This window comes from Coptis chinensis, chromosome 7 (assembly GCF_015680905.1).
Source record: "Coptis chinensis isolate HL-2020 chromosome 7, ASM1568090v1, whole genome shotgun sequence".
In the NCBI taxonomy this organism is placed as follows: domain Eukaryota; kingdom Viridiplantae; phylum Streptophyta; class Magnoliopsida; order Ranunculales; family Ranunculaceae; genus Coptis; species Coptis chinensis.
Genome location: NC_141462.1, coordinates 23,283,814 through 23,355,902, shown reverse-complemented (window position 1 = coordinate 23,355,902; position 72,089 = coordinate 23,283,814). Strand labels below are relative to the sequence as shown.

General features: G+C 36.0%; 6 protein-coding genes, 1 long non-coding RNA gene and 2 pseudogenes across 8 annotated transcripts; 3 read left to right on the top strand and 6 right to left on the bottom strand.

Moving 5' to 3' along the window:
• Positions 1 to 4,684: 4,684 nt before the first annotated feature.
• LOC147486690 (uncharacterized) lies at positions 4,685 to 5,779 on the bottom strand (annotated as a pseudogene).
• A 597-nt stretch (positions 5,780 to 6,376) lies between these two features.
• Positions 6,377 to 7,454, bottom strand: LOC147486689 (uncharacterized). Its single transcript, XM_086573818.1, has 2 exons — positions 6,977 to 7,454; positions 6,377 to 6,822 (listed from the first exon to the last, which is right to left on the bottom strand). The coding sequence occupies exons 1-2, from the start codon at positions 7,452 to 7,454 to the stop codon at positions 6,377 to 6,379; spliced, it is 924 nt and encodes a 307-aa protein (XP_086429944.1).
• A 556-nt stretch (positions 7,455 to 8,010) lies between these two features.
• LOC147486688 (uncharacterized) lies at positions 8,011 to 9,249 on the bottom strand. The gene has a single exon (XM_086573817.1). The coding sequence runs from the start codon at positions 9,247 to 9,249 to the stop codon at positions 8,011 to 8,013; it is 1,239 nt and encodes a 412-aa protein (XP_086429943.1).
• Positions 9,250 to 27,185: 17,936 nt separating this feature from the next.
• Positions 27,186 to 28,463, top strand: LOC147486687 (uncharacterized). Its single transcript, XM_086573816.1, has 3 exons — positions 27,186 to 27,497; positions 27,789 to 28,160; positions 28,305 to 28,463. Exons 1-3 carry the CDS (start codon positions 27,186 to 27,188, stop codon positions 28,461 to 28,463), a joined length of 843 nt encoding a protein of 280 aa, XP_086429942.1.
• Positions 28,464 to 28,997: 534 nt separating this feature from the next.
• On the top strand, positions 28,998 to 29,639 carry LOC147486686 (uncharacterized). Its single transcript, XM_086573815.1, has one exon. The coding sequence runs from the start codon at positions 28,998 to 29,000 to the stop codon at positions 29,637 to 29,639; it is 642 nt and encodes a 213-aa protein (XP_086429941.1).
• An 11,335-nt stretch (positions 29,640 to 40,974) lies between these two features.
• On the bottom strand, positions 40,975 to 49,837 carry LOC147486685 (small ribosomal subunit protein eS7-like; annotated as a pseudogene). The gene is made up of 4 exons (XR_015202773.1): positions 49,753 to 49,837; positions 48,560 to 48,662; positions 46,265 to 46,447; positions 40,975 to 41,350 (listed from the first exon to the last, which is right to left on the bottom strand). The product of XR_015202773.1 is annotated as a small ribosomal subunit protein eS7-like (transcript).
• A 315-nt stretch (positions 49,838 to 50,152) lies between these two features.
• Positions 50,153 to 52,394, bottom strand: LOC147486684 (uncharacterized). Its single transcript, XR_015201269.1, has 3 exons — positions 52,243 to 52,394; positions 51,766 to 51,839; positions 50,153 to 50,400 (listed from the first exon to the last, which is right to left on the bottom strand). It is a non-coding gene; the product is annotated as an uncharacterized LOC147486684 (long non-coding RNA).
• A 4,106-nt stretch (positions 52,395 to 56,500) lies between these two features.
• On the top strand, positions 56,501 to 62,997 carry LOC147486683 (methylsterol monooxygenase 2-2). Its single transcript, XM_086572631.1, has 7 exons — positions 56,501 to 56,750; positions 56,976 to 57,113; positions 60,763 to 60,908; positions 61,068 to 61,187; positions 61,312 to 61,524; positions 61,630 to 61,710; positions 62,624 to 62,997. The coding sequence occupies exons 1-7, from the start codon at positions 56,721 to 56,723 to the stop codon at positions 62,703 to 62,705; spliced, it is 810 nt and encodes a 269-aa protein (XP_086428757.1). The 5' UTR covers positions 56,501 to 56,720; the 3' UTR covers positions 62,706 to 62,997.
• A 4,305-nt stretch (positions 62,998 to 67,302) lies between these two features.
• On the bottom strand, positions 67,303 to 69,662 carry LOC147486682 (putative protein phosphatase 2C 24). Its single transcript, XM_086572629.1, has 4 exons — positions 68,677 to 69,662; positions 68,304 to 68,606; positions 68,090 to 68,195; positions 67,303 to 67,869 (listed from the first exon to the last, which is right to left on the bottom strand). The coding sequence occupies exons 1-4, from the start codon at positions 69,133 to 69,135 to the stop codon at positions 67,541 to 67,543; spliced, it is 1,197 nt and encodes a 398-aa protein (XP_086428755.1). The 5' UTR covers positions 69,136 to 69,662; the 3' UTR covers positions 67,303 to 67,540.
• Between the last annotated feature and the right edge of the window lie 2,427 nt (positions 69,663 to 72,089).

Sequence of the window (72,089 nt, the reverse complement as noted above, 5' to 3'; positions counted from 1 at the left end):
ACAAAGACCTAAAGCATTTTAAAAAACATCACGATAAGAAATTACTTAAGCATCTCAAACTGTTTCATTTTTTATACACGCAATTGTATTTAACAATCATGTATGTTTCATCGGAAGATTAATCAGTTGAATCTATTCATGAACGAACAACAAAAGTATAACGCCCACCACATTTCAACGTACAATAGTTCCCTGAAGTTGTTACATATACAATATAATTTTCATTTGTAATAAATCTGCATGTTCATCCAACGGTTAAAAAATGTTTACCGTTAGGGGTTGTAAAAAACAGGTACAGACAGATTAATTTCAACTTTGTAGGCTGGAGAACAGTGTTAAAACTTTATCAAAGCTTTAGAAGGCGTGCGAAGGAAACGCCAAGTACAATTATTTATGTTTTTAAATGTAAATGTATTTAATAGCATGGTAAATTACAAAGACCTAAAGTATTTTAAAAAAACATCACGATAAAAATTAATTAAGCATATCGATCTGTTTGATTTCTTATAGACGCAATTGTATTTAACAATTATGTATGTTTCATCGGAAGATTAATCAGTTGAATCTATTCATGAACGAACAACAAAACTATAACGCCCACCACATTTCAACGTACAATAGTTCCCAATAAACAAAGTAGGCCTACTTTGCAATAGGAAGTAATAATAATTTTATATGTACATGTACTCATTTCGAAATAAAGCATTAGCTTGAGAAAGACACATGTAGGATTTGCCTTATTTTCTTTGGGAGTTGGTACATTTTCGTAAAGCAGGTTGTTACGTTTTTCTTTTTTTTCTAAACAATAATTAGATGTCGTAAGTCCAATTCAAAAATTATACGTAGCAGTCCGTACTGCAAGAAAAACATTATTGATTTGAACATGGTCCACCTTTAAACTGTTTGAAAATTGATTAAAGCGATATATGCGAAACATTATTTTGGTTTCTCAATGTAAACCACCCACCTATGCAACCAACTTGTGCAAATAATTTCATTAAATAGTTTTTCTACTAACTTTCAATAAACACTAACAACCGGACTATGCAAATAGTTTTTCTGGTAGCTTTCTTTGCTGGATCTATGATTTTTTCTAGAAGTATGCAATAGAAGACATCATAACAAAACAAAACTGATCATTGTTGAGGTAATCAAATTATTTTGGTGCGTCAATGTGAACCACCCACCTATGCAAATAATTTAAATAAATAGTTTTGCTACTAACTTGTAATAAACATTAACAACCGGACTATGCAAATAGTTATCCTACTAATTTTTTTTGTGGGAACTATGCATTGTGTATAGAATGCACAAAAGTTGCTCAAACCAAAATTCTATGCATTGAAGAGATATTATTTGTTGCACAGTGACCAGATGTTGGAGATAGAAAATAGGCCTACTTTGCAAGTAAAAACTAATAATAATTTAGATGAGTAGATACTCATTTGGAAAAACAACGTCAGCTTGAGAAACAATCTGAGTACACATGTAGGAATTAACTTATTTTGTTTGGGAGTTTGTATATTTTCTTCAAGCAAGTTGTTATGTTTTTTTTGTTTTGGTCCTCAACAATAATTGGATATCATAAGGCCACTTGGAAAATTAGGTCTAGCATTCTGTACTGCAAGAAAACCATAATTGTTTAGTTTACCGGTGTAAAAAAAAAGTACGGACAGATTTATTTGAACGTTATAAATTGGAGAACAGTGTAAAAACTTTAACAAAGCTTTAGAAGGCGTGCAAAGAAAACGTCAAGTACATTTTTTTAATGTTTTCAAATGTAAATGTATTTAACAGCATGGTAAATTACAAAGACCTAAAGCATTTTAAAAAACATCGCGATAAGAAATTAATTAAGCATCTCGAACTATTCATTTGTTATACACGCAATTGTATTTAACAATCATGTATGTTTCATCGGAAGATTAATCAGTTGAATCTATTCATGAACGAACAACAAAAGTATAACTCCCACCACATTTCAACGTACAATAGTTCCCTGAAGCTGTTACATATATAATATAATTTTCATTTGTAATAAATGTGCATGTTCATCCAACGGTCAAAAAATGTTTACCGTTGGGGGTTGTCTCAGTTGTTGTACTATAAGAGTTCAATCAAAAATTTATTCTTGAGTAATTGTCTTTGTTCATGTACCTACCAATCTTGTTTATCACTTAAGTAGAAATAGGTGGAGCTCCTGTCAGAACATTTGTACCACCGAAGGTAATAGAAAAACTTAATTCCAAAATCGATCGTTAGAAAAAAAAAACTTAACCGAATGAAACCCAAATTGACCCATTTAAAGGAAAGGATTAATCCTTAATGATGATATTATGACTGATTTGTAACATTTTTTCAATGTTATTTTCTTTTACATGTTTGTCAGCTTTGTGAGCAAGGACACACATGTCCAACTTGTCCCTACCTTAATCGAAGATGTATGGAGGAAAATTGCAGAGGCATTATGTATTTGGTCAAAGTTTGGGATCGTTTAGGCAAAGTAGTTGAAATGTGGCTGAAATGCGATTGGGTTGGATGTTTTAGTAAGGAAATACAATATACTGAATGCAACCAACCTATGCTTCCTAATGAAAAGAAAATCACACTTGTCCTTGATTGTTATCTGTGTGGTAATGAATGTTGTTGTGTTGTTAACTATCCTAACTGAAGTTTTATGCCTCTTAGGGTTGATGTAAGCGCTAAATGAACTGTTGTAAATGTGAGGGAGGTGTGAAATAAGAGATGTTGGTACTTACATGAAGACCACATAGAATAATTGAAAGTTTGAATTTATGTCATAAAAATATTACATCACTTCCAAATTGCATAACTAACAGTAACTTAACATTAAGAAGTTGTAAACTCTTAACTGGATGCAGAATCAGATGACGAAGGAGCTCGTGGGCATTGACGATGGGTTGTTTGAGGAATCAAAGTAGTCACAATAGCTTGAAGTTCATTGATACGTTGTAGAACCTGCTGCTGAAGGTCTCCCTGGTTTTCAAAAATTTGTCTCTGGTTGCCCAAAATCTGTGCCTGGTTTTCTAAAAATTGTGCTTGATTATGCAAGAACTGTAACTGTTCTTCACCATACACCTCCACATGATCTTGCAAATTCATTAATTGTGCATGAATGAATCCCTGACGTTCGTACGTTTCCCTCATGAGCTGGAAAAGAAAACAAATACCAACTGTAGGATTAACTATCTCCCTCAATGCATCTTCAGTAAAGTAATCTACTTGGGCTGCAGGTGACTCCTCCTGTTCATGTCGAGTAGTGCACATCTCAACAGGTGTCCAAAAACCAGCAGCGCAAGTTCTGTAGCTGGCGACGTTGCCTGTCGTTGAAATTTTCAACCTAGCAAAACCAGTATAAAAACCCCAACGCAACATGATTTTTGTGATTAAAGTTGGTAGGGGAGCAGAATTCTTTCGAGCCTGTGTAATTGTGTTCCAAAGAAACTGCACCATACAAAATTCGTCTTTTTTGTTCTGCAAAACCCATAGTAGGTGGAGGATCGTCTTCGTAATGTCGCATGCTTTTGATGTACCGACTACATTGTGAGCCAACCATTGTGTCACTGCTAGTTGGTTGCACCTTAGTGAGTTCTGGTAAACACAACGTGCCCCTCGGTTGTATTCGCCATTAATCACTGTGTCAATCATCAATGTTTTAATAGTATCGTAGGTTGACTTTTGGAGTGTGAGTACATTGTCATTCATTGTAATGTGTGTACTCTTGGAAACCAGTTGCGGAGTGAACTCAAACTCGCGTTCATTCAAACGAACGAAAAAACAGCCATTTTCGAATCTACCATTATTGTAAAACATTAAAACTAATTCGGGAATATGCAGCATCGGGGAGATGTAAAAGAGATAACCAACCTCTACGCTGTAGTTCAATATCAAAAAAAGGTTGGAACATGCCTTTATTGTAAATCTGTATAAAATTCTGCTCGGGAATAATTCGTCTGTTTTGGGCCATTGGTAAGTTAGGTTTCTGATGAGAAAGATAAATGAGCATGGATGTAGGAAAATAAATATTGTTTTAGGGCATAAAACTGCTGGGGATGGATGGGTGTGTGTATAGGTGAGCCGATTTTTTTTTAGATGTGGAGAGATAAGAAGGTTGGGTTTTTTTTTTATATTGTTACACTTGTACGTGTGTCGCAAGTTTTTTTGTATAAACATATCTGTGTCCCTTATTTTCTTTTTCTTTAACAATTTTTTCTTACAATTTAAGCATGAGGGATGTCGCATGAGGAATTTTAAAAAATTGTTACATTGTTTAGCACAGTTGGAGAATTATTTAACAAAAGATGTACGTAGATATGACTGTAAAAGAATTATTTAATAAAGAAAAATCAATTTGTCAAACAAACTTTTTTTTTTTTGGCATTTAATATTAAGTATAATATAAAAAAAAAATACTACAACGTCATTAACTTCATAAAATCAGTGCGAACGCATTTGTTTTAATTCTATTAGTGGTTTGATATAATGGAGTCAGTTTTAAATAATGTAAGATCAATTATTGCGAAGGGATAAATACCCACGCGCATGTGTGTCAATGCTATCAGTGGTTTGATATAATGGAGCCACTTTTAAATAATGTCAGATCAATTATGGTTAAGGGATAAAAACCCGCGTGCCACTTTATGACGCATGGTTGATTGCATAATGTAATTTAATATAAAGTTTGGCAAAATTGGAAAAAGTCAAAGGAAAAGGGTCCTTATAGGGAGTAAAGCATTGGACTTACTTCTTTCAAATTGACAGCACGCAGTTCATTATTTGAATGATACTTGTGTAATTAATATATTAACATAAATTGTTTTCCCTTGTACAATATGAAAGCAAAACTTCTGGGTACACTATATTGGTAGTACTGTTAGATGAATCAGGTGGTAAGAGAACACTAATCCTCTTCGAAGATGTGCATCTTGATAGTGCAACATATAGCTGGCCATGACTGAATGCGGGGGTTTGTAGGTCAATGCCAACGTACTTCACCGATTGTCCTTGGGACTTATTTATTGTCATAGCAAATGCAAGTCTTACTGGGAATTGATGTCTTGACATTTGAAATGGCATCTCAAGAGCAGATGGGGACAGAGATATTCTAGGAATAAACACAGTTTCTCCGGCTTTTGCCCCAGTTAAAATAATTGCTTGAATCACTTTTTTTTCATAACGAGGCACGATTAGTCTTGTCCCGTTGCAGAGTCCATCCCTTGGTGCAATATTCCTAAGCAACATTATAGGGCAGCCGACCTTCAATTGTAGATTAAAAGGTGGCAAGCTGGGGGATCTAGAGAGTTAAGAAATTCACTTGGATAACGGGAGCCATTGTTTTCAGAATTGTTAGCATCATCGATGATTTTATCTGCTGCTAAGGAAGAAAGCTTTTCTCCAAGAAACAAATTTAGAGTTGCTTCATTGATTAAACTAACGTCGTCGTTTCGTGCATAGAGTATAGTTCGTTCATTTAGAAAAGCTGGTGATGTTGTGCCCGCCATATCCAAATTTGGATCAACTGAAGAAATGAGTTCTTCTTGATTTCCACACTAACGTATGCCTGTAGGCAGATCGACCATTTCCGTAGGAGTCGTTCCAAGCTAAAAGTCAAGAAAAAAACAAAATTAGCTATCACTCAACTTTGACTAAACATATATCTATAGTAAAGAACCATAACTAAAAGTTTAAATTAACAACTAACCTCGACCAAGTAATTGGCAAAGTTTGCATTATCAGGGTCTGACACATCAAGGCGCATGTTTTGGACCAAGTGCACAACATTAACATGCCGCCATAGCTGAGATCTCCTCAACGATGCACCTACAAATTGCTCCCGAACCCTTTTTGGTATAATAGGGAGGGTTTGTCTAAAATCACCTCCAAGAACAACAGTTATTCCACCGAAAGGATTTGAATTATCCCTGATATCTTGAAGCGTCCTTTCAACAGCTTCAACACAGTGTCTATGTTGCATCGGCACTTCATCCCAAATTATTAAGCTTGTCTCTTTGAAAAGTTCAGCATGTATTGAGTTTTTGGTAAAACTGCAGAATATTTCATCCATCATATTTAAAGGAATTTTAAAAGTCAAATGGGCCGTTCTTCCGCCAGATAACAACAACGCTGCAATTCCAGATGAAGCAACCGTTATTACTATATGACCAAGACTGCGGCAAGTTGTAGCAATTGTGTTGTACACAAATGTTTTACTAGTCCCTGTTGCTCCATCCAAGAAAAAAACTTCTCCCCGGTTGTTTACCACTGAATCTGTTACCTTGGTATGGGCATCACGTTGTTCGTCATTCAGACGCAATACATTCGAAGTGGCCTCTGCGTGGAGCCCATCATGCTGGAGCTATCTTTGCTCCCAAATGAGTCTGTTTTCTGTAACTTCATCCCAGTTTCTTCTGGGTTTAGGCATGTCTGGGAAATCATATAATGTTCTTCCTGCTTCAAAAAGCAATTGGTTCAACAAATATAACCCATAATCAGCTACTTGTTCTTCGGTTGGGTAAGGAATTGTAAATGTGTTACGTATTTTCATTGCAAGGTCATCACAAATACTTGTTGCAAATTCATTCCATAATAGCACATGACTTGTTGGGGAACATTCCAAAAGCATAATGTTGAACAATCTTCGCAGTTGGTAGCCAGTGTTGATTATGGACACCTCTTGTAGACATTGCCTCCATTCATCGTCGTCTTCTAAAAGACCACGTGCAACACATGCCGCTTTAAATGTACTATATTCAGATCCGTTGACAATACAAAGATCTGTAAAGGATGTAGGACCTTTGACTACTGTCAAGAGTAAGCAGAGGTAGAAACGTTCTCCAGCATTTGGATTTACAAACTACATTCTCCCAATAGCGCAACATTGGTCTCTCTTCTTCCAGAATTTTTTGTTTTTTTTTCCAAACATAGTGCTGTGGGAATTCCTAATAAGTAAATGCACGGGCCTCTACATCTCGAGAACACTGTTCAAAAAAAGCTGTCAGGGTTGATTTCTGTTTGTCTGCTCTAGCAAGAACTGCAGCACTAGAGTCTTTTGCATTGAAAACAACATGATGCATTCCTTCAAGATGAACTGCTAATCTTTCAACTTTTGGGTACTCCTTGTGCAAAGGAAATTCAAGCAGACGCCATGCTGCCTCCGGTGGTCCCATATACCTTGCATCAATATACTGTTGAATCTCGTCATCAGTGCCAAGTATCACCATAGTTGCCCTATCGTGGCCTTTGTAGATGTATTTGTGAATGTATTTAACGGCACGAACTGATGAACATACTTCAACGTTTATATGGAAATTGAACATTTCTGATAAGAATGGGTTGTAAGGCACTACATCCCTGTTATCAACTTGATAATCCCGAACTTCGTACTCCTTACCAGTATTGTGCCTACGGTAAATAGGATACCCAACTTGATCCATTTTTGTTTCATCGGTGAATGCACGTGGATAATGTTTGGTACACTTTCCATTCTCCATGCATGGGGCTCATGGATTTCTTGGCCACAGGGTCCATGAACCATACACCTCTTGACAGTTTCAAAAAGTGTTGGTTGGGAGACAGGGTCAAGAAATTCTGCGCACACCATCTTATCAATCTGTTTTGCGTTGTGTACCTTATCAGCCTGTTTGAGAAAGATAAGGGCATGCATGTGTGGGAGACCTCGTTTCTGGAATTCTATTGTATATACATGTGCAACGGCTTTGCCGAACACACCATTTCTGAGTATTTCTTCCATGATGGCTTTCCTTTTCAACTTTCGAATACGTATGCGACCACTTACGGATGGTCCGGCGGTTTGGTCTTTGCTTGAGTGCTCTTCTAATCTCGGCGGTTTTGGGTTTTTTGTAGCAAGAAGAAACACATCCGGATGTTTATTGTAACGCGTTATGGCCATTGAGTCCTGGTAAATTTCATACATTTGTCTTGGGCTCCCTGTATGACTCGATGGGAGAATGTAACGCTGGCCGATCTCTTCTAGAGGCAACCCTTCCATGGAATGTCCATCAAACACTTACACAAATCCGCACGAATGTGGTCTTGGTTCATCCGAACATAACGCAAACGGTTCTGTTCAGTTGCAGCCCAGGCATCCACTAACCACTGTTGAAATAGAGAACCTCCCCTCAAAATAGATGAGTATTCTGTGGGGCGATCGAATAAACGATAAGCGTAATATTGCACTTGAGTCAAACGAGTTTCACCTGGACAATTGTTAGCAATATCCCATTGGCGCAGATCTGGTTCCCAACCAAGGTCTCCTCTAGGAAAAAGCAGCACATAATGTAGAGGTGAATATGCTGGGTGACACTCACTTATCCTTTGCAGTCCACCTTCTTTATAATGCAGAATGATGTCTCGTAACATGTCACATTTACTTTCATCCCCAGGCAACACAATGGCAATTTCAGAAGTCGATGGAAGATTGTACCGACGTCGATCAGTACCAGGAGTGTATTGTATGTATGCAGGAATATTATTGTTTACAATTGCATTTGACCTTAGAATGTCACTTGCATTTTTGAAAATCTTGGACCATGCATTCGCTTGAATAAGCACCCCCTGAATAATACTTAACACCTTTGTTAACAAATGTGGATTGCATTGCCTTCTATATTCCAAAGCGGCACTTGCATCATAAATGTACAGTTGTGTGTATTTCGGGTCATTATCACTGTTTGGTAATAGGGAGCCAATTTTATGACACAATTCTCCATGAATAGTGAATGCTTTTGGCCCACGGCCTCTGAGGACACGATCATTTGCTTTGATACCCAGACTTGTAAAGGCATTGCATGCGTTGTACCCTCGAATATTTTTACGAAAATCTTTTGCTAGCCAATCACCACCTTCGAATAGTGATTCGAGTGGTTGGGGTAAAGGTTGAAGGCAAGGGACTTTTATTTTTCCTTGTAGGCAATACGACCCAAATAAAGGCTTCTTCTTGGTAGACCTGGTCAATTGCTCAGCGCTCCAATGGAGGGCAGAGCAAGATTGACATTGGACGTTCATTTCACCAAGATCATAGTGCACATCTGGAACAACAGGCAAGGGCTCAAATGGAGGCCTAAACTCAAATACATTATAATCTTCTTCGTCAGATGTTTCTGCGTCGCCTTCAGAGGTTTGGTTAAAATCCACCTCCTTTTGAGGATGGGTTAAGTCTATATCAGACGTACTCATAAGAGTAGTATCACCTATATCAGACGTACTCATAAGAGTAGTATCACCTGGTCTAAAATTCAAAATATAACTAATCAGATTTTATTGACCAGAAGACACCAAAAAAAATAGTTTCCAATAGTAATATATAATAGACTTACTGGCTATTAGGCAACGACGGAGATCCAAGTTGGAAAGGAGAAGCGAGATTACGTGTAGAATGTAGAGAATAATAACACATATTGTCGGTGCTAGAATGTGTTGCAGACAATTGTCTGACAAATTTCCTATCATTTGGACGTTGTAAAATCTGTGCCTCGTCATCAACGACATTTTTTCCTTTGTCGCTCTGGCGAGATGGTGGCAATATAGAATGTTGGGAATCTCTGGACACATTGTCAGTAGTGGATGAAGAAATAACGCTGCCACTTGTGAAACGCTCTGCAAGCGTGAAGTTCTTTCCCGCTCTCTACGCGCACGTTGAGCTAGTGCATACCGATTGGGTGGTTCAATTATGTTTGAACGATTGACCATCATGACTTGATGAAATCCTTGATGTTTTTCTTCACAATTCATATCTTTTTGACAATGTAAGTCTATCTCAGACGTACTCACAGGAGTAGTATTAAATAATTTGAAATTCAAAATAGAGGCACCAATAAGGTTTTAATCACAATAAAATTACAATATAAAAAGTTTATAGGAGTAATATTAGACTTACTGGCTACTTTGCAAGGGAGATGATCCAAGTTGGGTGCGGAAGGTAAAACTACGTACCGATTCTGGAGAATCGTGGGACCAGTCTTCGCAAGTAGAATGTAATGCTGACAATTGATTGCCAAATTGCATCTCATTTGGACACTGTGATATAAGCATGGGATCATGTGTGGAACCTCTGAAGCGTAGTTTGTAACAGCGAAGGAATAGAAGTTCCAAGCGAGAAGTTAGCTGCAATCGCAAAGCTCGTTCCTTTTCGACGCCAGCGCCGCGTTGAGCTAGTTCATAACGATTTGGTCATTAAACAACGGAAGAACGATTAACGGTGACGACCTCAACTAGTTGTGGATGTTCTGTTGTTGGGCATAATTTTGGAGTTACAATCTTATCTGCTCTTTGACGTCGTATTTGCAAGTGGGGTGTTTTACTATGACAAATTTGGTCGGAAATAGAACCATGACGAATCTGTAGTAGAAGTAACTTTAAAACCAGTATGATTTTATTTCACATGAGTTAAAGTTATAGAAAGGAAAACTAAGTTTTGATAGTGGGTCGACCTCAACTTGTACTGATGTTTGCGTTTGAATGTTCACTTGCACTATTTCTGGATTCACTGGAGCTGGTATTTCACAATCCATGTTTAACTTATGGAGTAAATTTGAATCAGTTTGTGTTCTTATTTAAATCAGCATACTGAAAACAAATATAAGATTATATTAGATATACATTGGAAGTTAGACTATATGTTGCGACGAAAACAATCAGAATTAAATAGTGCATGGACATTGAGTCGGAGAATCTTACCACCACCCGATCGACCGTCCTTGTTACCTTATACCTGAAACTAAATAAAGTCGTTATCTTGAAACTTTAAAACCAATGAAGGGAAAACATCATTTACTAAATCCGTCAAAGCCATTCTGTCTGAACTGAAAACTTTTTTAAAAAAGATAAAAACTAACCTTGTATCTTCAATGGAAGACATCATTACCGAACAACACTGACGATCGTTGAGGCAATCAATTTTTCTTGGTATCTCTATTAATTATTGCGCAAGGAGAAATGACCTGTTATGCTGGAAGTTAAGGCAAAGCGTAAGAAAATATAGTTTGGTAAAGTAATGGATGTCAAACCCACTACGATAGAAGCAGTTATAGAAGAGCATCACGGGCGCAAAAAAGTTGACATGTGGTGAGGTAGGGACTGTGATGGGGTACATATACAATTTGAATAAAAACACAAAAAAAAACCGACCCATACAAATAGTTTTTTCTAATAACTTTTATTCATGGAACTTTGTGTATAAAATGGATGAAATGTCACTAAAAACATAATCATGTGCACTGAAGAGCTATTGTTTGTTTTTATTTTAGGTGACTTTATTGGGAGGAACATGGTGTCCGTTGAGTTCATACGGCCGTGAGTCGTTTTATGCTTCGCACTGTAAAATAATTTCTTTATACATGACCAACTGTTAGATGATATGACATTTGTTGTATAGTTCTTTCTATATATATATAAGTAACTGTATCATGATCTGACATTTGTTGCACAGTGCAAATCATGTTGTGTTTTATTGTTTAGATATTTTCAAATATAACCATGTGAAGGATCTACTCTTTATTTTGCTTGACTTTATTGTTGTTTCCTGTAGACAATAATTAAGTAGGATAATTTTGATTCAGAATGCAATAAGGTCCGATCCATACTGTTGATGTTGTGTTATTTCCTTTTATACCTGGACTGGTGGATAAGGTTGAATTTTTTATACCATACTAGCCACTATGCACGTGGTACCCACGTGGGCTCTATTGAATTTTTTAAAAAAAAATATATAAACATTAAATTACTATTTTACCCCTCAAAAAAGATTTTTTGGAAATTACTAAATTACCCCTGGGACGTACACCAAAACACTGTTACTCAACCCCCACATTTTTCTATATATTAAAGATATCAATGTTTAAGTCTGGTACTGTATAATAGTTTGTTGAACAGTCAGATTTTGAGCGTGTTGCACGAATCTGTTGTTATTGAGGTTGTTGCTAGAATGAGTGCAACGAGTGCGGCAACTGCTGATAGTGCTAGTGACACCTGAGTAATCTATTGCTAATCAGGGTCGGCTCTACCCTATAGCCAAATAAACAACTGTTTAGGACCCTGCAGCTCAAAGGCCCCCAAAATAATTTAGCCCACTATTGTTTTTCAGCCCATTATTTTAATGGTTTATAACGTTTTAAATTGGAAATTAAAAAATTAAATTAGTCCTAAAACCTTTGTTTCTCTCGCTCTATCTTACGTTTTCCTCGCGCTTCTCAAACAAAAAAAACTCTTCGTATCCATTAGTATTCAGATTTTGCTTAGGGCCCCAAATGTCTTGAGCCGCCCCTTAGTAATATATGATTTTCTAATATATAGCTCCACCTTGGGAAGAATCCATTTTTGCTCTTTCCCGAGCTTATTGTTGTTCCCAGTAGACAATTAAGGAGGAGAAGTCTGATGCAAAAGTTTTTAAAGTTAGTAACTTGCTTTGCGCAATATATATGTTCTACAGGTGGCTACTCTCTTTCGTTGTCAGGATGATTTGCTTGGGTACTTCAAGACGTTCCTACATATCCCTCCCTGCCATGGGAATGTTCTTCGAGCTGATTGACCTAATATTTTTAGCTGTACTACCTATGCTTTGACCTTTCAGTAGTTCTACATACAGATAACTGTTTTAATTTACTTTGTAATATATGGTACAAATTATTGGCAAAATGTTGCTTAGGCCACCTGACCGTGTAACAATAGCTTGTTTCCAGCACATAAGTTATTGGTGTGGATTTTAAACACTGGTGGCTTATTTTGTATGATACATACATTTCTCTTGGAGGAAGAAAACTTCAATCAAACGTGTGTATTCAAAAATGGAAAAAATAAAATTTTGGGCATCCAACAACTATGGCCAATTTCACAGTGGCAACGTACTCTCTCTTTTTTAACACTTTAGGTATCGTGGTTTTTAATTTTAACAATGTGGAAATTCCGTCTAAGTACCGTCTCAAATAGTTAAAAATCAATTCTGGAATGAGTTTTGGGAATTTTGTTATATTCTTCTCCATTTTTTTCAATATTTTTAGCGAGTGGAAAGAAAGTTGTTTTGGTGAAGTCGGGTGGTTATAAGTTAACCACTCATATCAGAGTTTGAGGGAGTGTTTTTTTGCTCCCAGCGTTGGTTCCTCCAAACGCTCCAAGGGAATTATCAGCCACACACGTCTCATTTTTTCCACAAAAAAAAAGTAGGTACACCTCACACAAAATCCTCAAAATTCCCGATTTTACTAGTTTGTCCCTCAATCATAACTACAAAGGAAATAAAAAAGAAACATAAACAAAACAAAAAATAGGAATCAAAATATGAAAAACACGATGGATGCATTAAGAACAAACTAACAAGAAGATGATATTATTGTTATTAACATGTTTTTGCGGAAAGAAAATAAAGAAGAAATACACATGTGAAAATAAAGAAGAAATACACATGTTTGTTGGTTTATTCCACTTTATATTTTTTTTATTTCTTCTTTTTATTTCTCCTATGAGGAACAAACTAGTAAAATTGAGAATTTTGAGGATTTTGTGACATTGTAACTTCCTTTTTTTGTGGAAAAGATGAGACGCGTATGGCTCAAAATTCCCTTGGAGCGGTTTGAGGGGAACAAAAAATCACTCAGTTTGAGGTACATTGTGTCCCACTCTCGTGCATAGTTCGGGATTTCGGAATTCTCGAAATTCCGATAAATCCAAAAACCGAAATCCAGTAAATTTCAACCCTATTACATTCGGAATTTCAAATTCTTTCTGAATTTCGATTATTTCGACACTATATTCAGAATTCCAGTTTTTTGGAAAACCGAAATTCCGAGCGGAATTCCGGAGTTTCGTTCGAAATCACGAACTATGCTCTCGTGTCATTAAAGTAAGAATTGGTTGTGTGGAGATATATTCTTAGATATATATTATAGGTGTACTCTCTTGGCTCTATTTTCTTAGCATTCACATAGTCTCCAATATTTATAAAATTCTTTGACTAATTATGAAAAAGTAAGAGACTAATATAGAAAAATCAGACAATTGGATCACTCACAGAGACTCCAATTTTTTCTAAACTCTATTACTAATAATTTAGATTTAAAATTGTATTATATAAAATTGTAGTGTATGCCTAAACAAATAAAGTTGGATAGATTTAATGCATCATCCACTTTGGGATTTAGACATTTAGTCATTGTTAAGGATTTCAAAAACCACAGAAATTACGACATATTCCAATTAAATTTCTGAATTTATAAATTTTTTTTCAACACTATATATATATATATATATAAATATATATATATATATATATATATATATATATATATAATTTTCCACTTTAATTTGTTTTGGTTTGGTTGTGTGTGTGTGTGTGTGTGTGTGTGTATATATATATATATATATACACACACACACACCAAACCAAAACAAATTAAAGTGGAAAATTAAATTATACAAAAAATAACATCACAAAACATATAATGTAAAATTTTGCATTCATTATAATGCAAGCTCATATGTATAAAAAAATAATAATAATAACGGCAAACCAATAATGACAAATATTTTAAAATATATATAATACTACATGAAACTAAGCTCAAATAACAATTAATAGGAAACCGAAAACTGGTTGCAAATGCATCGAACTAACCTCAAATAATATTTAACAGAAAATTGGAAACTTGATACAAATGCAAACATTAAACTAATATTAAAAAATAATTAATGGAAAATCGGACTATGGATACAACTGCATTAAACTAACCTCAAAGAATAATTAACGAGAAATCAAAACTTGGATGCAAATACATCTAATTAACATAAAAAAAAAATTGTCGGGAAATCGAAAACTGGTTGGAAATGCATTGAACTAACCCTCAATGATTAAATTAATGGGAAATCAAAAACTAGATGCAATTGCATTGAACTAACATCAAAGAAAAATTAACTATAAATTGGGAACAGGATGCAAATGCGTAGAACTAATTTTAAATAATAATTAATGGGAAATTGGAAACCGGATGCAACTGCATTGAACTAATCTCAAAAAATAAACTGGATGCAAATGCATTGAACTAACTTTAAAAAATAATTAATGGAAAATCGAAAATTGTATGCAAATTCATTGAACTAACCTCAGACAATAATTAACGGGAATCGAAAACTATATGCAAATGTAACCTTATTGAACTAATCTCAAAAAATAAACTGGATACAAATGCATTAAACTAACCTCAAAAAATAATTAATGGAAAATCGAAAATTGTATACAAATTCATTGAACTAACCTCAGACAATAATTAACGGGAATCGAAAACTAGATGCAAATGCAACCTTATCGAATAATAAACGAAAAATCAAAAAATGGATGCAAATGTATTAAAATAATCTCAAAGAATAATTAACGGGAAATCAAAAATTGGATGCAAATGCATTGAACTGACCTTGAATAACAATTAATAGGAAATTGGAAATTGGAAATTGGATGCAAATACATTGAACTAACCGCATTGAACTAACCTCAAAAAATAAATAACGGAAAAGCGGAAACTGGATGCAACTGTATTGAACTAACATCAAAAAATAAATAACTGAATTAAAAATCGGAAACTGGATGCAAATGCATTAAACTAACTTCAAAACATAGTTGTGTTATATGTTGTGGGAATATCTCAATAAGTATAGTTTTGCATTTAAAATAGTATTTATCTTATCTCTTTTCGTATGATTGGGAACGCATTGCTATTCAAATAGCTTCAATATGAACTTCATCTTATTAGGCAATCTCACAAAACTTCAATCAAACTTCTATTATTAAACAACAAAATGAAGTTGAAGGGTTTTATCAATGGTGAGTTCTTTTTTTAATGGATAGTGGGGTTTTCACATTATAAGAAATTTGGATGAGTGATCAATATAATATTCATATATAATAGTTCTGCATATATAGTTGCAAATATTTTTCAGAATAATTAATATAACATAACATGTTCATAGATAATCTTTGAAGATCTCACATACTGAGTCATGTATAATTTAAAGAATAATTAACGAGAAATCAAGAACTGGATAATTTTTTATGAGCCCACATAGTAAATCAAACATAATTTATTTTTATGTCCTGTTTGAAGTTGATATTACACACCACATTGGATAATTAAAAGGAAATCGGAAACTAGATTCAAATACATTAAACTGAGCTCAAAAAGTAATTAACAGGAAATCAGAAACTTTATGCAAATATAATAAAGTGATAAACCAGACTAAAAAAGTAATTAACTAAAAATCGAAAACTGCATTGAACTTACGTCAGAGAATAACTAAAGAGAAATTAGAAATTGGATGTAAATATTTAAAAAATATTTAACGGGAAATTGGAAACGGTATGCAAATACATCAAACAAACTTCAAATAATAATTAATGGGAAATAAAAAACTGGATGCAAATGCATTGAACTAACCTCAAAAAATAATTAACAGAAAATCAAAAACTGAATGCAACTGGGTTGAACTAACCTCATAGAATAATTAGCAGGAAATCATAAACTATATGCAAATGCATTGAAATAACCTCAAAGAATAGTTAACGAAAAATCAGAAACCAGATGTAATTACATCGAACTAACCTCAAAGTATAAATAATAAAAAAACTAGATGCATATATATTGAACTAACCTCAAAGAGTTATTAACGGGAAGTCAGAAACTGTATACAAATGCAATGAACTAATATCAAAGACTAATTAACGAAACATCAAAAAATGGATGCAACTGCACTTAACTAATCTCAATGAATATATAATTAATATGAAATCATAAATTTGATGCAACTACATTGAACTAACCTCAAAAAATAATTAACGGAAAATTGAAAACTTGATGCAAATGCATTGAACTAATCAGTTGAAAGAACAATTAACTAGAAATCAAAAATTGGATGCAACTACATTGAGCTAACCTCAAAGAATAATTAACGAAAAATCAGAAACTGGATGCAACTGCATTAAACTAACTAAAATCAGAGATTAACTAATGGTAAATCAGAAATTGGATGGAATATCTTGAAGAATATTTAACGGAAAATAAAAAACTTGATACAAATGCATTGAAATAACCTCAAAGAATAGTTAACTAGAAATCAAAAATCGGATGTAACTGGTCGAACTAACTTCAAAGCATAAATAACCAAAAATTTGAAACTAGATGCAAATGCAGTGAACATCGAACTAATCTCTAAAAATAATTAACTGAAAATCAGAAATTGGATGCAGATGTATTGAACTAATCTGAAAGAGTAATTAATGAGAAATTGGAACCTGGATGGAAATGCAATGAACTAATCTAAAAAACTAATTAACGAAATATCGAAAACTGGATGCAATTGCACTAAATTAACCTTAATAAATAACTAACGAGAAATCATAAACTTTATGCAACTGCACTGAATTAAACTCAAAGAATAATTAACGGGAAATCGAAAACTTGATGCAACTGCATTGAACTAACCTCAAAGAATAATTAATGGGAAATCGAAAACTAGATGCAATAACTACATTGAACTAACCCACCTCAATGAATAATTAATAGAAAGTCGGAAACTTAATGCAAATGCATTGAACTAACCTCGAAACATAGTTATATTATTTGTATGAGAAATATAATGTCTCAACAAGTATAGTTTTGTATTTTAAATAGTGTTTATCATAATTCTTTTATTATGATTGAGAGTGTCTTGCTATTCAAGTAGATTCAATATCATCTTCACCACATTGAGCATTTTTATAAAACTTCAATTAAACTTCAATTATTAAACCTAACAACTAAAAGAAGCCGATAGGTTTTCTCAAGGTTTGGTGTTTTCTTTTTATTGAGAGTGGTGCAAAAAATTTGAATGAGTGATTAATATAATTTTCATATATATCTCATAGCTTTACATAATTGCTAATATTTTTATAATAATTTAATATAACGGCACCCGTTCGTAGGACGGGTTCGAAAACTAGTATGAATAGTAGAACTAAAACCTATAATCTACTATCTACTATCTATATACTAAAGCAGAGACCTCTAATAGAAGATTTTCTCTCTCCTATGTGGCACTCTAATATGAGAGTTAGTTTTTTTTCTCTCTCATGTGAAACACGTACATAGAACCTCTTTGGAGAGTTTTAGTGTATTTCTAATTCTTATATTTGAAGAGTTGGAGTGTATTTCCACTTCTTATATATTTGATAAGATAAACAAAATTGCTAAAAAATAGGTGATTTATAAAAGGTTACGAATCAAACATTTTTAATGTTCCAATTCTTATATATTTGATCATATAAAAAAAATTGCTAAAAATATGTGATTTGTAGAAACTAATTCCCTATTACAAATCATACAATTTTAATAAAAGCATGATTTATTTTTGAATATATCCTTAAACGGCCTCAAAACATACTTAAAAAAATTATACAAAAAATAACATCACAAAATATATAATAGAAATTTTTTTTAAAAAAATAGCGCAAAGCAATAATGACAAATATTTTAAAAATATATAATCTTGAATGAAACTTTAAAAAACAATTAATGGGGAACGAAAACTGGATGCAAATGCATCAAACTATAATCTCAAATAATATTTAACTAGAAAATCGAAACCGGATGCAAATGCAAATGCAATTATTAAACTAATCTTAAAAAGTAATATATAGAAAATTGGAATATGGATACAACTGCATTAAACTAACCTCAAAGAATAATTAATGAGGAAAATCAAAACTTTGATACAAATACATCAAACTAACAAAAAAAAAAATTGTCAGGAAAATCGAAACTGGATGTAAATGCATTGAGCTAACCCTCAAAGATTAAATTAACGGGAAATCGAAAACTGGATGCAAATGCATTGAACTAACCTCAAAGAAAAATTAATTATAAATTAGAAACATGATGCAAATGCGTGGAACTAATCTTAAAAATTAATTAACGGGAAATCGAAAATCGGATGCAACTGCACTGAACTAATCTCAAAAAAATAAACTGGATGCAAATGCATTGAACTAACCTCAAGAAATAATTAACGGAAACGAAACTGGATGCAAATTCATTGAACTAACCTCAAACAATAATTAACGGAAAATCGGAAACTAGATGCAAATGCAATTTTATCAAATAATAAGCGAGAAATCAGAAACTGGATGAAAATGCATTAAACTAATCTCACGAAATAATTAATGGGAAATGGATGCAAATGCATTGAGGCCCGACCTCAAATAACAATTAAGGGAAATTGGAAATTGGATGCAAATGTATTGAACTAATAAAAAGAATAATTAATAAGAAATCAGAAACTGGATGCAACTACATTGAACGATCACAAAAATAAAAATAGCGGAATTGAAAATTGGATGCATTGAACTAACCTCAAAATATAAATAGCGAAAAATGAAACTAAATGCAAATGCATTGAACTAACCTCAATACATAGTTGGGTTATATTGTGGTATTATCTCGATAAGTATAGTTTTGCATTTAAAATGGTGTTTATCTTATCTCTTTCCGTATGATTGGAAACTCCTTGCTATTCAAGTAGCTTCAATATATATGAACTTCACCTTATTAGGCAATCTCACAAAACTTCAATCAAACTTCTATTATTAAACAACAAAATGAAGTTGAAGGGTTTTATCAAATGTGAGTTATTTTTTTTAATGGAGAGTGAGGTTTTCATGTTATAAGAAATTTGATTGAGTGATTAATATAATATAAATATATAATAGTTATGCATATTTGCAAATATTTTTCAGAATAATTAATATAACAACACCCATTCATAGATAATTTTGAATATTCCACATAGTGAGAACACTGTTCATAAATAATCTTTGAATATTTCACATAGTGAGTCATGCATAATTTAAATAATAATTAATGGGAAATGCTGGATAATCTTCGATGATCCCACATAGTAAATCAAACATAATTTACTTTTTATGTCATGTTTGCAAAGACACTACATATGAATCAGTAGAAGTTGGTATTACACACTACATTGAATAATTAAAAGGAAATCGAAAGCTGGATTCAAATAGATAATAGAGCTCAAAAAGTGATTAAGCGAAAAACTTTATGCAAATGCAATAAACTAAACTCAAAAAGTAATTAACTAAAAATCGGAAACTGGGTGCAATTGCATTAAACTGACGTCAGATAAGAGATAACGGGAAATTAGAAATTGGATGCAAATCCCTTAAAAATAATTAACGGGAAATCGAAAATGGTATGCAAATACATCAAACAAACCTCATATAATAATTAATGGGAAACCGGAAGCTGGATGCAATTCAAATGCATTGAATTAAACTCAAAAAATAATTAAAAAAAAAAAAAAATCGAATGCAAATGCAGATTGAACTAACCTCATAGAATAATTGGTCGGAAATCGGAAACTAAATGCAAATACATTGAAATAATCTCAAAGAATAATTAACGGGAAATCAGAAACCGGATATAATTGCATCGAACTAACCTCAAAGCATAAATAATCATAAACTAAATGCAAATGCATTGAACTAACCTTAAAGAGTTATTAACGGGAAATCGGAAACTAAATTCAAATGCAATGAACTAATCTCAAAGACTAATTAATGAAACATTGAAAAATGGATGAAACTGCACTGAACTAATCTAAATGAATAATTAATGGAAAATTATAAATTTGATGTAACTACATTGAACTAACCTTAAAAAATAATTAACGGGAAATCGGAAACTTGATGCAAATGCATTGAACTAACCTCAAAGAACAATTAACATAAAATCGAAAATTGGATGCAACTGCATTGAACTAACCTCAAAGAATAATTAACGGAAAACTAAAAACTGGATGCAACTGCATTAAACTAAAATCATATATTAATTAATGGGAAATCAGAAATTGGATACAAATGCATTGAAATAGCCTAAAAAAATAGTTAACTGAAATCGAGTCGGATGTAACAAAGCATAAATGTCCGCTTTTTAGCCTTCTCACATGAGTAATTAGGAACCCAAAACGAAAGTGAGTTTATAAAAATAGAGTCTTACATGTATGCAAACTGTATAGAAATTGTAAATTATCGAACTAACCTAGAAAAACAATTAACGGAAATCTAAACTGAATGCGGATGTATTGAATTAACCTCAAAGAGTAATTAATAAGAGATTGGAACACGGATGCAAATGCAATGAACTAATCTCAAATACTAATTAACTAAACATCTAAAAACTGGATACAAGCGTACTAAATTAACCTTAATGAATAACTAACGGAAATCATAAAGTGGATGAAATTGTAATTGAACTAACTTCAAATAATAATTGGAAATCGAAACTTGATGCAACTGCATTGAACTAACCTCAAAGAATAATTAATGAGAATTTGGAAACTAGATGCAACGTACTACATTAAACTAACCTAAAAGAATAATTAATGGAAAATCAGAAACTTGATGCAAATGCATTGAACTAATAACCCTAAAACATATCTGTATTATATGTAGGAGGAATAAATATCTCGACAAATATAGTTTTACATTTTAAGTAGTGTTTATCATAATTCTTTTATTGTGATTGGGAATGTCTTGCTATTCAAGTAATTTCAATATTATCTTCGCCACATTAGGCATTCTCACAAAACTTCAATCAAACTTCTATTGTTAAACCTAACAATAAAAAGAAGTCGATGAGTTTTATAAAGGTTTGATGCTTCCTTTTTATAGAGCTATGCATAGTGGTGCAAGAAATTTAAATGAGTAATTAATATAATTTTCATATCTCATAGCTATGTATAGTTGCTAATATTTTTAGAATAATTTAATATACGACACCCGTTAAGAAGACACGTTCATCGACAAATCTTTTCAAGTGGGAGTAGTGTATTTTTGAGGATATAGAAACAATCAATCTATTTTAGTGATTTGTACACATTAAAACGTAAAATTTGTGATGATTTCTTGCTAAATCACCATAAATCTAATAAAACTATTATACAAGCTAGATCGAGTTTAAGATAATTTCATTTAAAATTACAAATTAATATCCTAAACCACAAAGTGAAGATGCTATCTCAATTTGATCCCTTAGTTTCCAAATACTTATGCACCATAATCACTGCTCATTAACGTATTTCGGTTTATTTTTAATAAAAATATATTGTAATTTAAAAATTTGCCGCTAAATCACCATAAATCTAATAAAACTATTATACAATATCGAGTTTAAGATAATTCTATTTGAAAATTTCGGATTAATATCCTAAACCACAAAGTGAAGTGGCTATCTTAATTTGATCCCTTAGTTTCCAAGTACTTATGCACCATTATCGCTGCTCATTAATGTATTTCGGTTTATTTTCAATAAAAATATATTCTAATTCGAAAATTTGCCGCTAAATCACCATAAATCTATGAAAACTATTATACAAGCTAGATCGAGTTTAAGATAATTATATTTGAAAATTATGGATTAATATTATAAACCACAAACTGAAGAGGCTATCTCAATTTGATCCCTTAGTTTTCAAGTATTTATGCACCATAATCGCTGCTCATTAACTTCTTTCGGTTTCTTTTCAATAAAAATATATTTTGATTCGAAAATTTGTGTAAAATATTTTGTAAAAACCTTTTCAGCACACAAAATATTTAATATATCCCGGGCGTATGCCTGGGTCCAAAATCTAGTCTATATACTAAAACAGAGACCTTTAAAGGAAGATTTTCTCTCTTATGTGGCACTCTAATATAAGAGTTAGCCTTTTCTCTATCATATGTGGCACTCTAATATGAAAGATAGTATTTTCTAATAGTCTACAATCCCACGTACATGCAACCTCTTTGGAGAGTTTGAGTGTATTTCTAATTCTTATATTTATAGAGTTTGAGTGTATTTCCAATTTGTATATATTTGATCAAATAAAAAAAATGTTAAAAAATAGGTGATTTGTAGAAGGTAATTTCCTATTACGAATCAAACACTTTTAGTATTAAAATTTTTATATATTTGATCAAATAAAAATAATTGCTAAAAAATAGGTGATTTGTATAAGCTAGTTCCTTATTACAAATCGTACAATTTTAGTGTCTACGATAAAGCACCGACTTATTACAAATATATCCTTAACACGGCCTCAAAATATAGTTAAAAACAACTATACAAAAAATAACATCACAAAATATATAATAGACAATGAAAAAAAAAATAACGGCAAAGCAATAATGACAAATATTTTAAAATATGTATAATACTGAATGAAACTAACGTAAAAAAACAATTAATGGGGAACCGAAAAATGGATGCAAATGTATCGAACTAACCTCAAATAATATTTAACGGGAAATCGGAAACTGGATGCAAATGTAAGCATTAAACTAATCTTAAAAAGTAATTAATAGAAAATCGGAATATGGATACAACTGTACTAAATTAACCTCAAAGAATAATTAACAGAAAATCAAAACTTGGATGCAAATATATCAAACTAACATCAAAAAATAATTGTCGAAAAATCGGAAACTGGATATAAATACATTGAGCTAACCTTTAAAGATTAAATTAACGGAAAATCAGAAACTGGATGTAACTGCATTAAACTAACCTCAAAGAAAAATTAATTATAAATTGGAAATATAATGCAAATGCGTGGAACTAATCTTAAAAAATAATTAACGAAAAATCAGAAACCGGGTGCAACTACACTGAACTAATCTAAAAAAATAAACTAGATGCAAAACCTCAAGAAATAATTAACGTGAAATCGGAAACTGGATGCAAACTCATTGAACTAACCTCAAACAATAATTAACGGGAAATCGAAAACTAGATGCAAATGCAATTTTATCAAATAATAAACGAGAAATCGGAAACTGGATGCAAATGTATTAAACTAATCTCACAGAATAATTAACGGGAAATTAAAAATTGGATGCAAATGCATTGAACTGACATCGAAGAACAATTAACAGGAAATTGGAAATTGGATGCAAATGTATTGAACTAACCGAAAAGAATATTTAATGAGAAATCAGAAATTGGATGCAACTGCATTGAACTGATCTCAAAAAATAAATAATGGGAATTGAAAATTGGATGCAACTGCATTAAACTAACCTCAAAATATAAATAACGAAAAATCAGAAACTGGATGCAAATGCATTGAACTAACTTCAAAATATAGTTGAGTTATATGTTGTGGGAATGTCTCGATAAGTATAGCTTTGCATTTAAAATGGTGTTTATCTTATCTATTTTCGTATGATTGGGAACTCTTTGATATTCAAGTAGCTTCAATATATATGAACGTCACCTTATTAGGCAATCTCACAAAACTTCAATCAAACTTCTATTATTAAACAACAAAATGAAGTTGAAAGGTTTTATCAAAGGCGAGTTATTTTTTTTAATGGAGAGTGAGATTTTCACGCTATAAGAAATTTGGTTGAGCGATCAGTATAATATTAATATATAATAGTTCTGCATATTTGTAAATATTTTTTCAGAATAATTAATATAGCAACACCCGTTCGTAGATGATCTTTGAAGATTTCACATAGTAAGTTATGCACAATTTAAAGAATAATTAACGGGAAATTTGGAACTGGATAATCTTCGATGATCCCACATAGTAAATTAAGCATAATTTAATTTTTATGTCATGTTTGCAAGGACACTACAGATGGATCAATAGAAGTTGGTATTACACACCACATTGGATAATTATAAGGAAATCGGAAACTGGATAAAAATACATAACTGAGCTCAAAGAGTAATTAACAGAAAATCGAAAACTTTATACAAATGCAATAAACTAAACTCAAAAAGTAATTAACTATAAATCGGAAACTGGATGCAATTGCATTAAACTAACGTTAGAGAATAACTAACGGGAAATTAGAAATGGGATGCAAATCCTTTAAAAATATTTAACGGGAAATCAGAAACGGTATGCAAAATACATCAAACAAACCTCAAATAATAATTAATAGGAAACTGGAAACTTGATACAAATGCATTGAACTTAACTCAAAAAATAATTAATCAGAAAATCAAAAACCGAATGCAACTGCATCTACTATCTATATACTAAAGCAGAGACCTTTAATGGAGGATTTTCTCTCTCCTATGTGGCACTCTAATATGAGAGTTAACATTTTCTCTCTCCTATGTAGTACTCTAATATGAAAGATAGTTTTTTTTTCTAATAGCCTATAATCCCACGTACATGGAACCTCTTTGGAGAGTTTGAGTGTATTTCTAATTCTTATATTTAGAGAGTTTGAGTGTATTTTCAATTCTTATATATTTTATCAAATAAAAAAAGTTGCTAAAAAATATTTGATTTGTATAAACTAATTCCCTACTACAAATCATACAATTTTAGTGTCTATGATAAAGTACCGATTTATTTCTAATATATTTTTAACACGACCTCAAAACATAGTTAATGTATAGGACCTATTGATGACATGTGGAGTCAGAGGTACAAAAGGGTCGTACGCAGAATTGTGAAGAGAAGACCTGATGCAGCGGATCAAGTCCGCGGTAACCTAACTGCCGAGAAACGCCATATAGGGAATGGGATGGGTGGAGAAATTTGGAAGGCGAGGGATGGAGAGGAGATGAACGAACCTGATGAGAGGGGGAGTTAGGAAAAAAGGGAGAGTATAAAAAGAGGAGAGAGGGGAGAGAAGAGGAGGTCCAAGAGATTGTAATTTTTTGAGTATACATTTTGGCGAAGAAAGAAAGGTGGGTGGAGAGGAAGAGATATCTGATGTGGCGACAGACGCCACCAGACTTATGCAAGAAGAAATAGTCAGGTTAAGAAACGAGAACGACGAGTTGAGAAAGGAAAGAGACACCGCACAGGAAGACATGGAACGTGGGGATCATCGGGGTAGTGAGATGGAAGGGGAAAATGAGGTATACCAGCCCGGGGAGTAGATCCAATAGAGGGCATCACGCTGGAAGTAGTATAGGCAATGATTGAGAAAGATAGAGAAGTGAACTGTGCGGTTGAAAAAGTGAACCAAAGTGCTGCTCAAAAGGAGGTTGCTAACCTCAATAAGAATCCACTGGCGGATTCGATCTGGAATTCGGAGGTACCTAAGAGATTCAGTCAACCAAGATTTGAAAGGTATGATGGGAAGGGCGACCCAACTGATCATTTGCATCATTTTAGACAACAGATGCCATTGTGGCAGGAAAATAAGTATGATGGACTGCCCTGCATGATGTTCCCTGCAAGCCTTAAGGGGGGAGCCTCGGATTGGTATTACCGCTTATCTTCACGAAGCATCAGTAGATTTGAAGAGCTAGAACATGCCTTCGTGGACCATTTCATCCACCAGAAAATAAGGGTAGTGGATATCGCGGCATTATTCAACATCAAACAGAGGTCAGGGGAATCGTTAAGGGAATTTATGTGCAGATTCAAAGAGGAGACCCTGAGGGTGGAGAATCTGGATGAGCATACAGCGGTCATTGCATTTCAGCACGGCTTGAGGCAGGGGACTAGGGTCCACGAAGTCGGTGTCCAAAATCGAAATCGCCTCTCAGACGCCTGTACCCAAGGGTAGAAAAATATATTGATGACGAGGACATAATGCAAAGAAATCGCGAGGGAACAAAAGATATCCGGGAAGGCGCGGTCGCGGGCGGTGGACAAAGATGATCGAAGAGATAGGGGCAAGAGAGAAGAAAGAGAAGGGAGATTCTACAGAGGGGAAAGTCGTGGACCCAAAAGAACTGGAGATCGGAACAGGAGAGATATTCGCGAAAAGAAAGAAAATGCCGTGAGATAGAACAAACACCTCTTTAACAGCCATTAGAGGAAATCTTGCCACTTATCAAAGGGGTTGCGGCATTATGAAGGACCCTTGAGAATACACCCGAGAGATAGAGGGGAAACCTTTTTGTGCCTATCATCAGATTAGAAACCATGCCACTAACGAATGTTATGCTTTGAAGTGGCTGGTGGAAAGAATGATTGAGAAAGGGATGCTCAGATAATATGTCACGGAGGTTTGTCATGCGGAGAGAGGGCAGGCTCCTGCTAGGATCTTGGGAACAATAAATGTCATTTACAGTGGAGAGACACTCGGAAGAAAGGCCCACCGAGACAAGATAAGAAAGACAGCAAGCTTACAGCAGGTAAATGAGGTGGCAAGCATGCCGGGGTTAGTGTTGGGAACCGCGATAGGCGAAGGAAACATAATGTTCACACCGAAAGACTTGGAATCAGTGATTTCGCCGCATGAGGATGCTTTGGTGATTACCATAGCAATGGGTAATTATCTAGTGAAGCGAGTGTTGATAGACTACGGAAGTTCGGTAGATCTGTTGTTTAAAGGGGCCATGGAAGAGATGAACATAGATAGAGATCAATTGAAGGTTCCTCAGACCAATTTGTATGGCTTCAATGGTAGCATGACAGAGCATATGGGAGAGTTAACGTTGCCAGTAACAGCAGGTCCGACGACGGTATTCACCAGGTTTATGGTAGTAGATACTGGGTCCTAATATAATGTCATTCTAGGGAGAAGATGGATTTATGAAATGAAGGCCATTCCGTCGACCTATTATCAGATGATCCGCTTCCCCGAGGTGGGGATGTACAAAATAAGGGGGGATCAAGTCGCCGCGCAAAATATACACCAGGTGACGATAAAAAATATGGTCCGTGGAATAGGAGGGGAAAAACCGACACGCGAGAAAGGAGAAGCATAGCAATTACAGGAGGCAGACTTAACTGAAGGATACGAGTCTCCTCAGGGACCGAAAACTCTGGATGAGATTGAGATCGTGAACCTGGGTGTGGGAGAGGAAGAGAAGTTTACTTCGGTCGGATCGGACTTGCCAGAGGAATGGAAAATCAAACTAGTACAATTATTGACAGAGAATGCTGACATATTTGCATGGGCGATTGAAGATATCACAGGGATAGATCCAGAGTTTGCTTGTCATCACTTGCATATGAAAGAAGATGCGAAGCCTGTAAGACAGAAGATGAGAAGCGTAAGACCCAAATACGCGGAAGGGATTCGCGAGGAGGTTATATGGCTTAAGGGCGTGGGGATAATCAGGGATGTGGAATGTACAGAATGGCTGTCCAACGTTGTCGCTGTTCCAAAAAAGAACGGCAAGGTCAGAATGTGTGTTGACTTTACAAACGTGAATAAAGAGTGCCCTAAAGACTGTTATCCTATGCCGTGAGTAGATGAGTTAGTAGATAGAACTGCTGGTTTCAAGGTGTTCTCTTTCATGGATGCGTCCATGGGATATAACTAGGTCGCGATGTTCGGCCCAGATCAAGAGAAGACTACCTTTGTGGTGGAAGGAGGAACTTACTGTTATACAAGAATGCCTTTTGGTTTGAAGAATGCGGGGGCTACATTTCAGCGGTTGGGGGAAAAAATGTTCGAAGACAAGATTAGGAAGGGCATGTAAATATATATTGATGATATGGTGGAAAAAAACATGTCAGAAGAGGAACATTTGAGGGGTCTCCAAGAAACTTTTCACATACTTCGGAGGCATAGGCTGAAACTGAACCCCGAGAAATGCACATTCGGGGTATCTTCGGGAAAATTCTTAGGTTACATAGTCACGTACCATGGAATAGATGCCAATCCCGAGCAGATTAGATCCCTAGTTGAGATGTCGTCCCCTCATAATGTAAAGGAGGTGCAACGGTTGGCAGGAAGGGTCGCAGCATTGAACAGATTTATATCTAAATCATCGGACAAATGCAGATTGTTGTATCGGTTGTTGAGGAAAACGCCAGATTTTTGATGGACCACTAAGTGTGAGGAAGCCTTTCAGGAGTTGAAGGTTTATTTAGGAAAAGCACCTTTGCTATCGCGGCCGGAGCAAGGAGAGAGATTGTATCTTTATTTGGGGGTTTCAGAGTACGCGATAAGCTCAGTCCTGGTGCGTGTTGTAGAAAAAATAGAGAAGCCAGTTTACTTTCAAAGTAAAACCATGCTAGCCGCAGAGACGCGATACAGTAGAATTAAGAAGTATGCCTTAGCGTTGATTTTCTCTGCATTGAAGTTGAAACCCTATTTCGAGGCTCACTCAGTGGTAGTGATAACAAATCTGCCCCTCAAGCAAGCGTTGAAGGCAGAAAAGTTAGGCAGAATGCTGAAATGGCCAGTGATGCTTAGTTGTTACGAAATCCAATATCAGATTAGAACAGCGGAAAAAGCACAAGCCATGGCGGAGTTCCTAGCAGAATTTCCAGCCGAGGATCCCACTTGGGGAGAGGAAATGGTCATGGATCAGGAGGAAGAATCTAGACGTGATCCCTTGGACCCTGGGGATATGCACAATGGATGGAGAGTATTCGCGGATGGATCAGCTACAGATACCGGAAATGGGATTGACGTGGTTTTGGTGACTCCTGAGAACACAAGGCTGGAGTTGTCAATGAAACTGGGATTCGCAGCTTCTAATAATGAATCTGAATATGAAGCAGTGATAGCAGGTTTAGATTTGGCACAAGATTTGGGAGTAAGCAAGTTGTCGGTGTTCTCTGACTCTAACTTGGTTATTTGTCAGATGAATGGGGGGTTTGTGGCGCGTTGTCCAAGGATGGAACGATATCTGGAGGTTCTACAATGAAAAGCCAACAAGTTCAAAAGGATTCAGTTTGCCCATTTGGGCCGCAAATGAAAAAACATACATTTGAAGCTTTTAGCATATGGTCATTTGCGGCTTCCGTGAAACAGAGGGTCGTTCTATTGAAGTAAGAGTTTTGAGCAGGCCAAGTACATCAGAGAAAGAGGGTTTGTGTCTCACCATTGAGAGGGAGGCAGGTTGGATGACGCCTATTAAAACTTTTCTTATGGGAGTAGAGATAGAGAATACAAAGGAGAGACAAAAGATGGAGCAAGTAAGTCAGAGATATGTTCTGTTAGATAGGGATTTGTACAGGAAGAGTTTTAGCGGGCCACTATTGAGATGCATAGGGCCACAGCAGGTGCAAGAAGTGTTGGCCGAGGTACATGAAGGTGATTGTGGAAGTCACTCAGCTGGTCGAACAACAACCCATAGATTGATATCTCAGGGGTATTTTTGGCCTCATATGAAGAGGGATGCAACAGAGTATGCAACAACTTGTGAGAAATGCCAGAGGTTTGCACAACTCATCCATTCCCCAGCAGAGCCGCTGTATAATGTGTTTAGTCCATGGCCATTCGCCATGTGGGCACTGGATATAGTGGGGCCCTTGCCCATGGCAAGCGACAAAAGAAGATTTATGCTGGCCGCCACTGATTATTTCACCAAGTGGGTGGAGGGAGTGGCACTACAACAAGTCAAAGAAGAGAATGTGAAGAAGTTCCTTTGGGAGAACATAATATGCAGATTCGGATTGCCCTATACAATCATTGCAGATAATGGAACATAATTTACTGGGGGAAAGGTACGTCAATTCCTTCAAGCCTACAAAGTGAAACAAGGGTTCTCGGCGCCATAAAATCCGGAGGGGAATGGTCAAGCGGAGGCATCAAACAAAATCATCATGGACAATTTAAAGAGAAAGTTGGAGGACATAAAGGGAGCGCAATGGGGATGAATCAATCAGGTTTTATGGGCTTATCGCACCATAACCGCTTAACTTCGACGAATGAATCACCATTCGCAATGGCATATGGAGTAAAAAGGCTGTCATACCGGTGGAAATGATAGAGAAAACGACAAGAACCGGCCGTGGAAATGGGTCTAAATGAGAAGATATTAGCCATTGAGTTGAATGTAATTGAGGAAAAAGAGATACGTACCGCGATACGACCGAGGAGTATCATAGAATTTCTGAGACAAGATGATAAACGAGTAAAGCCGCAGGGATTCATAATTGGGGACTTGGTGCTGCGAAGGGTTACCCCAGCCACTAAGAAGGAGAATGACGGCAAACTAGGACCCAACTGGGAAGGACCGTATGTCGCGGACAAATGAAAGGAACCGCACCTACAAGATTGAAACGCCGGCAGGGGTAACGATTGAGAAACAATGGAATATAAGAATGCTGAAGAAATTCCATGAAAGAAGCAGTGTTTAGCTTTCGGCGCCATAGCATTTTTTTTTGTATATGTATTGTGTGTGGAATTCTAAGTCAATGAAATAAAAAATGCATTTCTGGCACCATAGCATGAATACTGGTCGTTCAAAAACAGCGGGGGGAATGAGCCCTTCGCGGACGAAACATCCGAATCAAACTGGGGGCAAAATGAGCTGCCCCCATCAGGCTTCACATCCATTCAAAGAGAGCGGGGGGGACGAGCCCTTCGCGGACGCAACGTCCGAATCAATCAAGGGGCAAAATGAGCTGCCCCGCATTAGGCTTCACAGCCGTTCAAAGACAGCGGGGGGGATAAGCCCTTCGCGGACGAAACGTCCGAATCAAACTGGGGGCAAAATGAGCTACCCCATCAGCTTCACAGCCGCTCAAAGAGAGCGGGGACGAAGTTCTTCAGCGACGCTAACGTCCGAATCAATCAAGGGGCAAAATGAGCTGCCCCGCATTAGGCTACATAGCCATTCAAAGACAGCGGGGGGGATGAGCCCTTCGCGGACGAAACGTCTGAATCAAACTGGGGGCAAAATGAGATGCCCTCATCAGGCTTCACAGCCATTCAAAGAGAGCGGGGGGGACGAGACCTTCGCGGACGCAACGTCCGAATCAAACTGTGGGCAAAATGAGCTGCCCCTATCAGGCTTCACGACCATTCAAAAAGAGCGGGGGGGACGAGCCCTTCGCGGACGTAACGTCCAAATCAAACTGGGGACAAAATGAGTTCCCCCATCAGGCTTCACAGCCGTTTAAAGACAGGGGGATGAGCCTTCGCGGGACTAACGCCCGAATCAAACTAGGGGCAAAATGAGTTGCCCCTATTAGGCTTCACAGCCGTTCAAAAAAGGCGGGCGGGGGGGGGGGGGGACGAGACCTTCGCAGCGGACACGTCCGTCGAATAAAACTGGGGACAAAATGAGTTGCCCCCATTAGGCTTCACAGCCGTTCAAAGACAGCTGGGGGGGATGATCACTGCGCTAGTATACACTTGAATCAAACTTGGGGCAAAATGAGCTGCCCCATTAGGCTTCACGGCTTATCAAAGACAAGCGGGGAGGTCAATTAGGAAGCAAACTTAGGTAAGACAGAAAAGAACTCCAACGCTAAAGAGATAAAAAGTATATTCAATGGGAATTAGATTTGCTAACAAGGAACTCGGGAATGCAAAACAACTGACATTATAAGCCTGCTGGGCATACCCAGAAATACAGGCGAAGGATATAATACAAAAAGTGCAATGAGTCATAGTAGAGGGATTACAACAAACACAAAAACACAAGTTTCGCTTAGACAAAGACATGAATTCAAATGCGTTACTACTGCCCTTCGGTTGCATCCTTCGGAGTGGACGCCAAATCCCCTTAACTAGAGGAAGGAGGATCGTTATCCAAGTCAATGGGAGAGGCAACCACACTGGATGTGGGTAGAGGCATCACTTGAGTAGCAACATCAGTGGGGGAAGGGACCTGAGTGGGAGCGGGCAGGTGAACAGAGGTTGGAATATCCGCTGCTGGAGGGGGAATGGGAAGAAGACGGCCAGACGCAGTGAGAGCTTCAAGCTGTTGTTTAAGTTCACGGCTAATCTTCTTCTCGGCTAGACTACGAAAACGGTTTGCAGCCTCCATCACATCCTTGTCTACAGCGGCTTGAGTAGCTATCTTACCCGCTGCTTTTTGGCCCTCGAGTTTGGAGGTAACACCGGATACATAGTCGCGATGCTTATCTTCAGCCAGCTGGAACTCCTTTTGATTCTTCACAACTATTATTCGAAGATCGTCACGATCTTTCTCCAACTTGGCATATTTGGCCTTCCAGCCATCAGGGACTTCAATCTCTTGCTTCACGGTCTCCAGCGATTCCAGCGTGTTGGTTAAGCCGCGGACCACGTAGCCAATGTCCAAACTCAACTGAAAAGAATGATGGGTTACCAAAATATCCAAATGAAAAGATAAGTTGCAAGGAGAAAAATTGATACCTTTTCCCAGTCGTGGTAGATGGAAGCTTTATGCGAAGCAAACGAGCCAGAGTCTCCATATGCTTGGTCTTTTGAAAGATGCGAGCTGAAGAAAAGAGAGGCCGCAACAGCGGTGTTTTCTAGGGCCGAGTCACGAGTTGTTATATCCCGTTCCCTGGCCCTGAATTGAGGGGGTCATATGTCAATGGCACCAGATGGCAATGACCCAGATGGGTAGGGTTCTTTACCAGGACATCATGGAGGACCAATTGGCCGCAACGCTACAGATGCGGGTTCAGTGAAGGCAGGAGCAACGGTTCTAGCCTTTTTGGCTGGGGGACTCTTGGCTGCAACTTCGGGGGCCTCCTCCCCGTCCGAGTCACTTTCCCAAAGTTTGAGCTTATTAGTGGCCATGGCAGCGTCAGGTACAGCGGATGAGGGTTGAGTAAAGTCGCCTTCCCAATCTGCCACGGCAGAGTAGGAAGAGGGGGCGGTATTAGGAGTAGCGGTATGAGATTGAGCGGCAGCTCGTTGGGCAACGGCTTTGGAGTGGTATATCTTGTTGGTGTACTTGAAGGACTTGAAGGCCTTTCTTTTAGGGTGAGGGGAGGATTTGGGAAGTCTTTCTTTGGGTGGTGCTGGGCGGTAGAGCGAACCTTGATAGTTACCAATGATTTTCAATGAAGGATCAAGGAGAAGAGGGTTGCCCTTGTCTGAATCTATACCAAGAACTTCACACTGGGCACTTCCCAAATCACTCGAGCCTTTGGAAAATTGCGATGAGACGCCGTGTAAATTTTAGATCGCGAATCAGGGCTCCAACCTGTGTCACAGAAGAAAGACGAGTTAAAAGCAAGTTAGGAAAAGGCACTGCGAACCAAAAGATGTTACGTACCACTAGAAAGGAAACTGAGATGCCTTAGAGAAACTTCAAATGAAAGATCCACGGATAGAAAACTACCGGACACATATAACGGATAATAATGCCATACTTTGTCAGAGGTAGTAATGTGGAGGACAAAGGACATACGACTTCTTCTGTGGACGGGTACAAAAGGATTGGTATCCTACGCTACCAAATTTGGTACTTTTCTTTATATAATAATGAGCTATTATGTCGCAGAGTTGGATTTTGGGTGAATTGGTTTTGTTGTAGTAATTCGCGGCGTATAAGATGCGCCAAAAGTTACCAATGCCTTGGCATGGGGGGATGTTGAAGTGGTTACATACCTCGACATCTAGAGGAGTTAAGGGAAACCGCAAGCCTGCAGCTATCTGACCTACGGTAGCGATGAAACAACCGGGCCGCGGTGTGACTAGATGTGGGAAATGGGTAACGCCAGGCACGTGCTCAAGGATCACGTCGGCTGGGATGCCGTAAGCAGTTTTAACGGCATCTAAGTTGGGTCTACAGCAATATGAAGGTGGGGGAAGAATAGTGGCTTTCCTTCCTGAAGTGGAAGGTTCCGCGGCAGGGCTAGAAGTGTCAGAAGCCGTTGATTCAGATCGTTCCGTGGTATGACCGCTAGATCTGGAGGTGGAGGACGCGGATCCCCCGGAGTGAGTGCCTGAGGTACTCACAGATTCGGATTCCAACATGATAGAATCCAACAAGTTGGAGAGCCCCAACTGAGGTAACAAGGGGGAAATAAACCACGAAGGGAAATGAAGGAACAGTTACACGAATAAGCGTAATCGGGTACAAAGGCCAGGAGCAAAGAGGATGAAGACAAACCTGAGGTAACAAGCAGCAAAGAGCAACGAAAACGAAGAACAGTGAAGAAAACTCGAACCTTGAGCGGCCAAAAATCCACCGGAAACAAATAAACAGTGAGAAGGAGGAGCAGAGTGAGAAAAGTGAGAGGGTTTAGATGCAAAAGAGGGGTTTTGAAGAAAGAGAGATGTTTAAGCGGGATACTAAGCGGCAGGGGTAAAAACGTAATATCAACAGAAAAAAGGACTAGAGGAAAAAGGACACGTGGGTCTTTGAAAATTGAAAAGGCAGGTTTGATGCGTGTGCGCCGAAAAGACAGGTTTCCTACACGTGCGCCTTGGCCACGTGGATGATGGCGCACATGCAAAGGAGGTGTGTGCCAGAGATGGAATATTTGGAGGGGGAGGTTGGGGATGATTCTCGGAACCGTAGACTGTCCGCGAACCACAAATGATACCGCGGAATGTCAACGGGACCAAGAGGGGCATCTGTATAGGACCTATTGATGACATGTGGAGTCAAAGGTACAAAAGGGTCGTACGCAGAATTGTGAAGAGAAGACCTGATGCAGCGGATCAAGTCCGCGGTAACCTAACTGCCGAGAACTGCCATATAGGGAGTGGGACAGGTGGAGAGCTGGAAGGCGAGGGATGGAGAGGAGATGAACGAACCTGATGAGAGAGGGAGTTAGGAAAAAAGGGAGAGTATAAAAAGAGGAGAGAGGGGAGAGAAGAGGAGGTCCAAGAGATTGTAATTTTTTGAGTATACAGTTAAAAATAATTATACAAAAAATAACATCACAAAATATATAATAGAAAATAAAAAAACATAATAATAACGGCAAAGCAATAATGACAAATATTTTAAAATATATATAATACTGAATGAAACTAACGAAAAAAAACAATTAATGGGGAACCGAAAATTGGATGCAAATGCATCGAACTAACCTCAAATAATATTTAATGGGAAATCAGAAACTGGATGCAAAAGCAAACATTAAACTAATCTTAAAAAGTAATTAATAGAAAATCGGAATATGGATACAACTGCATTAAACTAACCTCAAAGAATAATTAACAGAAAATCAAAACTTAGATACAAATACATCAAACTAACATCAAAAAATAATTGTCGAAAAATTGGAAACTGGATACAAATGCATTGAGCTAACCCACAAAGATTAAATTAACGGGAAATCGAAAACTAGATGCAACTGCATTGAATTAACCTCAAAGAAAAATTAATTATAAATTGGAAACATAATGCAAATGCATGGAACTAATCTTAAAAAGTAATTAACGAGAAATCAGAAACCGGATGCAATTACACTAAACTAATCTCAAAAAATAATTAACGGGAAATCGAAAACTGGATATAAACTCATTGAACTAACCTCAAATAATAATTAACGGGAAATCGGAAACTAGATGCAAATGTAACTTTATCAAATAATAAACGAGAAATCGAAAACTGGATGCAAATGCATGCATTAAACTAATCTCACAGAATAATTAACGGAAAATCTGAAATTGGATGCAAATGCATTGAACTGACCTCAAAGAACAATTAATAGGAAATTTGATGCAAATGTATTGAACTAACCGAAAAGAATAATTAATAAGAAGTCAGAAACTAGATGCAACTGCATTGAACTGATCTCAAAAAATAAATAACGGGAATTGGAAATTTGATGCAACTGCATTGAACTAACCTCACAATATAAATAACGGAAAATCGAAAACTGGATGCAAATGCATTGAATTAACCTCAAAACATAGTTGAGTTATATGTTATGGGAATGTCTCGATAAGTATAGTTTTGCATTTAAAGCGGTGTTTATCTTTTCTCTTTCCATATGATTGGGAACTCCTTGCTATTCAAGTAGATTCAATATATATGAAGTTCACTTTATTAACCAATCTCACAAAACTTCAATCAAACTTCTATTATTAAACAACAAAATGAAATTGAAGGGTTTTTTTTTATCAAAGGTGAGTTCTTTTTTTTTAATGGAGAGTGAGGTTTTCACATTATAAGAAATTTGGTTGAGTGTTCAATATAATATTAATATATAATAGTTTTGCATATTTGCAAATATTTTTCAGAATAATTAATATAACAACACCCGTTCATAGATAATCTTTGAAGATTTCACATAGTGAGTCATGCATAATTTAAAGAATAATTAATGGAAAATCGGTAACTGAATAATCTTCGATGATCCCACATAGTAAATTAAGCATAATTTACTTTTTATGTCATGTCTGCAAGATGGATCAGTAGAAGTTGGTATCACACACCACATTGGATAATTATAAGGAAATCGAAAATTGGATTAAAATACATAACTGAGCTCAAAGAGTAATTAACGGGAAATCGGAAATTTTATGCAAATTTTATTAAACTAACGACAGAAAATAACTAACAGGAAATTAGAAATTGGATGCAAATCTTTGAAAAATATTTAATAAAAAATCGGAAACGGTATGCAAATACATCAAACAAACCTCAAATAATAATTAATAGGAAACTGGAAACTGGATGCAAATGCATTGCACTTAACTCAAAAAATAATTAACAGAAAACTCAAAACTGAATGCAACTGCATTGAACTAACCTCATAGCATAATTGGTGGGAAATTGGAAACTAAATGCAAATGCATTGAAATAACCTCAAATAATAGTTAACGGGAAATCAGAAACCGGATATAATTGTATTGAACTAACCTCAAAGTATAAATAATCAGAAACTAGATGCAAATGTATTGAACTAACCTGAAAGAGTTATTAACGGGAAATCGTAAACTGTATCCAAATGCAATGAACTAATCTCAAAGACTAATTAACGAAACATTGAAAAATAGATGAAACTGCACTGAACTAACCTAAATGAATAATTAACGGGCCGGGAAATTAAAATTTTGATGTAACTGCATTGAACTAACCTCAAAAAATAATTAACGGGAAATCGGAAACTTGATACAAATACATTGAACTAACTTCAAAAAATAATTAACATAAAATCATAAATTGGATGCAACTGCATTGAACTAACCTAAAAGAATAATTAACGAAAAACCAAAAACTGGATGCAATTGCATTAAACTAAAATCAAATATTAACTAACGGGCAATCAGAAATTGAATGCAAATGCATTAAAATAATCTCGAAAAATAGCTAACTAGAAATCGGAAGTCGGATGTAGCACCATCGCATTGACCTCAAAGCATAAATGTCAACTTTTTTAGTCTTCTCACATGAGTAATTACGAGTAATTAGGAACCCAAAATGAAAGTGAGTTTATAAAAACTGACTCTTACATGCATGCAAATTGTATAGAAATTGTAAACTATCGAACTAACCTAGAAAAACAATTAATAGAAAATCAGAAACTGGATGCAGATGTATTGAACTAACCTCAAATAGTAATTAACGGGAGATTGGAACCTGGATGCAAATGCAATGAACTAATCTCAAAGCCTAATTAACAAAACATCAAAAACTGGATGCAACTGTACTGAATTAATCTTAATGAATAACTAACGGGAAATCATAAAGTGGATGCAATTGCACTAAACTAATCTCAACGAATAATTAATGAAAAATCAGAAACTTGATTCAAATGCATTGCACTAATAGCCCTAAAATATATTTGTATTATAAGTAGGGGGAATAAATGTCTTGACAAATATAGTTTTGCATTTTAAATAATGTTTATTATAATTCTTTTATTGTGATTGGAAATGCCTTGTTATCTTGCTATTCAAGTAGCTTCAATATTATCTTCGCTACAATGGGCATTATCACAAAACTTCAATCAAATTTCTATTATTAAACATAATAATAAAAAGAAGTTGATGAGTTTTATCAAGGTTTGGTGCTTCTTTTTTTATAGAGAGTGGTGCAAGAAATTTAAATGAGTAATTAATATAATTTTTATATCTCATAGCTATGCATAGCAACAAATCTAAGAAAAAACGCTCTCTACTTATATACTTATATAAAGTACACTTCAATATAAAAAGTTTGATAAATGGAACTTTATTGATGGTGGGTGAAGTTTACTAGTGAAGAAACAATTCGCTAGTATACAGAGTAAAGAGAACTTGCTCCCATATGCAAAACGGTATTACAAGATAAAGTGCTTAATTTCTTGCAAGGTTCTGATTAGATGCCACAACAATCATCACAACGGTTCTGCTTAGTTGTCTCATCAAAAGCGCATAGGCAGCAAACTTTGCATGCTGAACCTGGGCAATCAGCTGTGGACAACACCAAAAAAACAGGCATTAGTAGTTTTAATCCAGCCAAATTTATTTCATTACTTAGATAAACTCCTTAAGACCCAGTAAGCATTTCAAGGTGAAGCTTCTAGTAAATTAATGCTATTTTTTTCGTTTTGTATATGCCATTGTTAGAAGATTTAGTGTCTAATAATTTGGACTTCAAAAATACTTGAATAAAAAGTTTAATTGTGGACTGTTGGATGGATAAATGCGGAATTCTGAATGCTTACCAGCTTCTTTCATTAGATGACCTTTATGTTCAACAAAACTTGAAATGCGACTTGATGCATTGGTTTTAAAGGATGAAATGGTTAAAAGGAAGAACACAAAGAAAAACAACTTCATAGATGCCATTTGCTACGTATTATGAGAGAACTGGACAACTAGAAAGGCAGACTTGAATTGACGAGCTTTCAACTTCTCATGACTGATTTATATGACACCAATGCTGATGGATTCACAGTATTTTTGTTTATTCTGATCTTTTTAGAAATTTTTTACATTTTTATGCCCCTTATTTAATTGATGAATCAGTATATTCAGACTTGGTAACGTTATAAACACTGGATCGCATATTTGGTAATTTGGTAACCTCACATACACGATCGTATGCCTTATTTAAGAAGTATGAATTACATTAACACATAAATTTCTTTACCAAAAAAAAAATACTAAAATACTCAAATGTATCCATCCACCATTAGAAAGTTTGCAAAATCATCTTCTGTTTTTGACCCATTTAGACTTGAGTACTTGACCATTGGCCATTAGCAAATGGGCCCTTGCCAATAGCCTGCTTCTTCCAAACTTTCTAGAAAAATACATGTGAAACAAAGCCCAGAATCCCAGCCCAGGGACTGGGATGTGGCTCTTTGGAAACTGTTGGGCTGGATGGGCCTAGAATGTTTTCTCGAGGACTTAGCAAAATGGATCATGATGTGCATTGAATGGCAAACTCCGAATGATGTGCACTAATCGATCAGTCACGAAGGATAGTAAAACCTCCCGCCTTGCCAAATAAAGTGGCCTAATTTTTACTAGATCGTTAGCTCCATAAGGAAAGGTACCTAATAGGTTCTAACTTCCTAAGATTTGAACTGAAATAGATGGAGATGTGTGCGATGAACTTGCTCGCTGACAATTTGAGAGTTTATATTTTCATAGTAGTTAACAAGTTGACCACCTAAAATTATATTTCAATGAAAATTCATACTAGTTTAAACTATGCAAATTTGTATGTACATGTGAATATTTTGTTCTAGAAAATGGCTCTTGAAAAGATGAGAAGATTAACAATAACACTTTCTTCCTATTTTATAATTTTTTTTTTTCGACATTAGCATTTTCATACACTAAGATGAATAACGGATACCATTCATGCATTACCATTGTAATCAACTAAAATAATCATACAACATTAGCTAGATTGGTACTATGCAAACGTAAAATGTATAGTAGTAGTAGTACTATACAAACTTAAAATTACATAATACCACTATGAAAATTTTTAATTTGCATAGTTTAACTCTCCAATCTTTGTGAAAGCTAGAACCAAAAGAAAAAGGTCAACTAGTAGATGTTTAGTAGTTCACGCAGAAAAGCTATAAACATTTCATGCAAAAAAAAGTAAGACTTCTCCAACAGAGTAATAGGTTCTATATGGTTCCAATATTTTTTTGTTTAGTAACCTCGTTCTGTCGTTCATCTCAACTATATTTGCTTTGATAGGGCAATCACTGATGAACTAGATTCTAGATATATCTAGTGGTCGGCTAAAAGGAAAGCATTTCATCTTCAAACACCGAAAGAAATTGGGTTACTGAACTACTGAAGAAGGGAGGATTAGGTTTTAGGCTCTCTAAAGCTATGAACAACTTCTAGGGAATAACTAATTAACAACAAACTTTCTCAAATCACATACACCCGAATACCGAATAGACATGTATAAATTGTAAGTGATGGCAAAGATTAACAATCTTCATATTATTACACTACACCATCAGGAAAAACTATGAAATCCCAGTCCAGAGAACATGAATCGGTAGCCTAAATGGGTGAGCATGATCGTGAGATCGTGCCCTTTGGATAACAATTGCACTTTCCAAATTAAGTATTAAAACAAGGACTAAAATTCACAATGAAGAGGGAAAAACAACAAAGAAGCAATCTACCATCCAGGTCTTACACAGAATCAGATGATGGGTATTCAAACACCACATCCTTCCCAGAAAGTTTCCTATAAACTCCAGCAAAAGTCTCCAGCTTGTTTTCAGTGTTGTTTCGTTCTTTAGAGTCCAGATAGACCTGTCACGGAAAGTTTTTTGCAATGGTGTTAAAGTTCAAGATCATACAACTATTCATGTCAAATCAACTTAACAGAACTACAGTACAGGCTGATGTTCCTGGGGTCTTGTGACTTGTGAGGAAAAGATATGGAAACAAATCACCAAACAAATGAAATTCTGTAAACGGGGAAAGAAGGCCAACTGAATTTTATCGATAATAATAATAATCAAAAACAAAAACAAAGACTCGAGAACTTTTTTTTATTTTATCTTGTCGTTGAACCCTGGCAACTATTACATTGACTTATCCGTAAGTCAATAGACAAACGACCGTTTTTGGGAAACCGCTAAACTAACAACAAACATGTGAGCATACCCAAACTCCAAACTTATGAAAAAACATCTCTGGTGGATTCTAATTTCATTTTTTATTTTATTTTTGTTATGTGGATAAAGTAACTTAATTCAAGAAAAGGAACATTGGGCCTTATGGAGTGATTTTGATTCAATATCAAGTTTTGATGAAAAGGAGGGAGGCAACCCTAAACCATAAGCTTTTATTTGAATTTTCTAATTTGGTCCGACTTAAACCTTATGAACTCAAGTTTACACGGTCAAACAATAGGCTGGCTAAGTGTTGTATTAGACGAAAACTAGATAGAGTCCTATTTACTACAGATTGGTTTAATATTTTGCCCATGGCCTCCGTTTCCCTTTGTCCTGTTGCCGCTTCAGACCATTTACCATTGCTTCTTAATCGTCCTGCTATGTGGCTGAGAGATCCCTCGCTTCCTAATGTGGTTGCTAATGCCTGCATTCGTCCCCCCCAAAGGATCACCCTCATTCTCTTTCCTTTCAAATACTAAATCACTCCAAATACAACTGAGGGAGTGGACTAAAAATTTCATCGGAAATATTTTTTTTAAAAATACACACCAAGATAGATTCTTCTACCTTCTACAACAACTCATGACAACTTGATTCTACACGACATAGACCAAACAAAAGCCAAAAGGGTTACTCTACTGGAGAATGAGGCTGACTATTGGGGGCAACAGTCTAGAACCTCTTGGCTGAAGGAAGGTAATGCCAACACTAAATTTTTCCATTTGACAGCTTCCAACGGAGAAAGAATCACATTGACAAAATTGCTAATGTGGCGGGCTCTTTGGCCTCTACAAACAAGGATACAGCACAAGTTTATTTTTTTTTACATTTTCAACTATCTTTTTCATTTAGACCCATATCAAGTTCCACTTAGGTTCTAGATCTGCCTACTCCAGTCGTTACCAACCAAAAACAATGAATATCTTCTTTCTATCCCTACCAAAGAGGACATATTTAATATGGCAAAATAAATGGGGAGGCTTAAAGCAGCCTAAACCTTGATGGGATTCAGGGGTTTCTCTACAAAATCTTTTGGGTCGCAGTTGAGGATGATGTGACACGCTTAATCTTATAAACATTTCAAAAAAGGCACCTAGGAACCTATCTAAGCCAAACTTTCCTAGTGCTTGTTCCCAAAATCAAACCCCAACAAAGCTTCAAGACAGTAGACCCATTTGTCTTTGCAATGTCATTTACAGAATCATCTCCAAGCTTTTGGCTAATTGGCTAAAAGCTTCCCAAAACTCATTTCTCCACTACAAGGTGCTTTTATAGCTGAAGATCTATTGAAGACAATGTTGCTCTTGTCCATGAAGATGTTCAAAAGATTAACCATCTACTCAGAAAACGAAAAAAATGAATTATTCTTAACTTCTTAAGTTAGACATGGCTAAAGCATATGAGCCAGTAAAATGGGATTTCCACTTAGCTATATTCGCTCGACTGGTTTTGACCATAAATGGACCAGCATGATTAAATTTTGTTTAGAAACTGTAACCTTTAAGATCCTAGTTAATTGCACTCATCCCCATATTTGAAGCCCAACAGAGGTTTAGGCAAGGTGATCCATTCACCATATCTGTTAACCTTAGTTAGTGAATCACATTCTAGAACCCTATATCATGCCGAAAGTAATAAACAGATCAAATGGTTCAAGATAGCTAGAAATGCCCCACCTCTACCCCACTTACTCTATGCTGATGACCTTGTCCAGTTTAGCAGAGCCTCCTTGAAATACACCTATAAGCTTAAATCCATTCCCACCACTTATTGCAGTGTATTGGCAATCAGTTGACTTGAACGAATAAAATATCCATATGAGTCCATCTTTACACCTACAACATGAAAAACAACTTTGCAAAACTTGGGGTGTTCACACTCTTAAGCAACCAGATAAATATCTTATATCTAGGGGGCCCATTTCTATTCTCTAGATCCCAAGCAAGAGACTTTGATTACCTCATTGACACAGTTCAAACTAAATTAGCCTCTTGAAATTCCTCACTGTTATCCCAATCTGGTAAGAAGTGTGTCATTGCAGGAACCTCGCCAATTTACGCAATGACAGCTTTCTTACTACCCAAAACCATCATTAGTAAACTTGACAATTTTTGTAGAGATTTCTGGTGGAATAAGAATGAATGCAGTAGATCGATACACTTGTGTCAGTGGAAAAAAATTAGTTCTCATAAACAAATGGGGGATTTCGGCTTCAGAACGTTCCAGGAAAACAATCTAGGCCTTATTAGCCAAGTTATACTAGATAATTGCTACTAATTCTAAACAAAACAACTTATAAACAAAGGACTCCTGTGGGGTATTGCAGAGGGAAACTCTGTAAACTTTTTATGTTCTGATCCTTGGCTTCACTTCCTCAATAAACCCATAATTCTACAAGACCTATCAAATATTTTCAAAATCTCCCTTACGTGATAACATTGTCTAAAAGATCAAGGATTTCCTCATACAAAGCAACTGGGACAGTAATAAAAATATAAAATCTCACGTAAACCAGACCCCATTAGGAATCTGATTTTATCTTTACAGTATAGAAGAGGAGTTAACAATAAAATTATTTGGGCATTTGGCTAACATCTCAACACAGACAATTCTCAGTCAAAAGTGCACACTGGTTAGCAAAAGAGGAATAATATTCCAAATCTTCTAATGCACCCAAACAGGTCTTGAAACCCCTAAGGAAATCTCAAATGCCACACCACATTAAATTGTTCATCTTAAAAATGCACACATGGTAATACATGCTCTGGCCTAGGGCTGGTCATCGAGCTACCCGAGTCGAGTTTTGCTATACTCGAGCTCGACTCGCACATGTAGAAGCTCGACTCGAACTCGCATTCGAGCTTAATATTGAAGCTCAAGCTCGACTCGCCTAGTTATACTAATAGCTCGAGCTCGACTCGGCTCGACTCGTTTTACACTTCGAGCTCGAGCTCAGGTTCGAACTCGAGTTCAGTTATGCTCGTTTGAACTCGAACTCGAGCTCAAACTCGAAAAAAATGTATATAAAACATTAAAACTAGTATAAATTGTAAATTATAGTTGGGTATAAAGTATAAAATGTCGTATAAATTATAAATTATATATTACGTATGGGCTTATAAAACGAGTAGCTCGCGAGCTACTCAAGCTCGAGCTCGACTCGAGTAGCTCACGAGTAACTCGTGAGCTACTCGAACTACTCGCTATCTAGAATAAGCTTTAAATTAAGCTCAAGCTCGACTCATACTTTTGTGCGAACGAGTTTGAGTCGAGCCTTCGACGAGCCGAGCTCGAGTTACTCACGAATAGCTCGACTCGATGACCAGCCCTACTCTGGCCGCTAAACTTTCAGAAAGGCAGTTATCCATTGATTACACTTGCACTCTGTGTTATAACACCAAGGAAACCCTCAACCACCTTTTCTTTCTATGTCCTTGGTCAAGACTCAAGAGGGGTTTGGTTCCATCCATTGGATTTAAAACTGATCAAATACCATGAGCTGATTGCGTTTGGGATCAATTATTGTCTCTTTAGGATGGTCAAAACTGGACACTCAGTCACTAACACGTCCACTATATGCTGCTTCTCATTGTATAACACTCCGATTGCATGGAATAGCAAACGATTTGATAATACACTAGCTTCTATCAATCACATTGGTTCTCACTCTACCCAACAGTGGACACATTGGGAGGAGGCTATCACGACACAGATCTCTGGTTTGCTACCCACAACTATACATCATGATACTATTATCAGAAGGTGCATACAGAAGACGACTTTGATAACCCCACCTCTTGGAGGGGTTAAATTGAATATGCCAGGTAGTACAAAGAGGTCAAGTGATTGCGTAGGTGGGGCAACTCAAAAAATTAAGACTCCTAATGGAGCCCCTAGATAGAAGAAGCAGTTAAATTAGCCTTGGCTTTAGAACTAGCAGTAAAACTATCCTTCCAACTCCACTAGTGAACGTGATCTTGAAGGGACTGTCTCAATGTGGTGAATCATCGCAATGGTATTGGTGAATCTCATTGTCACTAACACCTACTATTGTGCTATTTCAAATTATCTCAAGGTACTAAGAGTTACTAGAGTCACCTATGTGTGTAGAGAAGCTAATATTGTTGCCCACCATGCAGCAATATGGGCACTGAAAAATGGTACTGATAATGTTACCTTCCACCCTCTGTACTTATGCCTTAACTAACAAAAGTTAAAGAAATACCTAATTGGTGAAAAAAAAAAAACTTCATTTTCCATTGAATAGAGAAAGTAAGAAACATATTACGACAGGAAAAATACAAAGTCCAAGAGAAAAATGCAATCAGTCTAGATGGTAAGGTACTTTTCTTTCCCTTCATATAAAGGCATAAAAGAGAGATTTAAAACAAACAAAATCTATTTCCTTTCCTCCCCACCCTCCGGCAAAAATGTAATATATGACCAGATCATAAATAATGGAGGCATCAAAATGCAGAATAAAATCATGGTCCATGTGTCACATTTAATCAAAACATTTATGTAACATATCTGAAGATACACTCACCTTCATAATCTTAGAACCATCCGAGTGGTACTTGATACGCTTCCCAATGATTTCAGCAGGATATACAACATATTCCAACATTGCATCATGAACTGCAGTAAGTGTACGGCTACGAGGTCGCACGATAGCAGAGCCCTTCTTAGGAGGACTCAAAACTCTTCGGGTAGCAACCATAATCACATCCTACACCATGCCAAAATTTAGTAAGCACATAAAGCAGCCATCATAAAGCACTCCATCAAAGTTCCCCCCTCCAACAACACACCCACAACCTACACACCCACGGACAGCAATAAAAAAAATGAACAATTAAATAGTTAGTAAGCGAAACAAAACGGAAACGGACTCACCTAAACAGACAAACGATAAAGAGAGGGGAGACACGATGGCTGTTTTGTGGTTCACAAATAAGAAATCAAAATCCTTGAAATTATTTGTCATGTATTCCCTATACATGAAATTGTATTTTGGTTGTTCGGTCAAATATTTGCTAATTCAGGTTTCAATATCATATGCTTAGAGCAACGGATCAGGCACTGCAAAGTACGGGATCAAATCATTTCCCAACCCAATATCTCGTAAAGTAATTTTTTTCTCTCACTCAGACAATAGTGGCGACTGATCATTCTAACCTCACTCTCTAAAATGTTAATGGCAATCGATATCTCTGACCTCTCTCTCGAAAATGTCAATGGTGGATTAGTTTTTCTATATGGGCGTCTTAGCTGTTACTATTGTCAGGGGAGGAAAACAACTTTCTCTTTACAAAAAAGGAACCTCTTTAAGGAATCTGATTTCCATCATTCGTGTTTCTGATTGAACTAAACACTTCAAGACTTTAACTTTACAGGAAAGCTAATGTAGATTGAAGTGGCGGAAGCAACACTTAATCAAAATCTACACTTTATAGAACCCTAAAAGTCTCACATTTATTGATAATCACTCAATAGTTCATAAACACAATCACAACTAAACAACTCCCAAAACCTAAATACAAGCCCTTATGTATAATAACCCTAATAAACAATAAACCAATACAGAAAACAGACACGTGGCAAATAATAACTGAAGGACTTCTAATCATACACACAAAACACGGACTTGAGATATAGACGCACGCCTATAATATGTGGAGGAAACATGGGCACCCGCCTATGTCTTCACAGCAACTAACTCATGTTCTGCATCAACAACACTTTCTTTTCCTGGGTTTTTCGTGAACCAAACACAGCCAATATGAATAAAAACATAAGCAGAAATAGTGTTTCAAGCTGAGAATCCTCAACGGTAAAGAACCTCATATTTAGTCCCATTTATCCGAATTCAAACTGAAGACCAACAGCATTGTATCTTTGAAATTGACAGTGTATTACTCCAAATACTGTTTTCCATGTCTCCTCTAATTTACCCATTACATGATTCCCATTCCAGATGCAGACAAGATGATTGTCCCAGACCATTTAAAAACTAAAAGAAGTGAAGGGCCTTTAGAAAGGCAACAAACTGGCTAGTCGGCACCAACAAGAAACGAACTGCAAGACCTGCATATCCATATCTGTCCTATTATAGCCAGGACAAATTCCCAGTCAATGGAATTTCACTCTAGGATTTATTGTTACCATGGAAGAGTCTATTCATAGTTGACATCACCCATACCATTTATGTTAATAGAAGTGTTTTACACTACACAAACCGCATGCCACATTATTGCATATACATCAAAATCCATTGTAGTCAAAGGATACGTGCACCTACACTAAGCAACATTGGGGATTCAGGTTCTACACTCAAGGATATGGAAGATTGAAGGTTCCTGGTTATCTTAATATTGTCCTGTAAAACCAGATTATCGTTATTTGTTGATAACATCACTTACCATTTGTCAAGTGAATTTAATCATGTACCTATATGACGTTGTGGTGATGAACAGTTGATAGACTTATGGAATATCGGAATGCATTATAAGTAGTTGTATCTTTGTATTAGAGTTAATTAATATACATAAAAACCACCTCATTCCATGATTAAAAGATGTAGGAAACAAGGAGGGGAAACTCATGCGCTATTTATTTGCAAGAAGTATATTTACTTCTCCGAAACGAAAGAACAGCCCTAACAAGTTTCCAAACTATCGAATTACTAGTTTCGCTATTCCCTACACCACTGCTTGTCAATATAGTCAACACAAAGCATTCCACTATAACACGTATATAAAGCAATACATTGTACAGAAATTTATAGCACGATAAAATGTATAACGATTTAACAACTAAATCAAAATAATACAAAACCAACCTTGCCACTGAACTTCTTTTCCAATTCCTTAATCTATATGGCACATGCACAACCACTGTTTTACGACTTCCCGAAACATCCACTTGCCTACATTTTATATATACTTCAAAATAATATTAGTTTCTTCATTCTTGTCCTTTGATATTTTCCTTCTTTTCTTTTTGTTGTGGTCACTCTATTTTAAACACACAAACACAAACTTGTTAACGACTGTAAATATGATAAATAAAATTGCACGTGATCAAAATGGGTTTGTGAATTATTTTTACCTGTTTGAGAATTGAGATGAAGCGTGAGAATTAAGATACTGGGATAGAAATGGTGGAAGTTTATATACCAGTTGTATTTAGTTATTTACTGAGTTAACCCCAAGTCTGGAAATTGGGACTTGGTTTGTTATTTATTTGCCGGACTTTCAGAATCCCATTCTCCTATTTTCACTATATTTTATTATTTATTATAGCACATCAGTCTTATTTCATTATTATCATCTCCCTGTACTAAATTACTATCGATGGCTGGGCTTGCTACGTATTTTTCGTTTACCAACTGCAAACTACTTAAGGAATTCCGAGGCTTTTATTTATTAGTCTACATACGCACATCTAATCTAATCTAACTTCTTTAAAGAAAACGAGGGCTTCAACAGTGAATTCATCACATCATTAATTTTTTTTTCTAATTTTGCCCTTTTCCAAACACAAATATTACAGCTCATGCCATTTGTTTGTTTTATTTTTTTATTTTGTCTTTTACAGGGGTAAAATGGTAGTTTCACGTCCAGAAATTAATGAAAAATAAAATAAAATCAGAAATTGTTAACGTGGCGGAGACACGTACAAAAGAGACTAGTCTCAATAACGAGCACAGACTTGAGATAGGAGAAAATCAACACTACGTTTAACCTAAATTCGACAATAAAAATAGATTCTCAATAACACAATTATAGGAACTGATAACTTAGATTATCTCAAGTAAATGGATAAGAAAGTATGTAACTTGTATTACAAATCGTTAGCCAGGGATCCTCATTCCATACTTTTGAAGAAGTGCCACTGTTGCAAAGAGTCAAAGAGTACTCCTCTTATAGTAATTGCATATCTTCCCAGGGATCCACCAAGGTCACAGAAAATTGAGTTGCTTAAATCAATTGTGCGACCTTGGCCATTTGTAAGCCTTCCATCATCTAATACTTGTAGGAGGGTATTGAAAACTGAAATATGTTGTTGCAAGCTCAGTTTTACCAACACCAGTAGGTCCTAGGAAGAGGATGACCATGTAGCACTGCCTTGAAGCTTTGCAATAGCAGCTTCAACTTCCTAAATAGCCCCATACTTCTGTCACGCCCCGAGACCCAACACACCTCCCGAGGACGAGGAGTAAATCTCGAGGCGGTCGCTATCCCAATTCTAACGAAATTTCGGCAGAGTTTCTTTTGTTTAATCAACGTTTCTTATACGAAAACCTGTCATAAAACCTGAACATCGCAAAATACCCATCCAACAACCATATATATATATATATATATATATATATATATATATATATATATATATATATATATATATATATATATATATATCCAAAATCCACTTTCTAAACAACCGAGATGTATATACACATATCCGCAAAAGGTTTAAGGTAACTATTACTCCAATACATCGTTTATTACATCAAAAGGAGCGGAGCTCTCTATATATACAACCAAAATGACTAGACTATCTCTATACAACCCAAAATATGAACTTGACTCTGTCCTCGTCAAGCATAAGGGAAACCACCCAAATCCCCATAATCATCATCCTCGGTGGTAGGGAAAGTCTCCTCTGCAACGGGCTCGGCTGAAATGTTAATGTAGGATGAGCAAAACAACTATGCCCAGTAGAAACACACATAACCAATAAATAGTTTATTTATAGAAAACATTTAAAACATGCAGGGTTTCCATAAAAGTATTCAAATATCGTGACTATATATATACATCACTAACTAGCATAAATCATTTCGACATGCTTCATTGATATACAAAATAGAGTTTTTCGCAATCATCATACAACTATTGTGGCCGCTGCATCCTATTAGAATGGTGAGGGTACGACTGGTACTCAGCCCCAGTCACAGGCAAATCTCGGTTCAATACTTTTCAGTGTGAACCATGCACCGTTGTTTTCCTGATTTTACCGGCAGGGAGCTGAAATGCCGTTGTTGTGTTCGTACACACAAAATCCCCAAAGCTTTTAGGGCTCAGGTGGGCCCTGTGACCACGACCCCCATACGGGCTTTCACCTAACTTACGGTGGTCAACCGTTCGACGACTGCAAACTGCTCAGGATCCTAACACACATCCAGGAGTGGACTAAACTTTCACTCCTCGTGTCTAAACCTCATCGAGGTAGCATGTAACCTCACACAAGCTAATCACCATACAGCGTGACACGTACAAACATGGTTATCTAGAAAAGTAGAAAAGGAATTCCCGGACTACATCCTGTGATGCATCCCTTTAAAGGTGGCCCACCACCTCGAAAGGTATACACCACAGTTGGAATCCTAGAGCGAACTACCATCTCCGGAAATACGACAACAATTCCTTCTTTATAGGAATTCACCAATTCTTTTCCAAATCCCCTCGTGATAAGTATAGTAATATATATATACTCGTATTACCGGTTATTTCCAAAATACTATAATTACATATTTAGTTTTCCTTTTAAACTGTAGATTCTGTAGGTGTAAGTTCCTGAATTTTCCACAATTGAGTAAAAGCAACCTATGACTCACAAACGGGCCAGTCATAGTAAATAACAACCGATGATTCCCAAACGGCGAATCATCGTAAATAACAACAACCATCCCGGGAACAATCCATAACCTCACACCTAGTTACAAACAATCGGGTAATCCTTACCCGCATTACAAAATCCATCTCTCTGTCTCCTTACTGAGACAAGAGACGATAACTCTTCCCAAAACCAGTTTTACTCTTTTAACAAAGAAAATAAATCCCCACTACCCCGATTTCGCAAACTCATTTTTCACACAAAAGCTATCCGTATATTTAGTTTATATCGCGGAAAAATACAAATGCAAAACATGAATACCATATATACATGCATGGTTGATACGCAAACTATCTCTTAACAATTTAAAGAAATCAAATCATGCATGAAAATAAGCATGCTATATATTGGTATGTAGGTTCCTACCTTAGCAAGTTCCGTTCTCCTCAAGCCCACTTAACCAAATCGAGCCCGTTTAACCGAATTCACTCTCATTACTCCTATACATCATATATATACTTAGATCGTTAGAGTTTATCAAACTAACGAGGAAATTCTTATCTAATGTAAGTGGAGAAGAAATCTCGACGTTAAGAATTTGGTTTCGTAGCTAACAGAGCTACATGCCATTGCTAATGATTGTTTCTCTCGATGAGGCTCAGTAGTCATTTACAGCCTCTTGTAGAACCAAGACATCAATGCCAATCATATCTATCAATCCACTAACGATTATGATTTTTTTTTCCCAACTCTACTACAACAAATTCCACTATTCAATTCACATTAAATCCAATAATACCAAGTGGGTGCTCTTTCTCACTCACTCAATACTCAACATGCTCTTAAACAAGTGTGAACTAACATCAATGCTCTAAAATTGATTGAATATACCGAAATCCTTACCCAGTCAGCAAGAATAGCTCCTTAGCTTGCTTCTCCACCAAATTTCGCTCACTCTAGCTTCTTCAAACTATTACTGCCGAAATCCAACAACCCCCAATTCAATAAATTACAATCAATATATCTCCAATTCAATTAATTATATCAATACACCCCCAATTCACCGAAATTGAGTTTAAACTATTTGTTTGAAACGAAATTACTCACCTTCATGAAATCTGACCTTAATTCCCATCAATTTTAGAATCCCCACTCTCGCGTTTAGTGTTGTCAAGGATTGGGTGTGAGGAATTGAGGTTTTAATCACCGAATTTTGGGTGAATTTGGGTTTCTCTCTCCTAGGGTTTAAGAGATTGGGCAAAATTGGAGGGATTGGTGCGATTTTGTTTGTCTGTGCGATTTTTGTTGTTTTGTTTGGTGCGATTTGTTTGGTTTTTGTCTTCACATGTTTAACTAATTAAGGCCCAAGCCCAAAATGTCAAAATTAGGCTTAAAGTCCTAATTCACTCTTAACCACTAATTCATTTGACGTCGCGTCGTAATTATTTTTCCGGCCCATCCCGCTAATCTTTAATCTCCTACATTCTATCTCACCGCAGCTATAACGATACCTCACTCATGCATGTAAGCGGTTACTCGTGCCAGCTTCGGATGCAGAAAACCGCTAACCGACATTTTTGGTCAAATTTTCGTATGTGAGTTACTTACCTAACGTGGCTTATGAGTCGAGGTTAAGTTTCATTAAGTTACGTACGTTTGAAATATAAACCCGACCGACCAATTACATAAATGACCCTAGGTTAAATATGAAATTTACGAAAATACCCTTAGTGAGAATTTGAGTCTTTACAACTTCAAATCAACTGCTCTAGCCAGATCAAATCTTCTTCCTGCTTCCGTTAACATTTCAAATATTGGCCAGTGAAATTGTGCTGAAATTTTGCAGAGTTCTTTATAAAAAAAACACAAACATAATAATATATATAACATAGTTGTGCACTGAGCTTTAAAAGAACAATGGATACTTTGATATAATGTTAAGGTGTTTTAACTTGTTGTCTCAATAAATAGCGACCTCTACAAGCACTCTCAAAGTGGCTATAAATTGTCCAATTGTAGTTGTAATAACTCCACCTGTGACTAAAAAAAAAAAACACTCGATTTTGAATAACTTCAACGAGCGAGAAAGTAAAAGGCTCGTCGGAGAACAGCTCTGGCAACCCATTGTTGAAAGTGTAATTAGATAAAATGTTTTTATAGACAATCTCATGTTGTGAAAATTTTAGACAGTACAAAAAATCATTGGGAAGTTTTGTTGCTAATATGTCTATGGAGAGTGAGCTTCAAAAATTGCTTAAGGTAATTGCTTCAAAATGATTTCTTTATCTATTTTTTCTGTGTTAGTTATTAATTGATAATATTTTCTGATATCATAAACAAAATGTTGAACTTGAAGAAAGATTGGCACGATTTGAGGTAGGGTTTTATTATGTTGTTGTTCTTTAATATGTCGCAAAGTTTTTATCTATGTTTATTAACTATTATTATTATTATTATTTTTTATCTTTGTTGGTCTTGCCTTTGAGAATTTATTTAAGGATTATGGACTTGTTTTATTGTTTCTTGTTCAACCCTGAATGTTTGTTAGGGTTTTTGCGAGTAATTTGAAGTGTTTGAGATGAATAGACGATAATAGGTACGGTTTTGATAGTCAGTTAGCTAAACGATCGGGTTGTGGTTATTAGGGTTCATAAAACTTTTGCTCATAGTTTAGGTTGTCTTTTGTTATTAACGATTTTTCTTATGATTTTGTTGTTAGTTCGTAAGAGTGTTAGGAGTTGTTTGATTGTTTTCCTATTGGGTTCATTGTTAAGTGGGAAGAGAGAAAATGTGTTATTATGGAACTAATACAATACACGTAGAATCTTGAAATTTTGTTTTAATAAAGAGTTTTAAAGGTTGTTTGTTTGGTTGTTGTTGTTTTTTTTTTTTTTTTTTCAAAACAAAACCTAATTCTGCCATCTTTCCCACACCATGGGTTCCTCCACGACGGAAGTTGAGATTGGAGAATCAAATCTACTAAAGTACTAATAGTTCCTGATCTCCAATTCTAACAACACAAGCATATATCCCCAAATACTTTCTTTATTCGATCACAATTCTTTTCCGCTTGTACCCCAAATACTCCCCATTTGCAGTACTTCCTCAAATGCCTCACATGATTTTTGCCTCTCTTCGTTATTGTGTCCCCACTTCTTCAAATACTTCCTTTGTCATGTTTGATTTTAACTGCTGTGTAGTTACTTTTTGAACCAAATCCTGCACTAGAATAGTTGGTTTAAGTTGAAGTTTTTATCCATCTTTTGTAAACAATCCAGAGACCAACTTGATTCAAACAACTCATCAAATTTTAAGTTTTATTTGAATGCAGATGCAAAGGGTAGCAGATTTGTTCAGAGATCTCAAGAATGACGCTCGTTTCAATGGTATGTTGTTTACATACATAGATGAGCGAGACACCACCCAAAAAGCAATTCAGTCATGAAATATTGTTGAATTTGGACTTGGCAGCCTCCTTAACACAGATGTAGGGGATCAAGCAGAACAAGTGTTGGATAAATGGTACAAACCTATGGATCGTTTGAAGGCAAGATGATGATTGATGAAGAATCCGTCTGTATCATTGTTCGGCGATTTCTACATACAATCAAAGAACATGAAGATGAGGGCACCCGTATACCTAGTGTTTTCACATCCTATATATAGGAATGCTTATAGCATTCCTAAAGGGGTGGGTGGGTTGGCTACTATAATGGGGCATCAGAAGCAAATTGCTGTAGTGCGTATTGTCATGGGTCTGGGTCAATGTGAATAAGTGTAGGTATTCCTTCGCTACACAGACAATGTGGACGGCCAAGGGTCTAAGGGTGCAGATTGCTTGGACTTTGTCAAGGGTTTGAAGAGTAATGGGGTGTGTGTTCATCAATGGTTAGAGAACTGAACACCAGTTAAAAAGTTCATTGAACTTTATGGTTTGAATATGACATTACTCTTCGTGGAGTCGTGTCCTATTTAAAGATCTTTGTTTATTTATGTTGTCTAAGTTGAGGTGAAAATATGTACTCAATCAGTTGTTTTATGTTTTATGTTTATGAATAAATGGAAGTGCTGCTGGTGTTGTATTAGTGGCTATTTCCTTTGCAGGATAAAAAAAAAAAAAAAAAAAAAATAACAACAACATATGTGATTAAGAGAGAAAGAAACTCGACTAACATTCAAACAACTAACACATTAAGAAAATATCAGTGATAAAAAAAAAACAACATATGTGATTAAGAGAGAAAGAAACTTGATTAACATTCAAATAACTAACACATTAAGAAAATAGCACTGATAAAAAAAAAACAAACAAAAAAAAAAAAAAACAAAAACAACATATGTGATTAAGAGAGAAAGAAACTCGACTAACATTCAAACAACTAACACATTGAGAAAATATTACTGATAAAAAAAACAAAAAAACAAAAACAACATATGTGATTAAGAGAGAAAAAACTCGACTAATATTCAAACAACTAACACATTGAGAAAATATCACTGATAAGTTCAGTGATAGAGTTGGGACTTTTGTTAGGGGTCCAAAACGCTAACGAAACTGAACTTTATAGTTGAAACACATAAAAAAGATATAAATATTCGCCTTATCAAAATTTAACCATCGTCACCATTCCATACATATAGTAATCCTAATCTCTTGTCAAAATTTTAATCAGAAGATTTAACTAAATTAAATCATCGTGATGACAATCAGATTAGCAATATTATAAAGTTTCAAAGTATTATTTATTAAAACCAAATGAACAGCCCGTACAAAACAAAATGTACGAAGTTGAGTAGTATCTACTCCATGATAGCGGAAAGGGCGTCGGTAGTGTACTTGGTTACAATTTTATCTGCTCGTCCCACTTGCTCTGGGCCAAAGGCTATGATAATATAATAAATAAATAAAAATCTAATAAACTTAAAAAAAAAAAAAAAACATCAAAATTCTAAATATTCAACTATTCCGTCCAATACATACATGCATATATAGTATAGAAAAATAGACAGCCATCACCATCTTCCAAAAAATAATTCAGAAAATGACCATCCCCTATTCCACTCATTATAACAAAATCTTATTTTAAATAAAGCTATCACTTTTTCACCATAGGCCAAAATTTAAGATTGTTTCATTAGCGAGAGATTAGTAATAACCGGTGACCATGTCCCTGTAAATGCCGCCCCCAGAATTAAAAAAACCAAATAAATAAAAACAGATCACATGGACACTCTTTTTTTAGTTTGGTAACGTGACCTGTTGTCGTCGTGTCCAATTCTCTCCGCCTCAAATAAAAGCCTAACACGCACGCACGCACACATAAACAGACATTCTCTCACTACTTACGCACTCTCGATCCATTTTCTCTCGCCCGGGTTTCATGGGGACTTTTCTTGATGCTTGCTGGCTGGTATATATTTATATTTATATTTCACTTTCACTATTACTATTTACTTGTTTCACTTCACTCTCACTTCATTGGTCTTCTCATTGTTTGATTTTTTGGATCTCTTTTATGTGTGTATAGATTTGTTTTTTGGAATCTTAATTACTACTATTATTATTTTAGATCAAGTTTACTACATTGTATCCAAAGATTACCCATTTGTAATACATTTTAATGTTTGCATTGCAGTATCTGATCACTCATTTCAGTGATTTTCAGCTCGCTTGTCTGGGTAGTTTCTTTCTTCATGAAAGTGTCTTTTTCCTATCAGGACTTCCGTTCATATTTCTTGAAAGAGGCGGATACCTTAGCAAGTACAAAATTCAGGTTTTTCCACACTTTTCATAGACTGTAAACTAGCATGTGCTCCCCCTGCATGCGCCAGCAAAAAGATATATTACATCGATGCTGTACATGTCATTATTATTGTTAGTTGTTGCTCAACACTGTGTAATTGCGATGCTCGTTGGTTGCTAGTCATTCGTGTTCAGTTGCATGTTTCAACCAATGGCTTGCTTCCGTTTCAGATTGCTGAACACTACATTTTGTCTATTCAATATAAAATGCAACTTGTAAATTTATACAGAAGGTGACAAATGTGGAACTTCTGTTGGATACTATTTAGCGTTATATACTTATATATATGCTTAATGTTCTTATCGCCTGTGATATATTGCTGCGCATTCATGATTTGATTCTGGTGCTGACTTTCTTGAGCTCAATAAATAATAATGCATTTGTAGATAGAAACTCAAGAACTTTGGGAACTCTTAGAGATATTTGTTAGTGTAAGCATCATGATCTAAGCATTCAGATGGACTGCAAAACTCACCAAGTGTTGATAACATGTAAAGATAGTAGGGTATTGTATATTTTATTGTTACAGTGGTCTTTTATCGTTCACAAAAAAATAGGTTGACTTGGTATCAGTGTTCAAAAAATCGGCCTAGGCAGCCCAACCGACTCGCCTAGGCCCAAATCGGTTCCAAAAGCGGGCTACACGGACTAATCGGCCTCTAGGCAGTCTAAGCGAGCACATTTTTTTTAAAAATATTTTTTTTGAAAAATGATTAAATATTGAAAACTAAAGGCCCATGAAGGATTAAGATTTAATTAGTTTCAAGGACTAAAGGCCAATGTAAATTATGTGCTACTATAAGAAAGATAATGTGTTCTTATATGAAGTCGCCTTTTCGGTCACCCTATTCAACTTGAACAAATCACTTGCCATCTATTTTAACCGTGCCTTTTTATAATTAGTACTTTTGTTTGTGTTTATTTTTTGAATTATGGAAAATGTTTGATTTCTTCATATCTTGTAGAATGGGTGTGTAGACTTATATATATATATATATATATATATATTTTGAGAAAAAAAACCGCCTAGCGCCTAGCCCGTCTAGGCGCTAGGCATTCTCCCACCGCCCAACTGCCACCTAGTATATTTTAGAACATTTCTTGGTATGTTGTCTCTATCTGCTCCTTTGTGTGTCACCTGTATTTCTCACCCCCCCCCCTCCCCTGGTGTTAGTGCCATTACATAAGTATTAACCAAAAGGAAAATTGAAAAAGAAGTAGATATCCTTTGAGTTTATTTGACTATAGTCATGGATTACATTTAAATCATGGATTTATAATTAAGATGCAGGAAGAGCATATCCTGAAGTTTGCCTTTTGTGGACATCTATTGAAGTAGGAAAATTTGACTCACTTGATTCAAGAGTTCGCAATGAATGAGGATTACGGAATCTATTTTTAGTTGCTATACCCCTATTAATGAGGTTATTTTGAAATAACATTTTACCATTCTGATATCCCAAAAGAAGAATTCCACTTTATGCACGATAGGGGACTCCCAAACTCTTCTCAAGGGGAACATTGCTCCTCAAAAGTGCATTTGAGTGCAATTGTGAAAGTGAATAGAAGTTAATTTCATGTAGATTACTTCTATAGTACCCACAAGATAACCATTGGCAAACTCTCATATCATTAGTGGGTTTCTCACTCGATTGACCTACTTGGTTACTGATAACTCTATTGAAGCACAATCTTCTTAGAGGTACTGTAGTATTTTACATCCGGCGAATTGTAATTGTCCAGGAGAGGATATTTTTCTCTGTTGATTTTTTTCCCATTGTGATCCATTCCTTTCTTCACCAGCCTAATGAATGTGTGAGGAGGAAGAAAGATGTCATCGTTGAGGTAGCTCGATTTGTGATGAAATTTGTATCTCAGAGTGAAAATATGTCTAACAATTGCTAATTGATATATAGGTGTGGCGAGAATCTTGCTGGTTAACACTTTTAAATCCAAATTATAGACCCGATATTGGATGGTAGATGTGGAAAGCTTCCATTGTGAATTACTTGGCCCGTTTTCTCTCTCCCTAACGGACGAAGGGCTGCTTATGCAGTGAGATATATCGTTTACATACGTCTTCCTCGGATAACTCAACTGTAGGATCCTCACCACCCATAAACTGCAAAGATTGTATTGTCTGAAATACTTGGCAAGAAGAGGCTTTGTTATATGATGGTATTATGCTTATGTATGTTGTGCCTTCGTTTACCAGTTGTAGGTCTATATTTTGCTAATGTACTCTCAAAGTTAATCATCTGTTACGATGAAAAGGCAGGAACCATTTATGCTTCATTTGAATAAAATACTAAACAAATTGATACTTTCACTAAAGGAGTCATTGCGACTCCTTTTTTTTTTTGCACGGTAAAGTTGAATCTCAGTGCGACTTAGTATTATGTATATTTGGCCAAGCTGAGCTTATTGACATCCATGCAGTAAATTTAGCTGGAGTGTTGTTGGGTCATGTAGTCCCATAAATGTTGTCCTTGCAATTTTTTGCTTATGTCATATATGGGCTCACGCCCATTGAAGTGCATATAATAGTGTGGGCCACTTTTATGAAATTTCTTCTGTTTTGCGTTCTCACACACGCTAGGCATGAATGCCTTCATTTGAAAAACTTCTCCTTTTTCTGTATTTTGAACAAGTCGGCCATATGGTTTTTTACTAGATTCTGCTCCTTCATTCACATCCTATTCTCATTATTCTCTCCATTTTACTGGGATTTTTTTTTTGAAAATTAAGAGTTTTGGTGCTTTATTTAATGAAGCAGGAAAAGAACAAGATAAAAAGATTCGGTGAGTAGTTTATGAGTTCCCAGTATGTAATTGAACTTTTGATAAGCCAAAAGATGAGGAATTCAAGCATTGCATAGTGGTTTAGCAGTTTGACTTGTGATAAATTATAGATTGAGTCTTATGACAAGTTCCATTTTGCCTTCAATGCCTAGATTTTAGTTATTTTGCAGGATTTGAGTTTGTTTCATTGAGTCTTGGCAGGATAGCAATTGTCGTTAGAAGTTTAGGATGGGCAATGCAAAGCTCCATTGCACCTATCCATGTTCTTGTGCTCAACACAAACATTTGCTAGTTGTTCTTCTCTTGTTCCATCCACTGCTAAGGTTTGATTTGTTTTGGGGGGTGGGGGTGGGGGTGGGGGTGGGGAAGGGGAAGACTTTTAGGCCTTTCTTAGGATGCTTGTAGTATTGGGTTCTCCTCCTCCTTTGGTACATTGAACATTGCAAGAGAGGTTGGCTCTCTAGAAGTAAGTTTGTGAGGATTGTCTTTGGTTATTTACAGGTGTGGTTCTGCCTCAAACCCAGCAAACCTTTCAAAAATAAATAAAAACAATAATAATTATAATAAAAACGAAAATTACAGATTGGTAAGGTAAAATTGGGAGGCATTAGGTTGAAATTCTACGCAGCTCAACAATAGTTTCTTGAACCTATGGAGTCGTTCTTTAGGTCATTCACATTAAACTTTATATATGTATATTTTCTTTTTCTTTTTCTTTTATTTTATTTTTGTAATCCAAAAAAGGTTGAACTTGTTCATTATTCACTACAATTTAACTCTAACTTTTATCCTGATGAGTGGTTCGTGGCTCACTGCAGACAAAAAATAACACCCCTGCTGCACAGGAAAAATGTATCACCCGCCTATTGCTGTACCACTTTGGTGTGAACTTACCAGTTATGATTTTTTCCTACCCTGTCTTCAGATACATGGGAATGCAAAGTAGTCTGCCCTTGCCATCCTGGTAATTTAAATTTCTTTAAAATTTACGGCCTTATTTTTTCTAGTTACTATGAGTATCTCTCGCTTTTTCATGTCGATAAAAAATACACACACACACACACATTTTGTTTCCTAGTAGCTTTGGGTTGGTTTACTGATTATAGGCATTTTGGTCCTCTAGGAAAGTAATCTTGCCACAGTTACTTTTCTACTTCATTTTGGAGGATTTTGTATTCTATTGGGGACACAGGGTTTTACACACAAAATGGATGTACAAGCATGTTCACAGTGTGCATCATGAGTAAGTGATTCAACTAATTGTAATACTTATATATCTTCTGAAGCTTTGTTTGGGTTTTTTTTTTTTTTTTTTTTTCCCCTTTCCTTTCCTTTGGACCACACTAATACAGTTACATTATCGGCAGATATGCTACTCCATTTGGACTGACTTCTGAATATGCACACCCTGTTGAGATACTGTTTCTAGGCTTTGCTACCATCCTTGGTCCTGCTATCACTGGGCCTCATTTGTTGACCCTGTGGTTATGGATGGTATTAAGAGTTTTGGAGACAGTAGAGGCCCACTGTGGGTACCATTTCCCATGGAGTCTGTCAAACATGGTTCCATTATATGGAGGGTGGGATTATATTCTTTCTCCTTACTCATCTGCTGATTAAGCATATTTATGTGTCTATATCCATTTCCAGCTTCTGATACATTTGATTTCACTGAATTTCAACAGTGCTGATTTTCATGACTACCATCACCGCTTGCTTTACACCAAATCTGGCAACTATTCATCAACTTTCATTTATATGGACCGGTTAGCCTTTTGTTCTCTGTTGTATTGATTTTCCCAGAGGAGGCTATATTAACACTAGGACTGTAAATCTGTAATCATTACTCTTTTCTGCATTCCTGCAACAAAATAAAATGTGTGATTCTTTTCTATGGATGTTGCTATCATTTCTTTGCTCTCTTCTAAAACTGTTCAGCTCTAACATTATTTCAAATATGTTGAGCTTTCTAGGTGTACATGTCATATTTACTTGATTGGATTATGTTTTTTTTTTCATTTGTTGGCTGTCAAGGTTGATCCATGGCATATGGACCTAAGTGATTTGTTCATCACTACTAAGTAACATCTGATGTGGAACGATGTGCTGTAAAGATTGAATTGTGGAAACCGAAGATATTTGTTTAGAAAGTTTAATGCATAATTTCCTATTGTAAACGAAACTTTCATTGTTTCTTGGTGCTTGATATGTTGATCAAATCATTCGCATATTCTGCAACACAGGTCTTCTTTGAACTATTTAACCCCTGTCCCCTGGGTGCAACAATTCATTAGAATCTGATGCCCCGGATTGTTAAAGTTTTTTCCCATCATTTTTCGTAGAATAATTGGGTTTGTTAATTATCCGCATCCTTCCATTTATTCGGATTCTGAATTTGTTAATTATACTTTTACCCTTCAATTTTTGCCATATAGTTCACAAGATCCTCCGTCTATTCTTATTGTGGTTTTCTTATACAATTACTTCACGATGGCAAGGGAGAATAATTAACATACAGTTTTGAGAATCTGAAGATTGTTATTTTTTATGCTGTTAGTTATTGTTCTTGGTATTGATTCTGTTCCAACTCTGAATATATCTTTGGCATATCAAAAGTTCTTGGATTCTGGTATATTAGTTACTTACGTATGGATGGTGATGTTCTTTTTTTGTGTTTAGGATATTTGGTACTGATAAGGGATACCGGAAGTTGAAGGAACTGAAGAACACTGGAAGCGAAGTTGGAAAGAAGCAAATGTAATTGATGAATGGATGTCTAGGTCAGGACATTTGGAAAAGGTCTATTTCCTTCTCCGTCTCAACTTTTGCCTTGGTTTGTTTAGCTGGTAGGAGGCAGGTTTTGGTTTTAGGTTGCGGTTTGTGGAATCTTTGTTGTCAATATTTGTGCTCTGTCCACCTCATTTATCAATGGAAAGGTGCTTCTGTTTCTCTTGTATCAGAATTCAGACTATGGAACAATTGTTCAATCATTTTCTTTTAAGAGGTTAAATCCTCAATACCAAATTCAATTAAAAAACTAGTTTGCACATAAATACAACGTTATGCATTTTTTTTGACACGTGCCATGTACCAACTAAATCGAAAAACCTTTCTTATTCCAAATCTCTATATGGAGAGACTACTAGATTAGTTTGGACTTGGTAGTAAATTTGTTCGCATAGACCTTGTGTATATCCTTGGAGGATGTCAGGTGGTGGGTTGTTAGTTGTTTTGATTTCCAATGTTCCTATTTTAACCGTTTCTCTCTAGTTAAATTTTTTGCCAATCAACATGCAACTGTGCCAAAACACTGAGTTTATGGCTAGCTTTCCAGTAAGAAGGTCTACTAGGCGGAAGAAAAGATCACATATTTTGCTTCTCCTCTAGTTATTATTATTATTATTATTTTATTGGTAAGCTTGTTTTAAATGAAATTAGTAATTTTTTGATGCTGGCGGGTTCGAGCCCAAACCTCTAGTATTATCATCCAAAAATTTTACTGATTTTGTTAGTCCGCACCTGTTCTCCTCTGGTTATTTTTAGAAGAAAAGATTGTTTTTCGCAGAAATAATATTTGATTCGAAGCTTAGTCTAGTGTTTCTTTTATTAATACACTGGATATATTCTACTTAATTTGCTGCATTCAAATGCAAAAGATGTAAGTATGTAACACATTTTTCTGCGTTCCTTAAACTAATTGCAGCTTATGTTATTAATTGAGTTGTCGCCTTCAAGTGCTGAACAAAATTAATTAAATTGCAAATAATTGTCGAGAAGAAGGAATATAATTGGAGTGGTCCATTCCCAGATACTCTTCAGAAATATAAATTGGACATTTGGACAGATACTGAGATTTTCCTGGTTTGGGCTTAATAAGTCTATGGATGCATCCGTTTGGCCTGTATAACGATGTTACGATTTGATTACAGGTTGTAATCGATCCGAGTAATCCTTTATCGGTTTACAAGTATGCGATTGTGCTATGTATCGGTATTTTAGTATTTAAATATGTTTATCTAATATTTTTGGAATATTATGATTTTTTGAATTCTAGTTCTAATCTAAAAAATAATATAAAAATATTAGAAAAAATCAAAAGAAATTTTCTAAATTATTTTAAATAATATAAAACTAATTCTAATTTCAGTAAAATGACGGAGTTTTTTTGTAAATTGTTTAAAAATAAGAGAGCTTATTAGAATAATTAAGAGAGATGGTTCTAAAATCTTAAAATAAAAATATTAGAAATACACTTCGGTTGAAAAGTGTGATTTTTTGCTTCCAGCAATATTGCTCCAAGGCCTCCCAGGGGACTCTACAGCCAACCACCTGTTCAACATCATTTGAAAACCAGCCTAGCAGTAATTGACCTTATTTTCGACTTCCTAATTTGTCTTTTACCTTATATCAAAACAAAATGAAATTTTTTCTTGTCTTTTCCGCTGAGTACGTGATTCCGGCTTCGAAATCAGTGGTAATGAAAGGCTACCACTGATAACCATTCCAAAATTTCAATCTTATTTGAGTTATTTCAACTACTACTAATAACAGTGATTAATGAAAGGCTACTTGTATTTCTAACTAAATCACAATTTGTAGTGTTGCTCAAAACTGTGGGCTATGGCTAGACATTGTTGATTTTCCTCTCGATGAAATAACAAGGGGGAGTGGAAACCCACCACCGTATGTTATCTCTTTTTCATTTTGTATTTTATAAGGGTAATATAGGAAGTCAAGATTTTCCATGGTTTTTGCCTAGTTGGCTTTCTGATTTTACTGACAGGTGGTTGGTTCTAGAGTCCGCTTGGAGCCCTTGGAGCATTATCACTGGGAGCAAAAAATCACTCCAAAAGACCCACTACAGTAGTGTGGAGATTATCCTGTGCTATTGCTATTTGGTCTCCGCTCGGTAGAAACTAGAAAGCAAAGGACCCGAAAAGCAAAAGACTATATAAGATGGACTTTATTTCTATTACGAAATTTTCGCCACTGAGAAGGTCAAGGTGTTTTACTTGAGAGAAATTTTCATGCGACTTCACTGTTTGTATGGAAATGACACTCCTTGTCCACCCAACGGCGCAGATTTGCTGTTTTTCTCTGTCTGATGCATAGTTCGCAAAGTGGAAAACACAATTATGAAAGAATCAAAAGAACATGGCTAGAATGAAGCGCACATGCTGGAACATTAGTACTCTAATAATTATGGAAAATTCTATGCATTTGTGTACCATTGTATATGCTTTTTGGAGGAATTATGAGTCACATGATGCCATCGAACATATTTCCAGTGAGATAATATGAACAATATTACAATACTGGGGCATATTTCCACTGAGATAGGCATCCTGTTTATGTAGTCAGCTACTTGTTATACTGATAAGCATAACATGAACATCCCATCACTAGATTCGAATCGCTATAAAGACTTGTGAAATGGTCCCTCCTCCTAAACCAAAGAGATGATTTTGGTGATATCTTTCGGTGGCATTGACTGCTGAGGATGACTGGATGACGTTAATTACAACACCCACATAGGAAATCTGGATGAGACTTGAGAATTAAGAACGCGCCTTATACCATGGCTCATTTCAGCTTGGACCTCAACTCTCTTTCTATTTCTGCGTGGGGAACTAGCGGATGGAACTGTCTATGGGTTCTAACCATTGTCTTCTGTTGGCCCACTAGAAAAAAAAAATAAGAAAGAGAGCGACGTGGGAACTACGTGCCCAAGGCTAATATCTTATTAAGAGTCAAGTTGTACTCATCAATATACCTTGGGAGGCTTGGACATCATATCTCTTAAACGTGTACTCCTCAAACCTGCGTACTTTGCAGTTGCCTATTGATAACAACTTCAAATGGAACAGTAGCTACGATTGATATTTGTAGATGAACACTTGGACATGGTATTATCAGATTATTATGAACCCTCAACATTGTTAATCTGGCAGTGTTTCTATTGTAGAGCCATTGGACACAAGTACATCTGTACATAACAACGTCTAACGCTCAAAAAAAAAACATCCAACGAACGCTTATATCAAGGCATCAAGCAAACGGTTTGGAATTAGGTCGTGATTTTCTTTACAAGCACATGCTTTATACTTTATATATTATAGCTTCATTGCATTTCAAGTCTTGCAGAAGAAAAAGGATTGGAAAGTGTGAAGAATGTTTCCAATATAGTACAGTTGGTTCAGAACATGCCTTCAATGTAGAAGAAAATTTACAGTTCAATAGTTCATACACATGATTTTTCAAATCACTTGGTTAAATTTAGTGGCATCTGGACGTAAGATCGCATTCATGTCTTTCTTATCAACACACGCATCTATTTATTGACATCCAAACGCAATGCTCTAGCTATCGAGTCATGTGAAAAGGTCAGGTAGGTTTGATGTGCCCCCACCAAAATTTACCTTAGCATTTTCGGACGAACACGTTTCCAAACCTCATCAACAAAACAGACCTAACCTAACGCAACGTACATTTGCAAAGCTGGTGAAAAGCTGGACTTTGCTCCCAAATCAAACATGTGGACCACTCCCAGATTTTGACCCGACAAGTGCTTTATATACTCTGCATGTTTCTTTACACGAACGCATTAATGCCCAGCCGCATAAGAGTATAAGACCACAATTTCCTCTATGATTCGGTCTCTTCTTCAACAATATGAACTTATGGAGTCTGAAATTAGGCAAAACCATTGCTGTTAAATTTGACTACAAATTTGAGTATTTTCTGATCTTTCTGAATTCTCCAAACAAGATAAACATACTCATAGTGGTAGTTCACCTTAAATGACAGATATTTGACGTGCTTCCCTAGTTTTTTTTTTGGAAATTATACAGGAGTCCCGAATTGAATCGCAATTATGTACAAAATTAGCGATGTACTTATTCTGTGTTATGATCTACTCACATTTTTTTATTAATCTGGAATGAGCCCAAGAATTATTAATCATGAGAGAAAGTGTTCAGTGTTCGCTATCTCAGTGTTAGACATTTTCAAGTGATTTTTTTTTTGATGATGGTCCCTTGTAAGTTGGCTATATACAAGACTACACAATTATAGCATCAGAAAAAGGGTATGCTACTGTTAGTAAACATATCATCAAATCTGTGATATTGTTAGTCATCTTACAATATCAATAGGAAGGTCCACTCTAAATTGTATAAAGTTACTATCACAGTATCACCTCCGAGCTCAAACCACATAAATGTGCGTCTTATGCAGTTGTAGACTTTGTAGTTACTACTTACCCTAGAGATCGACTATAATTTCATTACAACTGAATTATAAGCTGTAAACTTGTGATTGCTATCAAATGGACAGTAGGAATGTAGAAATTCCAAATAGAATCAAGTAATCCCGTAGACGCTAAAATTTCATTAGAATATCAAAAGGACAGTAGGAAGGATAATGTAAACAATTTCTTTTCGAGATTAATGGGGAATCATCTTCCACAACCCCCCTTCTTTGTTTTCTTTTTAACTTAAAAGAACTAGAATACACGATTTAACTAAAAACCCCACAGACGGGCAGTTCCAATCAATACAGTAAGCAAAAACAGAACACAAATCCATTAATTCCCTGCTACGTACTCCTTCTAAGATCCACCACGAGCACACTAACATTGTCTGCGGTATTTCTAGCCATAGCAAGTTTTGTGAGTAGCAATGCTGCATCCGAACAAGCCTTGTTCGATCCCTCTACTGGGCTAGTAGCTTGGTTCCCATTTTGTGAAGGTGTTGAACTTGGACCCAGACCATTCAAGCACATTCTAGCGATACCACATGCTGTTTCATTAGAGATAACATCCCAAAGCCCATCGCTTGCAAGAATGAGACAATCATCTGCATCAGTTCGTTCGGTGATTGTTACTTCTGGTTCCGCACATACGTATGGTTTCAAGTAATTGTCACCTGAAATATAAAAATTCAAGGTTAATTCCATCTCACATTGTCGAGATTGAGTAAATGTGCTGAAATATTGAAAGGAGACCATACTACGTCTTGGAATTTGACGAAATGTGGCGAACATTCAAAGAAATTCTGAACACTATATGATATTTATGAAATGTGTTGAAATATTCAAAGGAAACTGACTAACTAACTAACTAACTAACTAACTTGCGGGCGATACCTATTGCTCGTGACATAGCTAACACTCCAAGGACACGTGCCCCATCCCAATAGATGACACGTCCACCAGCAGCTTGAATCCGAAGCAGTTCATCCGGTCGATCAGGCTAATCACATAAACGAACACAGATTTTGGCAAGAAAGAAATTAGACTGGTGATTTCAAGGGTATTTCAGTCAACTTGTAAATTACTACTACACGTGTACCGTTTATACCTTGTGATCGGAAGAAAGAGGAACAGCTTTCCCGCCACGGCAAAGAACAGCTCGAGAATCACCACAATTAGCTGTTACAATATTCTCAGGAGTTACGATAGATACCACAGCTGTCGATCCCACTGCATCACACTGTGGTGTTTGCAGCTCACAACGACAACTCGCACCTGAACTCTGGCCCGTAACCACAACCTCTTTATCCATTTTCGAGAAACCCCGTTTCATCGTTTCATTCCAGTCTAAACACTCTTCGAGTTCTTCTTTCAATATTTCATGTAATCGATCTTTACAACTCATCGCAACCTAAACAAGAAGATTATTAGTAACAATTCTGACAAATTTTACTGGAGAAATATTGTAATTAAATTCTTACATGAGAACAACCATGCCCGTCGAAAACACCGAAAAAATGATATCTTGAAGGAATTTCACACTCCTGTCGAAAAAATGAAGGATGAATTGACACTCTATCTTCCATATCTCTTCTTCTTCCACAAACTGAAGTGACACCATATTTCGGACACCGATCTGATTCAATTACATTTATATGACTAGTATTATTAAAAACTGATTCATTCGAAGACGATTCATTTGATGAACTTGAATTCGATGTCTCAGTAACATCTGATTCACTTTCTTCACACCTGCTGCTTGTCCGTTGTTCTTCCAAAACACTATTCTTTGAACAAGTGTCCCCGCAAACTTCCAGCTTCCGTCGTTTATTACTTTTTGATAAAACAGCCATACCCGAAACGTACTTCACTCTCCTCAGCTCCATTCTCTTTCTTCTTGCTTGTCGTGGTGAGTTCGTCTTGTTATTCTCTGTTGCCATAACAATGAATGTAGTATAAATATACTCCTGAAGCCTCAAAACATCAAAATAATAATGTTATAGACCTTTATTCAAATTTGAATCACTTTCAAAACTGAGAGAAAGTTTGGAGTTACCAAAATGAAACGATAAAAAGACTTCATTTCTTCTTCTTAATGCATGCTAGGGCAGGCGGGCAGCTACCCGTCACCGTCACGGGCAGCTCACCCGACAATGACGTGGTATTGATTAAACTACCTTGACCGTTGATCAAATACTAATGTTCTCTCTCCAACTGAAATTTCACCACGTGGATACTGGCCAAATACGCGTGTGCCAATGACAAGTGTACACGAGTAAAGAAGATGTTTCTTTACTGACACGCATGTGGTCCTTGTAACCTTCGAAGAGGAGAAGAAGAAATCAATAATTTTCTTCTGAGCTAACTTTAGCTTAAAAATAAACATATAATAGAAATGAGATTGTGACACGTGGTTTGGAAACTTTTTTCTGCTTTTTAGTGTAACAGATGTCCACTTAAAAACTACTACGTAATTGAGATTTGAGAGCAGATTCGAGTTTTCAAGTAGGGTCCAGGTGTTAACATCGTTGACGCTTGTGGAATATCTGTAGGAGAAGGATTAGGAGTTGTCGACGCGTGTCTATTTTTTAAGGTGGGTAACAGAAGACACGTTTTGTTTCAAATACAAGCAAAAAGTATTTTAAATGATGCCGTCCTGAATCTGAAACCGTTGAATCGTTGATGATCTAAATATCTAGAGCTCAAATACGTAAGTCCGATGATCCAATAGAATTGGAACGTATATATCAAGAATAGATAGTTTTTGTGTCGTGATAATTTTCCAAATTTTGTTTCGTCTATATGCACCCATTCGGGATCGTAGCAATTTCTTTGTAAGTTGTAACAAATTGACGTTGTGGTGTAGCAACAAATTGAAGTAAGTTGTATATTGCTATGTTTTTGGATTTATTAACAACATCGTGACAGTAAGTGGGTTGGCCTATTAGCTCAGTTGGTTAGAGCGTCGTGCTAATAACGCAAAAGTCACGAACCTGCCATAGGCCATGTTTGTGTTTTACGTTCTTCCTTTATTTTTGCAAGTTTGAGATAATTCTTGCTTAGATTCAACTTTCTATGCATGGGGGGTTTGAGAGAAAATTTACCCTATGTCTCTTTCTAAATGCTGCTTCTCAAGTTACTCCTTTTCGGAGACAACTCAATATGTCATAGGTGTAAACGAGTAGTGTACTTGTGGGCTTCCGGTGCAAGTGTGAGACTCTTTAAAACAGCATTGTTTAAGAGAAAATGTGGATGTAGTAAGTAGGTTCTTAATTTAATTGAAAAAATTAATCATTCGAGTTAACAAACTAATATTGACCAAATAAAATCTTTAAAATGACAGAATGTGACAGATGCGCTGACACGTGATTGTTTGGCCAACACCCAACGATAAGACGATAAGTGACTAGGTGGAACGAGATTTCCTAAAATCTAGAATTTTTTATTTCCTAAATCCCATGATTAGGTCTTAATCTTTATGAGGCAGGTTTACGGTTTTCCTTGATCTACTTTTAAGCAAAAATGTACTAACCCCAAAACTCTAGACGAGTTTAAAGTTCCATGTTTAATTTTTCGTTCATATGTAGTATGTACATGGTTTTAAGTTTTTGTACTGCCTCAGAGAGTCAGAGTACAGATTTGTCCTTGGAATGGAAGCATTTTCTTATCAAAAGAATTCGGGCCTGACATTGTGAAGTGTGGAAATGGTCCAAAAAATCGTTTCGTAATGGGCTTTGCAAAATAAGTAGCGTCGTAGTATGGATGGATGGATTGGATGGTATTCCCAATGGGTCCTAGCCTCCTAAGCATCTCCGCATGGGTGACTCAGTCCAAGACAGCCCAATATTTGTTTCACAGCCCATTTTAATACCACACTGGATTCTCAATGTTGAACCTTTATGTGACTACTTCAGAGCATCTTTAGCAGTGATATCAACCTAACATGAAGAATTTGGTGTTTTTTCAACTTCAGGAGAGCTACATGTTGATGAAAACACCAAAAAAACACCAAACCAAATACCAAATCGACCAATATTTGGTTCCAGGTTTGGTGCTGTATCAAATCACTTACGCGGTTGTAGGAACACCGCTCGGTTTTAGCAAAACCGCGTGTGCTTGGGCTGCTAAATGGGCTTCTATGACGCGGTTTTCCTAAAACTGCGTGCTCTCAATTACAACAACGGGCAAAAAACGGCTATATCTTTATAACCCTATAAATTGAAATACTCACCCCATATTTTTACATTCACTTCTTTTCTCTACTCTCTACTCTTTACTCTCTATTCTTAAAACAACAATGAGTCAAGAACCAAAATCAAAATCAAGAGGGGCTTCATGGATACAAGAAGAAGATATTGCTCTCACCAATAGTTGGCTACAAGTTAGTTAAGATGGTGTAGTAGGAAATGAGCAAAAGTTAAACGATTTTTGGGCTAGAATTCTAAATGCATTTCATGCAAATTTAGGAAGAATGACCAAACGCAACTTGACGGGTATGAAACACCGTTGGTCTATTATTCAAGCTAATATCAACAAGTTTCATGCTATTCTTTCTAAAATTTAAGCATCTCCTCCAAGTGGCTATAATGACAATATGATGGTAAGTATTTACTTTTTATTTGTTATTTTGATTAACAAATATATTTTTCAATTCTAATTTAGTTTTTGCTTAATTGGTAGGTTGAGGAAGCAATAAGTGCATATGAGATGCATAATGGGGTTTGGAAGTGGATGCAATGCTATAATATGGTGAAAGACTCACCCAAATGGAAGAGGCTACAATTGAGAAATGATTTGCATCCCACCAAAAAGTCGGGTTAAACAAAGATTGGGGAAGGAGGTTCATCAATTCCAATATCAACTGCGACAACTCAATCAATGGATTATGATCCAC

Bases quoted from the DNA above. Each gene is read 5' to 3' on its own strand.
- LOC147486689 (XM_086573818.1), bottom strand. From the start codon at position 7,454: ATGGATCAAGTTGGGTATCCTATTTACCGTAGGCACAATACTGGTAAG. The intron at 6,823-6,976 runs GTGCATTTACTT...TACTCTTGACAG, and splicing joins TTCTCGAGATGTAGAGGCCC to TAGTCAAAGGTCCTACATCC.
- LOC147486688 (XM_086573817.1), bottom strand. From the start codon at position 9,249: ATGAGTACGTCTGATATAGGTGATACTACTCTTATGAGTACGTCTGAT.
- LOC147486687 (XM_086573816.1), top strand. From the start codon at position 27,186: ATGCCGGGGTTAGTGTTGGGAACCGCGATAGGCGAAGGAAACATAATG. The intron at 27,498-27,788 runs GTATTCACCAGG...GAGTCTCCTCAG, and splicing joins TAACAGCAGGTCCGACGACG to GGACCGAAAACTCTGGATGA. The intron at 28,161-28,304 runs GTCAGAATGTGT...GGATATAACTAG, and splicing joins TTCCAAAAAAGAACGGCAAG to GTCGCGATGTTCGGCCCAGA.
- LOC147486686 (XM_086573815.1), top strand. From the start codon at position 28,998: ATGCTAGCCGCAGAGACGCGATACAGTAGAATTAAGAAGTATGCCTTA.
- LOC147486683 (XM_086572631.1), top strand. From the start codon at position 56,721: ATGGGGACTTTTCTTGATGCTTGCTGGCTG. The intron at 61,525-61,629 runs GTGGGATTATAT...GAATTTCAACAG, and splicing joins ATGGTTCCATTATATGGAGG to TGCTGATTTTCATGACTACC. The intron at 61,711-62,623 runs GTTAGCCTTTTG...TTTTGTGTTTAG, and splicing joins ACTTTCATTTATATGGACCG to GATATTTGGTACTGATAAGG.
- LOC147486682 (XM_086572629.1), bottom strand. From the start codon at position 69,135: ATGGCAACAGAGAATAACAAGACGAACTCACCACGACAAGCAAGAAGA. The intron at 68,196-68,303 runs GTATAAACGGTA...TTATGTGATTAG, and splicing joins CTCTTTCTTCCGATCACAAG to CCTGATCGACCGGATGAACT. The intron at 67,870-68,089 runs GTATCGCCCGCA...TTTATATTTCAG, and splicing joins AGCTATGTCACGAGCAATAG to GTGACAATTACTTGAAACCA.